Genomic DNA, 72,089 nt, shown 5'->3' with positions numbered 1-72,089 from the left:
TATTACTTTGGCACATTTAAATAAGTGGACTTGTCAACAAATAACAATCAGAAGCAATGGGCAATGTTACATTCAAGTTATGTCGTCGGTCTCCAGTTTCAATTGTCCATACATGAAAAGCATTCTGTTCTTCGGAAAAAAAAGAAACATGAAAAAAATTAGTTCACTGTTATATGTATTTGACAGCAATTCATGAGTTTGATGACTAAAGGAGTCAATGATACCAATCTAACACAGCAGCATTATGGTAGCCATGACCAGCAGCTTCTACTTCATATATCACCAGAGTCAATGCTTGATCTTATCCAAATTGCCACTTCCCACAAAAAGAACCCTTTAACTCCAATTCGTGTGCAAAACAGCATGAGGAGGCCATCTACAATTTCAGGAGGCAGAAACTAAGAAGCACTTGTAAAAGATATGCTTATATCTCTGTTTCCTTGCATCCTTTTGTAAAGCACAGAAAAAAATCTTTACTTCCATTAGCATTTTGGAATCTGCTTTGTTCACTGGAAGTTACTGAAAGTTCAGGTCTGTAATAAGGACCAATGTGCTTGTCAAAAACATTGCTAAACAAGTAGATTACTGAAAGAGGGTTAATTCTCTTTGTGTGTGAAAAGCAGCACATACATATATTGCAAACTGTGATCGTGGCATTTTTATATGGTTTAGAGATTTAGATATTGTGGTGAGATTAATGGTCTAAGATTTAAAGTGAGTCTTCAAAATATTTCATGCTTTAGGAAGCAGCTATTCCAGTCATAGGATCCGTGTGTGTGGGAACAGTGTGGGAAGAAGTGTGTGCATAACTGAGAGCCTTCTGAAAAGAGCAAGAAGACATCTCTCTTGGTTTACGCGTTTTAAGGATACAGTGGGGTATTAGGATTTTGTTATTAAATCCATATAAGAACTCCTACTCTGGGCACTGGGAGAGGCACATAGAAGAGCTACATGTGACATTGAACATGGTATGGTGAAAGACAAGACATGACTGTGTAGCAGATAAGGTAGAGGCAACGCTGCTGATTGTGTATGATGTGGAGTGTCATCAGTTACAAGAGAAAAATAAAACAGGCACTCTCTGAGCTATCTCTCTTTTTCTGTCACTAAGAGTTATCTCCAAATGCAAAAATATTAGAAGCAGGAACTCTTCTGGTATATCCAAATACATGCTGTATCCTGATGCATCCAAATACAATCTTCCAAAATAAAAAAAATACTATAATTAAATATTTTACATGGTGCTGTTTCTACTCAGAGAGACAATTGCCTGCTATGTCTTAGATTTTATGTGTTCCTGCATTTCTGTACTTCCCTTACTTGAGACTTTGCCTCCAAGTGATATCAGTTTTGCTGCACTGAATCTCTATTTATTGCCAGTTCACTGCTGAAAGGAAGATTGACATTTTCTGCTATGCTGGGTATTTCCCATTGTAACAGTCTACTGTTTCCATAGAAATCATTCAAAGTGTTTTAGTAGAATGTGAGTAAAAAAAGGAGTTTTGTTGACACATTTGTTCTGCCAGGTTTTTAACGATCTGATTAATGTCTCTTCAATAGTAACTTCTTAAAAAAAAAAAACCAAACCAAAACCAAAAATGCAGAAAACATACATGCCATTTCCAGAGCACTTTAACCTTTCATTTCCAGGACCCTTAATTCTTCCCTACCTTCTCTTTTTTTAACTCTCCACCATCCCTCACTCTATAACCACTCTTTTCCTTAAAGCCCTTTTCTACATAAAATTAGCACTAGCAAACTACAGTGGTGACAGAAAGCCCTTAAATCAGACACTGATCATTTTATGATTCATCAGAAACTCTCCATACTTCTGAATCAAGTTACTTTATAAATGGTGGCTGCGTTACGGGCAGAGTGAGATGTGAGTAACCCATGCCACGCATTGTCAGAACTTTTGGAGCCCGCTGGAGATACCCACGTTGAGCTGAATACATTTTGTTTTAAGGGGGTGTTAATTTAAATGTTGGATGAATCACTGCCTCCTGCTGTCTCCTGCAGTGTGGGCATAATGCTCGTACATTTGAATGTAGTGCTTTTTTATCTGTTTCATTTAGTGTCCATGCTCCTCCTCTTTGCCACTGCACAATATTAGTTACCTTGTGAAATATTCCAGCTACTCCATTTCATGCTTGCTCCTTATGAGGCTCCAAGGAGTCATAAGTCTAACCTTCAGCATCTTTGTTATTCCTGCAAGATATTATTACATATAGCCATGTGAATCCTTCTCATGCATTGACTGTGTTTTCTCAGCTCACACAAAAAAAGGATTAGGTATCTGTCTTTGTTTAATATGAACAGAAATAAATAATGCTGACAATGACACATATTAACTTGTTTTATAATTAAACTTTCTGTCATCTGGAAATAGGTTTTAGTGAGTTTGATGATGATGATTAATAGACTTTTAAAAAGTGATCAGCTGGCCCATTTGGTCATGACAGCAATGAAATTATTATGAGTGACTTCTAGGTGTTGATCATAATCCTGAAAGAGAATTTGATTTCTTCTAGCACAGAGTGAATAGATTTTGTGTACCCATTTTGTAATTTGAAAGGTTTCAAGATAGTAATCTTCTGCTAAACAGAAGTTCCCTGATTTGCCAGGCCTTACAATGGCTCCCAGCCAGTGAATCATTAGGAGGTTTCTTAATTAAACATGTATCTCTTTATCTTTCTTAAACAAAATGCTTTACTCATTTCTGAATGCCTTCAATTATTCTGAATTTAACGTATCCTGAGATAAGTTTCTGGGTGTCTCAGTATAGGCATTTAGTGTCTGCTTAGTTGTCTCCTGTAAGTCCTGGGTCATATCTCCCCGCATTTTTCAAATGTCTCAGACAACAAGGTTCATCTAAAATGACTCTAGATAACTATACTTAAGCACCTGAATCCCACCGTTTTTTACTTTTTAGCCAATGGAATCTTCTCTCACTAAGCACTTCATAAATTAGATTTCATTGCATTTTTAAATGCCTTGTGGTATGAAGCTTCCTCTGCTACCTGGATTCTATTTCTACAGGAATGAATAAGACATTTTTCATAGCATGCATGTCACTGGATCATAAATGCTTTGGATCCCAGACACTTCTTTGACTATCCTGTATTACTTTCAATGTTATCAGAATGATTCGGTGTAATTATAACATAAACCCTTCTGACTGTGGAGATTGCTTCTGCCTATCAGTTGCTAAATTCTGTTTGGTGTATGTCAGAGACTAAAACTGCATCTGACACCAAGTGATGAGGAGTGCTTTGTGCATGTTCCTGGAAAGACAGGATTTTAATGTCTTTCTGTCACTTGAGTAAGATGTAGCTATTGCCAGGGGACTTCCACAAGACTAGCAAGCCTACCAGCTATTATGCAGATACTGTCTAAATAGCACCTTCATGGCACTCATTTAAGGTTTTACTCATACCGCTTGCTTTGGGCAATCATCATCAGCAAGTAAATGTATGGATAGCTTTTTAGTTGCAGGTAAACTGAACAAATTTAATGGATTTATAGGGAAACTATGTGAGAGAAAGCACAAGTTAGAAAAGCCTAAAAAAACTGAAGGATAATTGCGAGTAGAAAGTAAGTGACAATAGATGCAGTTCTGGAGAAAGACCAGAAAGACAGATGCACTGTGGTTTCTTAGTTTGCGAATACAGCAAATCTGCGCAGCTATTGCAATAAGAAAACTGGGAAAGAAATTAGTAAGTGGAAAGATAAGATATTGCCCCTTGGTTCCTATTAAAGTAATTGTTGCCCATTCAAATACAAAACAACACAATCTTGTCCTGTACTTGAATCCAAGCACGCAGCCTTTTAGAGCTCTGATATCACAAAAAATGCTTAATGATTGGCAGCAAATGAATGGTATAGTACAGTATGAGTAGTTATGAGAGCTTCCAAAAAGACATTTAGAGCGATCTTGAGTTGTCTTGCAGTTAATATTCTGCTAATATTCTTCACTTAGGGGATAGACACAGTTTGTTAAATGAAATGCAATTTCTTCAAGATATGACAGAACATAATAAAGTTAATAGTGATTTGGACTAAGGAAATTTTGATACCGATTTTTTTTCTCTGACTGTTGGCATATATTGAATGACTGGATAATTCCTTTGCAATGAATAATGGATCATTTTGTCTAGCATGCTGTAACATTATGCAAATTCATCACGTACAGCAGCAGTGCAAACTTTGCTATTCCCTCTTGTTACATTTGGCTTATGCTGAAATAGGGAAAGTTGAATTCAGAGAAGAGGGAGCAGGGTTGTCCAGGTTGCAGGTTTTTGTAACACCTTTAGCATTAAAAGCCTGTCTAAATTCCAAAATTTTATGACTTTTGGTCAGATTTTCTGCATTCAGTCAGATCAATATGGCATGCAAGCTTTGCCTGCATTTTTTTTTAAGACAGTTGTCGAAGGAAAATCTGCCTGTTGTTTAAGGAAAATTAAGATCATGTTTAGCATCAATGTGCAAAATTTCTTTGGTTGAACTGTAAGCACAATGGTAGTTACACAAGTCTAATGTCTCCCTACGCATCCTGTGAAGCTGCACATGCCATCAATTTTGCTATGCCTCAGTTAATATTGCTGCAGAACTTACATTATAAAACTTACCAGCGGCATTATTACTGAAAAGTGTTTTTTTATTCTCAGCTGAAAACATACAATATCAATGTGGAGGATTGTTGAATTGTACAAAAATATTGGGAGTGGAGACCATATTGATTTATTTGTGCTGCCTGGGGAAATGTTATTTTGCACAATTTCAAATTATCTGTCCAGAAATGAATAGAAAGAAAAAACCTGTCCCTAAAAAGCCTGAAGATAAAGGCAGTAATTTGGAAGCTCTGAGGAATGTCAGTAGTGAGTATACTGTGAAAGTGCAAAATTTTCAGGCCTCTTCTCTCCTATTCATAGTGTGGGAACTTACGCTTAGTGGAAGCTGTTCCCCACAGAAAGGGAGAAGAATGGATCCAGCTGCTAACTGGGATAATGAGATCCTTCCCTATGCTATTTTATTGACTTTCACATTTGACTGACCACATAAATATGTTTTGCCAAATATGAAAAAATTACTTTGACTGTGAATTTGATGGTTAGCTGAACCATGCTGACTTGCAGATCTGGAGTGCTCCAGTGGATGATTATAAACTCTCTAGAAGGGATAGCCAAGGAAGGAGAGGTGGTAGGGTAGCCCTGTATGTTAGGGAGTGTTTTGATTGTCTCAGGCTTAATGATGGTGATGATAGGGGTTGAATGTTTATAGGTAAGAGTCAGGAGGAAAGACAACAAGGCAGGTATCATGGTGGGATTCTGCTACAGACCACCCAATCACGCGGAAGAAGCAGACAAAATATTAAATAAAATATTCAATAAAATTGAATATCAACAAAATATTCAATAGGATAAGTCTTATAATTACTAGCCCTTGTTCTCATGAGGGACTTCAAGCTACCAGATGTCTGCTGGAAATAAAATACAGCAGAGAGGGAACAGTCCGGGAGGTTCCTGGAGTATGTGGCAGATAACCTTCTGACACAGCTGGTGGGTCAGCCCATGAAGGAGGGGTTCCCACTGGACCTGTTGTTTGTGAACAGAGAAGAACTTGTGGGTGATGTGGTGGCAGGAGGCATAGTGATCACATAATGATAGAGTTTTTGATTCTTGGAGAATTGAGGAGGGGGTCAGCACAACTGTCACCTGGACTTTCCGAGGGCAGACTTTGGCCTGTTTAGGAGCCTCATTGTCAGAGTCCCTTTGGTGGCAACCCTAAAGGGCAAGAGAGACCAGAAAGGATGGAGATTCTTCAAGAAGAAAGTCTTAAAGGTGCAAGAGACCCGTGTGCCAAAAGTTGAGGTGGCAGGGAAGACCACTGGCCTGGGTGAACATAGAGCTTTGGCTTGAACTCACAAAAAAAAAGGAGAGTTTATGACCATTGGAAGAAGGAGCAGGCAACTCAGGAGGACTGCATGGATATGGTGAGGTCATGCAGGGAGAAAATTAGAAGGACCAAAGCCCAACTAGAACTTAATCTGGCTACTGCCATAAATGATGATAAAAAAATGTTTCAATAAATACATAAGCAGCAAAAGGTGGGCTAAGGAGAATCTTGATCCTTCATTGGATATGGGGAGAAATGTAGTGACAAAGGATGAGAAAAAGACTGATGTACTTAATGCCTTCATTGCCTCAGTCTTTACTAGTAAGACCAGTTCTTCTTCGGGTACCCAGGTCCCTAATCTGTAAAACAGGGATTGGGAGCAGAATGAAGCCCCCATAATCCGAAGAGCAAGGGTTAGCAACCTACTACACCACTTAGACATACAAAAGTCTGTGGGGACAGATGGGATCTACTCAAGGGTACTGAGGGAGCTGATGGAATTTCTCACATCAAGCCACTTTCCATCATTTAGCAGCAGTCCTGGCTACACAAGGAGGTCCCATTTGAATTGAGATTAGCAGATGTGATGCTCACCTATAAGTCCTGGCTGACTAACCTGATTTCCTCCTCTAACAAGGGGAACCATTTAGTGGATGAGGAAAAGGCTGTTGATATTGTTTACCTGGACTTTAGGAAAGCCTTTTCCAAAAGCATTCTCCTGGAAGAACTGGTTAGTAATGGCTTGGGTGGGCATACTCTTTGCTGGTTGGCCAGGGCCAAAGAGTTGGGGTGAATGGAGTTAAGTCCAGTTGGTGACCGGTCACAAGTGGTGTTCCTGAGGGCTCAGTGTCGGGTCCAGTTCTGTTTAATATCCTCATCAATTATTTGGACGAGGGGATTGAGTGTACACTCAGTAAGTTTGTGAATGACACATAGTTGGGTGGGAGTGTTGATCTGCTTGAGGGTAAGAAGGCTCTACAGAGGGATATGGGCAGGTGGAATCAAGGGAATGAGGCCACTTGTATGAAATTCAACAAGGCTATGTGTTAGGTCATATGCCTTTGTCAAAACAACCCCATGCAGCGCTACAGGCTTGGGGAGCAGTGAATGGAAAGATGCCAGGCATAAAAGGATCTGGGGCTGCTGGTTGACAGCAGCCTGGAGAAAAGGAGACTGGGGGGAGACCATATTGCTCTTTGCAACTATCTGAAAGGAGACTGTAGCAAGGTAGTTCTCTATCTCTTTTCCCAACTGACTAGCAGTAGGATGAGAGGAAATGGCCTCAAATTGCAACAGGGCAGGTTTAGAGTGGATACTAGGGAATATTCCTTCACTGAAAGGGTTATCAAGCATTGGAACAGGCTGCCCAGGGAAGTGGTTGAATCACCATCCCTGAAGATATTTAAATGATTGTGTAGATGTGGTGCTTAGGGTTGTGATTTAGTGGTGGAGTTGGCAGTGCTAGGTTTATGGTTGGACTTGATGATCTTAGTCTTTTCCAGCCTAAATGATTCTATGACTATGATTTTAAGCTAAAAGCAGCATTTATGTTTTCATATGTGGAGAATCACAAAATTCTCTGAAGGTCTCACATTGAACAACTGCTGAAGTGCGCAGCATCCTGACACTTAAATCCAAGTGTGCACCTAGGAGGTGCAGCAGCTTTAAACACAGGCAGATAGACATGCTAAGTATGTCATCTTTGTACAGTGCTGAGAATGCTGATGCTACAGCTTTTTCAGCTGAGTTGAGTTCTCAGCAGCTAGGAGGAATATAGGGAAAAAAAATCATTTGGGGAGTAAAGAGCAAAAGAGACGGCAAGAAATCAGGAGCTGGGAAATTGTACTGTTTTCTGAAGGAAAGGATACTTGTGTTTGCACAGAACAGGTAGGTAGTTGATTTGCAAATTCATCATTCTCTGATTTCATCTCAGACCACAGTAAGATCTCAATTGCATATTCACAGATTAAGTTTACTGGCAGGGATGGAGAGAAGCGCAGAAGGAGATTTCTGTTCCGAAGAAAACATAACTGTAAAGAGGTACCCATCCTTGTGCTACTAGTGCTTTCTTCAAGGAGTGGCAAGTGCTGCCAGGGGCTTACTGGATGGTTGGGGACCAAGGTCCTTGCAGCTGGGCACTAAGTGGAAGGAAAGAGTTTGGAAACCAGCCACTAAACTTTGTTCTTGAACTATTACTTAAAAGAAAAGCTGTTAATGGAAATGCAGGCTTTCCTGCATTTCTGGGAGTTACAGATGTCTCTTCCTACAATGAGCAGTGCTAGAAAGGCTTCTGGGGATAAGGAAAAGGCTGTCTTTTCAAAGTGTCATCATACGTCCCTGAATGGCTTTACCTCTTCAGAGACGCTACCTGAAAGTATCCCTCCAGGGACAGGTTGCTTTCAGATACTATTGCTCACATGATGTGTTAAACCCCTCTCTTTAGCACAGCATTGCCCCTTATTAGATAGGATGAAGTCCTTACCAATCTTTGTGTCCTATGGTTGATCAAAGCTATTTTAGGAACATCTTCACTGGTATTGAATCCCAGGCTGCACACCAGCCTCAGTCTAGGCACAGGAATTGCTCGTCTATGGCATTTTCTGACTGCAAACTAGTTTCAGACTCTTAATAGTTTTTACAGTCTCTTTTCCCTTCTGAGATCCTTATAACCTAATGCTAAACATTACTGTAAGCGGTTATATTAGCTAAGTCTGAGCATGAGCTACAGCAGATTATATTCTCCACATTTATTGTATGTTACTGCAGATACATTAGTTTTCTGTTATTAGTACCGAGTACATATGTGTTTTACTTGCACCTCCTTTTTTGCTTTCCTTGCCCTGAAGTAGCTGATTTATGTGTTTTTAAATAGTTGGTGTAAACAAATGCAGTACATGAGACCTTTTATGGTACTTGTGAAACCCCTCCCAAATCCATCTGTCCTTTGCAATTGTTCCAAGCCGCAGAAACGGGTGTGTGCATATGCTTGTGTGTGTGGATATAACTATATATAGCTTAATAATAATCAAGCCTATACTTTTCCCATTAAATTGTACTGGAAACATCTCAGTCTTAAAGGAGTCATAGTTTCAATACAGGATTTTTTTCTACACTTTCACAAAAAATAAAAATCAAAATGAAGTTATCATGGAAAGCTGCACTGTTTGCTGAAGAAATCTGAAGTAGATGTCATAAGGGAATGCACTGCTGCTTGAATTGAGGTAATTTATGAAAAAGATAGGAAAATAAACAAGGACTGCAAATGGGGCAGTACCTCCTAATTTTTTTTTCAGTAACATGATGTCAAATTTTCAGAACAAATTTCTTCCTCCTCCTCCAGATGTGCCCCCAACCACAGTTAATAATACTGAGGTTTTTTTAGGTATGTATAATTCAACAAGTGAGCAAACTTCTCTTTATAGTATGACAGTTAGACTTGTTTAGAAAACAGGGAAAACTTTTCATTCAGATATTTCCTGGTTCCTTTCTGAAATTCTTAACTTGAACAGCAAAGACTCTTCAATATTTCAGATATTTGAATCAGACATCTGCAAATGTGATGAAATGTTTATTGAAAACGTGGACTTTTTTCCCACTGAAATTTTACTGCTGATGAAAAGTATTGCCACTTTTTTCATCAGATCTAATGCCATTTTATTTTAAAAGAATTGGAACAGCAAATTCATGACTACTTGATGGATTGTTAAATATTATCTAATAGGTTGTCTCAGCTGGTTGAGATTTAGAACTTTGGGGGATTGTGTGTGTGTGTATGTGTGTGTGTGTAGTATCATGATTGCAGACCATTCTTTAAGCCAAGCTTTAATGCAGATGGTGGTATTTGGGGGACAAGATATAAGCACCATTTAAATTAATACACATTTTTTCATTGCTGTGGATGAGACAGCATACCTGAGTAAACTCTTCGGTAACTAAGTTACACTGTTCCAAGAGTGTTGTTCAATGTCCCTGTGTGAAACTATAGTGAGTGCCATTTCAGTACTTACACATAAATTCATTTGCAGTTTTACTTCCTGTATGTTCAAAGATGTGATATGCAAGGTCTGTGTGAGCCACAGTTATTGATAATTTAGGACAACTCCACTGAAATTTTCTAATGTACTTGTGGAGACAGTTTCTTGATATTTCTTTGTCTCCAAATAGCATGCAAGGAACTACAGTCACTTTCCCTCAAGATAAATGATGGAAATACTTATAATAATGTTGGGAATCATTTTAATCAAGCACTTACTGTATCCTCTCTCTTCTGCAATCTCTTGTTGATATGATTTTAGTGATATTTCTTGTTTCATTTTCCTTATATGATACTATAATTGAATCAAGCTTGCAAATGCAGAGGGAGCATTAAAAGAATTATATAAATAACTAGAAATGTGAGTAGAAAGGGAAAGAACACTTTAAAGTCTCCAAAGGGGCAAAAAAGATACACGTTCAGTTTGATTTTTAAGGTGAGGTATTCATCTGTTCCTAATTTATCCACACTAATACAACCTTCCCTACTCAGCTCATCATCTCCTGATGAATAATACATGAATAAATATTGCTACCTATATACTCTGTGAATACAAAAGTGGTTTATGATTCCACAGAAAGGTTTTATTAATAGCACAGTGATAACCACCTTGGTTTGAGCCATGATTAATTGTTACTGTATATTTGTGAAACCCAAGGGAGGCAGAAGACAGGGGAAAAAAACTCCACCCTGGAGATAGTTTTGTTAAAAGTATACATTCTTTTTAGTCTGAACAGGAAGCTGGTAATACTTGTTAATCTAGTAATTCTTTAAAATAGTCTTTCAGATTATTCAGTTGGAAGTCTTCATTGTGCTGTAGCTATTAACAGAAACCTCCTGAAGCTTTGGATGTCAGTGCAGTGGAAAGAGAGTTATCACATCAGAAGCTTCTGTAATGGCATGTTAAGTTTTCCATTGATTGGTTTCAACCTCCATATTCCCATATAATTTTTAAATTATAGTATTAACAAGGGGTTGAGGGGTGGGCAAGTTTGACATCTTACCCATTTGTTGCTTGACAACCTATTAAACACAACTACATCACTTAGTTTAAAAAGGTATAAATCTAATCAATAATATTGAGTTGTGAGATACACACTCCATTAACCTGTGCTTCAAACTGTCTCCAAAAAGCCTGAAATAGAAAGGTGGGACAGCAGATCACTAACGGGGCCATGAGTGAAACCTGAATATGCACAATATCACTCAAAGTCCCTGTATTCCTTCATCAGTGTGCAAGCTTTGTGGGTGATAAAACCCAGGGGACCTCAGGCAGCAAAGCAGGCAGAATTCTCCTCTGAGTATGGCTGCATGGATTGAGCAGGGGAAAAATCCTGGTAAACAGCGGAAAGCATCAGTAAATAAATACAAATATAATGCTCTGAACTCTTCTGAACCCTGACAGTGGCAATTCATTCCCCAAGAATACCTATTTTTCATTCCACCCACTACTGTGCTATAGTCGACACTGAAAACATATTAGGAAAGTGTATGAAATGTTCAAGGCATCTTCAGGCTCTTTCAGATGCAGGAAAATCCAGACTGGGTTGCTCAACCACCTTTTCTACCAAAACACCAGCTGGAGAGGAGCTCCTAATTATTTGGAACTCAGTGTGCTAGTATGAGCTTGAACAGATGAAGACTGCACTGAGCCAAATTGCCCTTTCACACCACCTTTACACTGGTATAACATCACCGACTTAAACAGCATTAAGTGGCAGATGAGTGGGTCTTCATATCCACATGTAGCGTGCAAAGGGAAATGAAAATTTTTACTTTAAAGTGATGTGTAGGAACTGCTTTTAGCAGGGAAAGCAAGAAGAAACACAAAATATGAGATGGTCAGAAAAAAAAAGAAAGCAAGCCGTTCATGGGGGAGAAGGAAGGCAGCTCATGAAGGGAAAAGAGCTCCACTTTTGAGAGACCTCTGTGCGCAGTGTACTTATCTTACTGTCCTGCCTATAGTATGCAGCAACACAAAATACCATTGTCAGTGTTTGTGATATGTGATTTATCATTCCTGTATGGTGTTATGTCCAGGTTAAGATACATGACCACTGCATGTGCATCCCATAAGTAGTAACATTCACTCAGAAAGATGCAGAGGTTTTGCCAGCCACTTAAAAATTAACACAAATACTTGAAGGTTTAAAGGGTACAAATAAAGGGTGTTATTTATGAGGACAACACTCCATTATCTCCTGATGTCAATTGATTCTTGTGAGAATTTTCATGGAATCTATTTAAGGAAATAGGAATTTAAATGAATTGTAACACTACTAGTTTCACTTTTCCTTTAGACCGCTCTTATATGGAATTGGCTGGATAGCAGCACTACACTACTTAGATTTATATAGCCCTAGGTAAAATCTCAGGAAAGAATATATATATATATCATCTCTGAAACCACTAATAAGAATATTATTGACTTCTCAGTCTTTATATTTTCAGCAAGGGAAGCTAACAGAATCAGACCACTTCATTAGCTGAACACAACCGTGAACCTGGGAAATGTAAATTAAATCTCTCCTTTCTGCCTTCATCTGGCTCTCCAAGCTACAGAGGGAATGTTATCAAGCCACGTCTTTACACTGTAGAGCAGTATTACTCTTTGGAAGATCTCCAGCAGATGCTGAAACAAGCCTTGTTGGGTAGCTCTCTGCAGCTCTTGCTGCTTTCCTTTAAGTGACATGGAGTAAGAAAAGGAGACTGTGAATAGACAAAGTTTTGTTTGCCTCAATCAAAAGCGTTTAAGGTCCTCGAGAAATCCTCTCTCTTCCAAGATGCCTGAGAATGAAAGCTCTAGTTCAATCAGACTGCTTGTTAAATCCCTACCCCACTAGTGGGAAGCTAAAAGAGAGCAGTCAACTATTGGGGTTTTTTTCAGGCTCTGTAAACAGTTAAATAAAAACTCATCAATCTGTAATTTAGAATATAATCTCGGCACCATGATTCTGCTGGCATTATTCAATATTCTTGCTGCTTTACATAGATAGAGTATAGACAATACACTGAACACTGTTCAGGGCTTAGAGGTTTCACCTGTGGAGAACTTAACAGCCCCTATGTGTGCCAAGGAAAAAATATTGTTATTATACATAGGACTGCAAGGAAGCTTGTATTATCAAACAGACAATAGAATGTCATGTATTTCAGTTTGTAAAACTAGCATTTTTAATAAACGATGTCAGTTTAACTTAGAGCTTAAGCAGAGGACATAGGCAAATAATTTCCAATTCATTACGCTACAGGCCCAAAGTATGGAAATAAATTCTTCTGACGACTCCTGTCACCACATTGTAATACCAGCCCTGCCATTTTCTGAAATTAAGCAGACCCATGCCACCCTTTGCTCTACTAATGTAGCTCCAAATGCTTCCTGAGAGTTTTCCATGGATGGCTGAGAGGCTGCATCATGGTAGGAGCCATCACACAGGAGGTATATGGGGAGCAGAAGGAGTCTTTTGACCTGAGTAACTGGTTTAAGATAAGTTATGAGCTCATGAATAAGGAAAATGACCTATTTTCAGTTCGTGCTTTCTTCCAGGTTCGCTTCTTGATGCCCACTAATACAAACATAATTATTCTGCATTTATAGAACTGGCACAAGAACACATTTTAATAATCTGAATATAAACTGTGGAAACTGCCTCAATGTAAGGATGAGAAAAGAAGAAAGTCACAAAATAAGTGCTAAAGCTTCTCAGAGTTTAGGAGGGAGGAGTTCTTTCATGTGCTGTCTGTTGGAGGGGTTTCCCTTCCTCATTGTGCCAACTGGCAAATCTCTTACTGAAACTTCTGTGTCAGTTTTCAACATTACTACCAACATTCAGCTGGCTGTTGTAATCCTTTTGTTTAGATAATTGTGATCTACTGTAGAACAAAAGATTTACATCATCTGCAGAAATATGCCAGTTCATAGAAAGTGCATGGAATTAGAGGTTTTTTATTGTTGAGATTTTCCTTTCAGCCATTCACCTTTGTGAGAAAAAATCTCTTGGTGCAGCTTGCCTGGTGATTGCCTTCAGGTTAGACATTTAGCAACAAATATTGCTAAGCTATAGCGCTGTTGCTAATGGTAGATGAAGGTTGTCTTGTAGGACGTGAACTGGCCACAGTGGTAGGCAGATACCTTCTGCATTTTTCCTGTTTTTATGAAACAATACATTGTGAATTGGAGAACACTTTGTTCAGCATAAACTGTGCAACAAACTGCTCATGTAAGTGAAATAGAGCACACAACCACAAAAATTAAAAATACTGATTCAGTTTTTCAGATATGGTTAATGATTACACAATAAGTGGTGCCTTTGTTTAATTCTCTTATAGATACAATGCCTGCATGCAGGTATTTAGGAAAATACCTTTGCTTTGGTGAGACCCCACCTGGAGTACTGCATCCAGTTCTGGGGTCCCCAGCACAAGAGAGACACGGACCTGTTGGAGAGGGTCCAGAGGAAGGCCACAAAAATTATCATAGGAGTGGAACACCTCTTCTGTGAGGACAGACTGAGAGCGCTGGGGTTGTTCAGCCTGGAAAAAAGAAGGCTTAGGGGGCACTTTACTGGGGCATTTTCAGTGTATAAGAAAGATGGAGAGAGAATTTTCACCAAGACCTGTAGTGACAGGACAATGACCAATGGTGTTAAATGGAAAGAGGGTAGATTTAGACTGGATATAAAGATGGAATTTATTTTACATTGAGAGTGATTGGACACTGGAATAGGTTGCCCAGTGAAGTTGTGGATGCCCCATCATTGGAAGTGTTCAAGATCAGGTGGGGTGTGGTCTTGAGCAACGTGATCAAGTGATAGATGTACCTCTGCATGGCAGAGGGGTTGGACTAGATGATCTTTGAGGTCCCTTCCAATCCAAACGATTCTTGATTCTGTGATTCTATGAAAACTAGCCTTTTCTTCCATTTCTTTCTTCCAAGATACTAGGTCCAAAGGGAAAATCTCGTGATCCAAAATTGGGCACAGTTGTCTCCCCTTCTGCTGCCCAGCAGCCTGGGCCTCAGTACGAGTTCAGTCATTTTCTAGTAATGTTGATAGAAGAGCTCTTCATTTCGTATTAAAAGAGAAACTTTAATAAAGTAGAAATAAGAAATTGTGCAACAATGAAAGTGTCCTGCAGAATGAATTTGGAATGAATCTTCTTCCAATGGGTTTATACTGTGTCCATAAAAACCAGCACCATATACCTAAAATTTCAGTTACTGTATATTAGCAACTAATAATATAAGAAAATTTTGCAAAGATCTGAAGATTTGAGTGTATGTTTCATGCAATTTTCTCCTATACTTAGGAAATTAGAATAACCTTACATGTGAAAGTAATGTTTTTCTCTGTCTTTTAATAAAAACACCTCAGATGTAGTGGCTGGTCAAAATTTTCAGTCCAATAGTGCTAAGTTATAAACTCATACTTGTTACTAAGTTCTTTCTTTATTCACTTGAGGGAGATTTTTTCCTAAGAGTTTGTCTCAACAGTTATTTAATTTGCTTTGTAATTTCTCTGCTGTGACAATGGAAACATAAGTAACATGGCTGTGGTTCCAGTAGTTACTTGTGTTATTTTAAATGATACAGTTATCATCCTCGTAAGTATTTTATTCTAAGTTCTCATCTGGAGAATAGCGCTACATCTCTAGGCCTTCATAATGTAATGAAAATACAGTAAATAGGATAATGTTAGCTAACCCAAAGTAGAATAGTCATTAAATTTTACACTACTCAGTCTAATATTTTTATGATAGAGATTCTTATGTGGATGCCTAATTCTTGTCATAAATTCTCATTAAAATCAGTGAAAGTATACAAATGCTTAAAGCGCTGTACATTGAAATATTCTCTTCTGTCAGTCTTATAGATCTTAAAGCAGTGGAGAATTATTTTCAGTGACACTAGTGAGAACTGAATAGGAATATAAGGTACACCATATTTTTTTGTTCTATTCAACTCTTTTGCAAAACAGTTGGTGTAGCTGTGATAATATATTTTTTGTGGTTTGAAGGAAGATCTCCTTTAATCATTCCCTCTTAGAGAGTAAATACCTACTTTCATCTTGGAGCAAGGAATGTCTGGTGTTGGTTGGTTATATTTTTCTATCTCTTGGCCAACATACAACCTCAAATATGCATATGCATTATGTATGGTGATTAGGGTTTACTTAGTAGAATGCGTAAGTTATATATTGAGTTTTGCCACAAAACAGAAGTCCTTTCTTCCAAAGGAATGTCAGAATTTCTGCCATGCCAATCTGGTTAAAAAACACATGATTTCCTGTAATTTATGTGTTTTGTTGTGCTTTTTGTTTGTTTGTTTCTTTCTTTCATCTTTCTTTGATAGTTTATATTTTCTATTTTCTAATTTTAAATACTTCCTGGGATAAACCAATGAGATGCAAGAAGAAGTTTGTCTTATTCAGTAGCCAAAAATAAACATAATTGGAAGTTTATGGAAGGACATCGTATTGGTCTGGATCTGGATACAGTTTTGTATTTTGTTTTTGATGTGGTGGCATCTCCTGCAGCATCAGGCAAGTAGGTGGAATGGGGCAGGTGGTGTAGCTAATTGCTTTAGTGTTTAGCATGTCTTGCATGAGGTTTTTTTATATCAAGGCACAGGATGTATGGATCATTAGGAGTTTGGCAAGGGTGTATTGTGGAAAGTGTAACCTAGAAGGACTACCACTGTAACAAGCACACACAAGCACACAATCTGAAGATAAGCAGAAGAGAGCTTACGATGGCAAAACACACAATTTGTATCAGCCTGAACTTCTGGACTCATAATTTGGAAAACTGAGAGTGAGAGTTATTATCTGTCTGGGATCTGCTTGCATCTATTTTACTATTTTTAGTTGAGCAGTATAGAAGGACCCAACCCTCTACACCCAATCCTCTAGATGTCTGCTAGAAATCATCTGCTGGATATTACAGATAAATCTGGGAAGCCCCAGCACAGCAAGGTCTGACAGAACTTAACTGCAGAGCCTTCTTCCCTCTCCTAGGTGCCCACACATGGACCTTGCATCAGCCTTACCAAATATCTACTTGTGCCACTTCAAATCTCTGCTCCTTCTCCTTCTTCACTCTTTCAACAGCCACCATCATGCTCTCCTAGTTTTGTATTTGGTCAATCACTTCCCTTGAAGACATAAGTTTGGACTGCCTTTTTTCTTCCCTTTTATTTATTTTTTTTTTACTCTAAGCTTTTGACACAGATTTTCTATTTATAGCCATCTATTTAGTTTCATATTATTTTAATGAAACCCATCTTGTACAGTTACACAGGAGTATCCAGCATTTATGACACTCTGACATACTGAGATCACAAACAGTAACAGAGATAGAAGAATCATAGACCCAATGAATATGGCTGGAAATAGAAGCAACAATATGAAACAAACTGAACAACTGACTGTCCCCTCCAACCCCTGCCCTGACCTGAGCACCAGGAGAAGCAGAGCTAATTCAAAACTGCAGTTGAATAAATAATCTGTGAAAGATAAAAACCAGCCCTTTGAAGTTATAAAATGTTTTCTTGTTTTCCTTTTCTGGCTGTCTTGGAGGCAATTCTACTCTCAGTTCACTAGAAGTGGCTAGTCTGCATATTTTGATATATGAATTACTGGCAACTATGTCTTGCACAGCTATTTAACTGGAGAAAAAAGTTAACTGAGTAATTGAATGTAATAAAATTCTCCAGTGATAGTAAACAGTGGTCCATCAGGCCAAGCTAAGAGGAAGAATGACCTCAGAAAGCAGTTTTATAAGGCTGGTATGAAAGTATGATCTAGCAAACATTGATTGGGCTCTGCTTCTCATGTTCAGAGGAGGACAAACAATGAAGCATCAGTTTATCTGGTGTGAAAGTACTATAATGTAATTTAACTTTGAATAGTATAATCCCAGGGAACAGAAGTCAGGTCAGATGAATTTGAGACCAAAAATTGTTTCACAAGCCCACCTCAAAATGTTAAAGCTGTCTTTGCCCTCACAAGGGTATTTTGAGGATTAATGTCCTGTCAGCACTTTGAAAATGTAAAGTGCTAAGTATATATTATTATAACCCTTTACATTTATTACTTTTATTGATGGTCTCCTGGTTTCCATGACGCTATGTTGATTTGCACGGGATTTTCCTGCAGTGTGCATTTCATCTCATGAAGAGTAAAAAAACAAATAGTTCCTTCTAGGCCTTGTGCCTTGTTGGATATCCTCCAGTTACTGGGGGACTTGTTTATGACCCACTATCTCTGTGCCATGAAAGCCTTACTGCAATACATTATGCAGCTGTTGTTTTTCGACTTTGTTTTCTCAACTGTATAAGCCTCTGCTGCTACTGAGACCAGTATGCTGCTCCTAACTGACTCCTAAGGGGTGCCTCAGTGAAAAGCAAACTCTTACCACCCACTGAACTCCCCATGTTTTTTACAGTAGTCGCCTTTTTCTGATAGCTGCTTCAATGTATTCAAGGAGTGGAGCTGAAGCCAACCTTGTCAATCACTGGCAATCAGGGAATATCTTGCTTGTTGAAGTTAAGTCCAGTTTTTTCTGCCTCTTCTAGCACTGGCATTACAGCCAGACCTCTTGGCAGAGCCTTTCTGACGAAAATTCCAAACTTTATTTCAAAATTTAAGATTTACAGTTTGGCTCAGTAACATGTCTGTCTAATTCCCAGCCAAGTCCCCAGGCGGCATTTACTTTTGGAGCTATTTGCCTCCTCAGCTCTGCTTTCCTGCAGACTTCAGGGATCAAGTTAGTCCAAGAAAAGCCAAAGGCATATGAAACCACGTGTGCCTTTTGCTTCCTCCTCTGCTGAGAGTCTCAGCAGGGAGGTTGGCCCCAATCTGTCAACAGTGTTCCCTCGGCCGACAGACTCAACCAGGTGGGTTTTCCTTGGCCCCCATCTCCCCTTAAGAAAAGACATAAAGAGAGTTGGAAGCCACTGCTGCAGGACAGCCAACGCCCCTCTTAACAGAGATGGCCATGTGACAGGGCACAAGTGAAGCAGGTTGTACCCAAATGTGTGGATAAATTGTCAGACAATGCAGATACCAAAACTATCCAAGTCTGTGTTGTGGTCACATGTCTGACAACATTTTTAGAGCCTGCATCAGCTGCCATGCCTTTACCTTTACCTCTCCTGAGATATTCCTCAGGGGTCCTGTGTGCATAGGCGTGGAAAAAGTCAGAATGCATTGCAAAGGGTCTTGGGGCTGCCATGTCTTGTAACCTTTCATGTCCCTTGCTGAATCATACTGAAGACTGACAACTCCATAGGAAACACAGAGACACCTTTCTTCTGTGAAATACAGGGGAGTTTGTATCACTTAGAACAGCAGACATTAGTAGGTTGAAAGGAACCTCAGAGAGTCATCTATTGCTCAAATCCAAGCTAGGTCTAAGGTACTTAATGCCTTCTTTGCCTCAGACTTTAATAGTAAGGAAAGTTATTCCCTGTGTGTACATACCCAGGAGTTAGAGGTACAGAACAAAGCTTCCTTAGAATCATAGAATCACTAGGTTGGAAGAGACCCACTGGATCATTGAGTCCAACCATTCCCATGAATCACTAAACCATGCCCCTCAGCACGTCATTCCCCATTTTTTAAACAACTCCACGGAAGGTGACTCAACCACCTCCCTGGGCAGCCTGTTCCAGTGCCCAATGACCCTTTCCGTGAAATATTTTTTCCTGATGTCAAGCCTGAACCTCCCCTGGCAGAGCTTGAGGCCATTCCCTCTTGTCCTGTCCCCTGTTACTTGGGAGAAGAAATGATCCATGATCCAAGAGGGGGTGGTTAGAGCCTTGCTAGCCCGACTAGACACCCACAAGTCTATGGGGCCGGATGGGATCCATCCAAGAATATTGAGGGAGCTGGCGGATGTGCTTGCCAAACGCCTTTCCATCATCTTCCAACAGTCCTGGAAGACTGGGGAAGTTCCACTGGACTGGAGGGTGGTTGATGTGCCCATCTACAAGAAGGGTCACAGGGAGCATCCAGGGAACTACAGACCTGTCAGTCTGACCTCAGTGCCAGGGAAAGTCATGGAGCAGGTGATCCTGAGTGCTATCATGAAGCACATGCAAGAGAACCGGATGATCAGGCCCAGTCAACATGGGTTCACAAAAGGCAGGTCTTGCCAAACTAACCTGATCGCCTTCTATGACAAAGTGACTCGGCTGCTGGACGAGGGAAAGGCTGTGGACGTGGTCTTCCTGGACTTCAGTAAAGCCTTTGACACATTTTCTCACAGTGTTCTGCTTCGGAAACTGTTAGCCTCTGGCCTGGAAAGGCGCACGCTCTCCTGGGTAGAAAACTGGTTGAATGACCGGGCCCAGAGAGTGGTGGTAAATGGTGTGAAATCCAGCTGGAGGCCAGTGAGAAGTGGGATTCCCCAGGGCTCAGTGCTGGGTCCAGCCCTGTTCAATGTCTTTATCAATGACCTGGATGAAGGCATTGAGTGCACCCTTAGCGAGTTTGCGGATGACACTAAGCTGGGTGGAAGTGTCGATCTGCAGGAGGGTCGGGAGGCTCTGCAAAGGGATCTGAACAGGCTGGACTTCATGGCTGAGTCCAATGGCATGAGGTTTAACGAGGCCAAGTGCTGGGTCCTGCATTGGGGCACAACAACCTTGTGCAGTGCTACAGACTAGAAGTCTGGCTGGAAAGATGCCTGGAGGAGAAGGGCCTGGGGGTGTCTTGGCCTGTATCAGAAATGGCGTGGTCCAGGGAGGTTCTTCTCCCTCTGTACTCGGCACTGGTGAGACCGCTCCTTGAATACTGTGTTCAGTTCTGTGCCCCTCACCACAAGAAGGATGTTGAGGCTCTGGAGCGTGTGCAGAGAAGAGCAACGAAGCTGGTGAGGGGGCTGGAGAACAAGAGGAGCGGCTGAGAGAGCTGGGGTTGTTTAGTCTGGAGAAGAATAGGCTGAGGGGAGATCTCATTGCTCTCTATAACTACCTGAAAGGCGGTTGTAGAGAGGAGGGAGCTGGCCTCTTCTCCCAAGTGACAGGGGACAGGACAAAAGGGAATGGCCTCAAGCTGCACTAGGGGAGGTTCAGGCTTGACATCAGGAAAAAATATTTCACAGAAAGGGTCATTGGGCACTGGCACAGGCTGCCCAAGAGGTGGTTGAGTCATCAACCTTGGAGGTATTTAAAAGACGGGTGGATAAGGTGCTCAGAGGCATGGCTTAGTGGTCGATAGGAATGGTTGGACTTGATGATCCCAGCGGTCTTTTCCAAACTAGTGATTCTGTGATTCTGTAAAGGCTGTCTCCAGGTGAGTTTTTAATATCCCCATAGATGGATGTTCCCTTACTTCTCTGCCTACCTGGTCCATGCTGAAGAATTCTTTTCTTATATCAAGCCAAATTTTTGTAGCTGGATTGTGTAGCTGTTGTCTCTTCTTCTTTTGCTGAGTGTCTCTGAGAAGCATCTGACTTAATCATCTCTGTAACTGCCCATTAGTTAGTATTCAGCCCTGTGGAGTATGCAGTATATCTTTGCTAAAAATCTGTCCTCAGCATTCTTCTAGAGCATTCTCTTAGCTTAGTTTTGCTCTCTTGTTCAACCTGAAGAAAGAATAGAGAATGCAGAGAGAAGAGAGACAAGAGGAAAAAAACCAAATTATGCAATCAATTACTTACTGTTTAGCACCTTTGAGGAATAAAGTGGAAGTAATGAATATTGAAGTAGCAAGACCACAAATATGGTGATTCCTGTAAAGAGGCAGGTCTCCATTTCCACCAAAGCAATTTCTCATCGTAGTGGGAGACAGCCCAGCTCTCCATACTGGGAGAAAAGAAAAAAATATTCTGGCTTCTTAAAATGCTTATTAATAAAGTTGAACAGCCAAAGGCCTGAAATTTGTGCAACTCAGCTTAGAAGTTTGTAGCTCCTTGTTCTCTAAAGGGAAGAAGAGCAGTAGTTTTGTGACACACCTTAGAGGTGAAATACATCTAACTTGAGTGCCTGTATGCCCTGCTGTATGCCTTTCTTGAGCTGTGACTCCAGAATCTTATGGACTTGTGCCTACATTATTGGACCCAGGTTGCTGCCATATCTAGTTGCCACCCTCCTTCTCTATCAACTCCATGTGGCTGTGATGTTGAGAGGGAGAGAAGACCAAGAAATTAAAAAGGACAAAAAGAAGCCTTTTTTTCAGGACGTTTTTGATATGAAAAGGAGGAGGAATTCAGTAGGGCAATGGCTGCTCAGAACACAATTCATTATGATCTTTGGGAACTGCCAGAAATAAGTGTCCCATCATAACACTCAGAATGCCTGACATGGTTCTCATCCAAGTCAGACAACCACAACCATCAAAGTTCAAAGAAGAACTGTCCTGCTCCTGATGGAGATTATGCCCTATCTCTGTATGTACTGTCTGCAGAGAGAGAAGATAAACACCAAGGTACATACAGAGATATTGTGTGCAGAGGGAGCTTTCTTGCACAGCTTTGTGGGCTGGTGACTGACCTTTTTGGCTATCAGGATAGTTAACAAGAAGCATCGTGCAACCTGTCTGCATCTTGTGACCTCGGATGTGAGTTGTTAAATGATACAAAGTTCAGGAAGTTTCTTGCTGTATGTGTTCATAGTTCATGCTTTCCATTGTTCCTCAGGGTAATGCTGAAATAGGAAAGAAACCTAGAAGCAATGCTGTTTATGCCACGCAGTGTCTGGGGCTTTGACTCTTAGGCCAATTGAACAACACATATCTTTAAACTTAGAACTGCCAAAGAAGAGAAAAGGACCCATATTCCCTCCAGGGACAGATAGATTTAAAATCAATGTGTAAATGAATTAATTATTACTATATGGATTCCAATAATAAAAAATAAAAATTAAGAAGTAGAAGATATGGTGTTTGGTGGATTGGGGTTTTCTTTCTTGTTTGTTTTGCTTTGCTTTCTGGATGTGTCTAAAGCTATCGTTGAACTAATATATTATATTGGTGAAATCAAACCAGTGGGATGAATTCTCCACAAACACAAATGCTCAGACAGTAGGCTCAAGTCTCTTTCAAGAAAAGGAAATTATCTACAGCTTACAACATTAAAGCTGGTATCCTTAGGATTCATGTGTATCTAATCCTCAAATGTCGTAGAACACAGCATTTAACCCTCTTTACTACCTCTTTGCTAAACCTCACAGTGGATAAAGCTATATTTCATGTGCTGAAGTACACCTTCTCTAACAAGACTCTTCTGTGTACTTTTAGTTGTGACACCTGATCTTCAGAACTGTCATAGCATTCATTCATAAACTACAGGAGAATTATTTCTTGAACTTACATAAATATCCACATTCAGTGTTTTACAGTATTATGGGGTTTGGGACCCATGGTGCTAGTGTCATGTCCCACAACTTCAGATGTGCTCAGTAGTCAGCTGGCTATGAACACACTAATTACTTTTAATACCAGAAGTTGGTCAAGACCTTTTCATATTTTATACATGGCTTTTTTTTCTTGTTTTAATGTTTTTTTTCCCCTCCATAGATTTTCGTATAATCTACCTTACTTGGATATCCATGTATAAAAACTCTTTTCCACACTTCCACATCTGTACACACGCGTGAGAATGTGAAGGAGAATAAGGATATTTTTACACACACATTAGCATTTTGGTCTTTTAAGTAATAGGATTCACAAATCTTACTTTAACTGGAAACAAGTATAATCCTAACTAGAAAAAAAAACATTGAAGTCCAAGGATTTAAGTTTGTTCTGGAACAGAAGCAGTTCTTTGTGCTTTTTCCTCATGTTGCTGAAGTGTAGTTGCATGAATCACGATCTGGGAAAATATATCTAAGTTAGCCTAACTGTGCAGATTACATCGGTTAGAGGGAACATTGGGAGGCAGGGGATCCTCTGGTGTCAGTGTCTTGAAAGGTTAAATTTTGTGCCCATGCATTGAGCAGGTTGAAAAATAGCCCGTGGAATGGGCTTCTGTTACATTACTAAATTGGAACACATTTTCAGCTGACCAAAGATTAATTTTCCTGTATTCTTGTTTTGCAGAAAGGCTGAGATTTCATTTATGCTACCCAAAATCACTTCAGAAATGGTCCTTCTAGCCTCTAAACCCTTTGAATTTATTTCTGTAAAATATGTCTCTACTGTATGTTAATAAAAGTATTGGATCTTCAAAAAAGTTTATCCATACTCTGGACTTTAAATGAAATAGAAGACTTTGAATGGGTCCAAGTTCTTTGTGCTCTCAATTTCTTATAGTATCAGAGGAGTGACCTTTCTGTTCTATACCATACACACAGGATAAAGTGGTAAATGGAAATCAGAGCTGCTTCTTTGTGAGCTAAGTAGAAGCATTGGCTACAGAGAATGGGAGTCACATATGACAAATATGAGGAAGATTACAAAACCCATCATATGCAGTGCAGCTTAGTTTGCTGGTTCTAGCAAGACTTTGCAGCGAGACTGTCCAATCTGGATTATAAAATAAATGGTGTTAAAGGGAGAAGGTAATGCTTACCATTATTTCTGCCTTTGCTATATTTGTCCAGTTTCTGGAGAACAATCAGATCTTCTGAACAGTAAAATCTTTCAGACAACATAGTTTCAATATATGTGTCTGTGTATGCCAAGACAGACCAAGTGCTTTATGAAAGAGATGCAGAAGTTCAATATATCTTTGCTTTTACCTTACATATCGGAATGGCCCCAAGTTATAGGATCATAGAAATGGAAAAGACCTATTAAATTATACATTTCCTTGACAGTGAAATTGTACTCTCAGTATACAGTATTTTCCATCTTAGGCTATTAGGCATCTATCCCGTCACTTGAGGACTCTATTCCATAGCACAATAAAAACAGTGTTGGGAATTTTCCCTACTGCTCAGCTTGAAAATGAATTTGTTTTTTTGTATTACCTTACTCACACCTGGAATCCATGCTTTTCTGTCCTTCCTACTTGACGGTTTAACCATCAGTCTTTTGTAAATTGTCATCATATATACTCCAAGCTCTATAAAGCCAACCAAGTGCAAAAGAAAGTGGGAAATCTCTTTCTAAGATGAACTTACAGACAAACTGCTACATGTACTACAGGTGAAATATTTTTCTCATCTTTCCTTTTACAAAATGTCTCACTTGTACCAGTTCATATCTCTTTGGTCCAATTGTTATCCTTCTCGCTGTCTTCCTAAACATTTAGATGACTCAGATGAGAAAGGCAATTTTGCCAGTACAGTTCTACACTTAAATTTATTTGAACAGCATTGCATATTTGACTTCAGAAACTACCCAAGAAATGTGTTTCTTTCATGGGAGTGTGCTACCTTGTGTAACATTATCTCCACTTCCTGTGTTCATGGAAACAGAATTAACTTAGTAAGCAAAAGCCCTAGTGATCATGTTGTGTGATGAACTGGAAGAAATTCCCCCACAGCTCCATATGGCATTTGGAATTTCATGGGCTTTATAACTTGTCTGTCAAATGGTGCCTTCAATCACTGCCTTATTCCTTCTTTTAATATTTGAATTTAGTCTGTCTGAATCTTTCCTGTAAGATCTTCACAGTAGATAGAATGGACGGTATGCAAATGGTTAAAAAAAAGACATTTGAAAGGTGCAAAGAAGATAGAGGTAAACATTCCAAATCCCCTTGTTGGAGAAAGGCTAATATAAAAAAAAAGAAAGGAAGTCACCACTGGTTTGCATGCGAATTTATGGGATGGTTGCCCACTGTTAAATTAAGTTCATCCATTCATTTCCAAGTATTTTCACCACACTACTTGCTCTACTTTTTGCAATGGATACCAGCCAGGTTAAGGATTTACAGCCTTGTCTGGCTACTCTTGCCAACACATAGATCTTGAGAAGGTGATCAGTGTGTATAAAGAAGCTTTAAAATAAAACTTGTTTGCTGTAGGCACACACTGCTCTCTCTCTTTTCTTTGTCTCCTTTTTCTCTCTCTGCCCCTCCACCACCTAAATTTGTCTATGGATTTGGCTTCTTTGTTCTTTCATGACTAATATTACCATCTGTGACATTACATATCAAGATAGCAATGCAACATATTAAGCACAGGAAAACCCGGAATGTTTGAGCTCATCCAAGCATTTGTTGCTTAAAGCTCCAGCATTACTTGCAGCCACCTGAAGCATCCCATGGTTTCTAAAAATACATAGCAATAAATCAGCAGGTTTCTGTGTTGTTATTGAAATGGAGGTATAAAATCTTATTGGAGCTGCCTTCTTGAAACCAATCTCGGCAACTTACACTTTTATTTTTCAACAAGGACTCATAAAAAGAACTTTCACTTTTATGGTGTCAACCTAACTACCACCTAGGGGAGTTTGCTTTAGGAACTCCCCAACTCACTTCTGTTGAGATATAATGCAAAGGAAGCACCACTCCCACATCAGACCTGCGACCACCACCTGTATGGACTATGCTCTCATGTAGCAGGGACCTAGTAACCAGGCAAGACTATGAACAAGTCCTTATCTCTACTGTGCCCCTCCAAGGATGGGGAAGCGGCAGCAGGTAGGGGGAGAAATGTATCAAGTAAAAAACATATTGAAATGGACACATCCCAAGATTCAAGATCAAAATCAGAATGGAAGTCTCTCCTCCTCATGCTTTTTGTATAGTTCTAGACAGATTCAAATCTCATTTACCTAATAGGGATTGCAGTAACTACTAAGATCTGATATTGCAAGAGACATTTCTTTCCCTGCCTTTGCTGATTCTTCAGACAAAGAGTTGCTTCACCATTTATCTCAAAACCTGTACTCATCTGCAGACATCAACCTGTCCAGTTTTTGTCTGCATTAATAATATTCAGCTTCAGGTTCTATTAATAATTGTATGCTTCACATTCTATCTTATTTGCATTATCACATTCTCCTTTTTTAAAAGAAAAAGGCTGCAACTATAGCACAATAATAGTAAAATAATGGATAATAAAGATTCAAGGCAAGGTTAGGAGTGTTTCCTGCATGTCCTCAATTGAAGTCTGTTTCTTCTTTTACAGTTTATCAAAACTGCCAATTAGCACAAGTGGGGTGGGAATAGACTTCCTCCACGTCTTGTTTGCCTGTAGCATCAACAGCCCCTGAGTGTTGCTGAGTTTTTGAATCTGCTCCTCATGGTGCCTGCAGTTGGGTTGAGTATATGCAGAAGTGATGATGGGAGAGGGAACAACTATCATGTGTAATTAAAATAGATCCAAAGCTGTAGCTCTTTCTCAGTTCCCAGACTAGATGGGAAACCAGAAAGCAAGAATTGACATTTAAATTAACTTAATTTAATTTCATTTGACCTTAGGCTAGGCAAGAAAAGAGATGAATTGCCCTTGCCCCTTAATTAGGACAAATTGTAAACTAATCATCTTTACTGCATTTTGATATGTGAAATATGTGGGGGTATATGTATTATAGTCCAATATTTCTATAGTATTCTGAATTCTTCTATGCCCAGACATTTCCAAGTCTTTCTTGTCTTACATGACAAATATTGTACTAGTTTCCTGTTGAAAAAAGTCATAGAAATGTGAGAAATTTTCTCAAGTCATAGAAATGTGAAAAATATTATGTCAGATAGATATAAAGAGAACCATGTCACTATTAGGATTTGTTAATTTGATATTCATGATGACAGAATAACATGTAGTGGTGGCATGATTCAAAGGGAGGAAAAAATGAGCTGGCAAAAAGAAGAAACTGGAAGAAAATGGGGGAAAAGGGAAAGAATAGACAGGAGGGAAAGGGGAAAAGTATCTGCTTAAATAAAAATCACCTCAGCTTTTGCTCTGGGCCTGCAATCAAACTTGCAGGGCCACAGTGTTTGCTAATGATGATGCCACTGGCCTGTGTTTCCTATGGTTACTGGGTCATCTATGACCACTGTGTTGACATGCCTTGGTACATGATTTATCACTACAGTAGGGTAAATGGTCTTGCTCTAAACAAGAATTTAAGAATAACCCATGTGCACACTAGGCAAACACACCTGCAGAGCCACACGTGTGCTCAGAGTGCACACATAACACCATATATAAAAATCTGTCTTCATAGAAATTGATGCAGGTATAGATGTTGGCCCAAGTAGGGCTACGTTTTCAGTCTGTGGCACACCTGGCTGTCTGTTGCGTGCACACGTATTGAATAAGTGTGTAATTTACTGTAGTATTCGGCATGACGATAAGAGAGACAGGGTGATATAGAAAGTGTACTCAATATTCACTTTATTTATATTATTCTATTTCTTCAAGCTGATGACTTTAGTTTAAAGGAAATACTACTGATGGTGTACCTAGGGATGACTGAAAAGGACACATGGTTAACCTCTGGCGTCCAGCAGTGTGACCTAAAACCATCTTTGGGCACAGGTCATGGTTAAAGATGATGGCAGCTTCTGTTTCTCTGCCCACTTTTGGGTGGGGGCCCATGGGACCCCATCAGCTGAGATGTTCCCCAAGGAGGTGGGGCTGGGCAAACAGCCCACAACTATGAAGCATGTTGCTTTACCACACCTCAGATGTTTTCCACTCCATCACTCCCCTTGCCCCATGGACTCAGGAGCCGGGAAGATGAGGCATGGGAGGCTTTCCCCTAACTGTAGTCACTCCTGGCCCCAGGCACTAGTGAGGCAGCAGCAGGCCCTGTGGAGACAGGACTGGGGAAGGCAGGTGCTGTTCCCACGACCACAGCCTGGATCCCAGGAGTAGAAAGCAGGGGTCAGGAAGTTAGCAAAGGTCAGCCAAATCCCGCTGGCTCTTCCTAATCGTCTTTCCCACCCACAGCCCCTTGAAACTCCCCTATTCCTCCCAGTGCAGTGTCTGGGGGAGTTGCTCTACTGCTGCAGGATTGAATTTATTTTGCTCGCTTCCAAACTATGCTTCTGCAGAGTCTCAAATCAGCTTTGTTTCAGCTGGTGTCAAGAAACACACAGGAGAGTTGCGGCTCTATTACACTGGTTTGTTTTTCTTTTCTTTCCTTTTTTTTTCTTAACCTTTTTTTGTTTTTACTATTTTGACAGGAAATCTTGCTCATTTTTCTCTTGCATAAGTATGAAGTAACCCTGTGAAAACAAATATAGTTACTTGTTGTTTACATGTGTAGAACTGAAAGGACAGTTTTGCTGATCAAGTTAGATTGTGCTAACCTGAAGACTACAGTTGTACGAAGAATTTATTTATTTGTATTTGTATTCTGGCCAAAACGAAAAATCAACAGCAATAAAAACATTTATTTTGGTCCATCCAGAATTAAAATTTGACAATTTTCTTGCCAAATAGCAACAAACATACAAATTTGAAAGAAATGTCACTTCAGGTCAGACATTTAATTTAGGCTTTTTAAAATTAATTGAAACTGAATATAGGTAAATTTCAAAAGAAACCCTTGTCACAAAATGAAAAGTGGAAAATTTCTGTTTTGAAAACTTCAATATGATCCTTCCTAACATTTCAAAATGTTTCTTTTGACCCAAGAATGTAATTCTGCTCTGACAAAGACTGTTCCTCATAAGGAAATTAGAACAAGCTTTTTGATACTGATGATGCTTCCTTCCAGAGGACTGGAAAGGTTAAAAAGCAGCTTGCTAGCAATCTTCTTAGAGCTGGAAAATGTACTTTTTGGTTTTGGCTTTATGCAAAGCATTTGGGCATTAAACCAAATTAAAATATATATACACTATAGTGTCAAGGGAAAGCTTTATCTAAACAAAATTTAAATAAATTCATGCACTCCACTAAGTTAAAACATCAAATACACAAATAATTTTGCGCATATGTAATTGTCTCAGCATTTTGTCATTTCTCTTCTACTTTTAAAGCAATAAAACCCAAATGTGGATAAAATCATGTTACTCTTCCCACTCAAAGTGAACAACATTTTCCGAGTTCTTATGCTGAAAAAACTGGGCTTCTTAGGAATTAATGATTAAAACTATATAGAATAAGTGTTTTAGTGCTCTAGTTAAGGAAAAATAAACAACTGCACTAGCTAATCTGAGTTCAAATAAACAGATGCATAAGCTGGGCTATTTCAAAGCAATGCAGAACTGAACAGAGACCATTAACACTCAAAACCTTTGTAAGGTTCAGAGATGGTTAACCTCTTCAAAACAAAATGTGCCTAGATCTTGTATGGCTGCACTGAAGGAGCTAGGAATAACATCTCTATATAGTGGCAAGCTATGACTGCAGCTTTGCTGAGCGTGTATGCTGGTACAGAAGGTGGCTCACATGAACTTAATTTTAAAGGTGAAGAGAAAAAAAATTATCCTATAATTTATTGCTCACTGCAGCCAGCAAAGCTGAGTAGATGCGGTGGTTTCTGATATTCTTTCAAATTTTGGAAAATATCTAAATTTTCAGGAGCTTCGGCTCCCATGTGCCAGAGAAAGCCCTTTTGAGATATTGCCCAAATTTTGTGACATGGCCTCAAACCCTTCTTATGTAGCGATCATGAAAAAACTTTCATGGGCTGTAGAAGAATCTTGGCTACCTATACAGCTTGATAAGAGAGGTGGAAAGCACAAAATTTGTGCTTTGGTGCATTGTAGATTTTAAATCAGGTCTCCTCACCTTGCTACAATTCTATGAACTGTTTCCACACCAAAAAAAAATAGCCACAAAAAATGAAGGTCATATTCCAGTGAATTTATTGTGAAATATGAGAAAGTACATGTGTGTGTGTGTGTGTCTGTTAAATACAGAACTATTTGAATTAGCAAAGGACTGAAATATTTGTGTATAGGTCTCAGAACACACAAGAAATAAAAGGGCCTAATTTGGTGAAATAATGCTGATATACAGATAGAAAACAAAAGTCCTGCCAAAATCTTCATTTAAACATTCTTGTCCAAATGTTTTAAATTCAAATCAGCATGGATTGCTATATATTAATTTTTGATTCAATCACCTTTCTTCATACCTCTGTAAAATAATTCAGAATCATTGTCCAGCTTGTAAAACTCTAGTTTACTGAGGGAAAGGGGGAGGCATTTAACACTTTCTGAAAAGCAACCAATCAAGAATTTGTTCCTCAGGAGTTAACCCCAGATTTTACAGAAATTTCAGTACAACCCAGGAGAGGATTTTGATGTTTTAGCCAGCACTATGTGATTACACATAGGAGTGTAGACATGATTGATAAGGCTCCTGGTTACAGAAGTCACTATTAAAACCTTTATAGTTGCTGTTTGCATGTAATTAACACTACCGCAGAGTTTAGAGTATTCCCCACACTATAAATGCTAATGTGAAGATAATTAGGTAAAAGTTAGAATTGTAGAAGTTTTGACTTGTGTATTCCTTAATATGGAGTTTCAATGCTGTGATTTAAGGAACTCTCAATAACGGCAGAGGCAGCAGGTGGCTTTGCATGGGAAAGGAAGAGGAATAGTATTTCTTATAAGAGCTACTTTAAACTTTGTTCCACTTACAAAGTCCTCTATAGTCTCTACTATTATAGCCTAAACGTTCTAAATCCAAATTTACATATTGTAATTACTTATTTTTTCTGTTATAGAAACATCTGTTTCTTCTGTGATAAGAAGTTTACTTGGAAATTTCAGTTTCAGGACTGGATAAAAATAGCTGTAAGAACTCCTGATGTTCTTGAGGTCAGAGCTTTTAAAGGGGTTTTCAAATTTGACAGTTATTACAGCCCATTTTAAAAATCTGTGCTAGTGTCAGAAGCCCAGCTGTGTTGAAATGATAAATGTGACTAGGGATGCTTCAGACCTCTTCTGGATAACCTCTTCAAAACACAGGAATGAGGCTTGACCTTTCAGGCAAGGAGAGAAGCATTTCTGGCTTCCTAGGGACTTCATGTATTGTCCTAGAATTGTCCTTGCAGAATGTGGGCCCAGGGAATGACCACACCACACTAGGAAGCTATAAACTACCTCAGCTGAGATGTGGTATCTCTACATCACCCCACAGCCTGCAATGTAGACAAGTCATGAGTGTGTTTTAGCTGTATAAACATAACCACAAGCTAAACAGTTCCAATGTTCAATATGGATTTCTGCTGTGCTTGGAAAATGAATTATAAATGCCTTTTTATAAAAGCATCCTAAGGGTAATGGATGCCTAAAATACATCGGCTCCATTATCAAGGAGTAGATTATCCCAGCTGAATACACACTATCAGAATTTCCTGATTTGTATATAATCTACATTCTTAACATTTTCCTCGAGTGCTGTTAGTTTGGGTTAGTAGGACTTACTGTACTTTCAATGCTGAAAGATGAATAGGCCTATCAGCCGAACAGTATAATAAAATTTTTAGGCTGTGCATGTTGTGCTCCACCTCTCCCTCATTCTTCATCGCATATAATGTAGCCTAATGCAATATGACAGCTGTTAGCAGAAAAATGGCGCACCAGCTATAAAAAATGATTTATGTCTTATTACTGAAGGAGCTAAAATTAAGAAGCTGGTGTCTGGGAGGGCAGCAAACAAGTGAAATGTGAAACATAGTATATATAGATATATATATATAGTCATGAAACATGGGAAGCTGTGAAATGTTTAAACTGACAGTGAAATTCTCCCTGGATATCCACCACAAGGTCAGACTAATAAAGGGGGTAATTGGTGGTGATGGTTGTGGATGTTCAGAATTGCCTACATGTCACAGCTGCTTATGCTGGAGTACTGGAAGCATGTTAAATACATCTCCTGACGTGAGCCCAAAGATCCTTACTACCAAATGACATAAGAAAGCCTAATTTAAAGTGGCAGCTGGCAGAAAGAACAACATATCCGGCAGGAAAGTTGTTCTTAACAGCCACAATATAGAGAGGAAACAGTGGTATGGGAGAAATAACATCGGCCTCGTTCCCTGCTTCATTTTTCTGCTCGTGTAAATCCCCCAGTTTAAGGCTACAGTCATGGATTAGGGATTTCTCCTTGGATGCTGAAACTGTGAGCATCAGTGAAAATTCTGAACTTGACTTACAACATACCTAGTGTGAGTAAATGTGGTCATGTAACATCTTAGAATCATAGAATCATAGAATAACCAGGTTGGAAGAGACCCACCAGATCATCGAGTCCAACCATTCCTATCAAACACTAAACCATGCCCCTTAGCATCTCGTCCACCCATGCCTTAAACACCTCCAGGGAAGGTGACTCAACCACCTCCCTGGGCAGCCTGTTCCAGTGCCCAATGACCCTTTCTGTGAAAAATTTTTTCCTAATGTCCAGCCTAAATCTCCCCTGGCGGAGCTTGAGGCCACTCCCTCTTGTCCTGTCCCCCGTCACTTGGGATGTAGCATATTCATCTAAGACACAGTGAACTATAGCCACCATATCAGATCACTCTGTAGTTTCTGTTCAGCATACACTGTGTATATATATTATACACACAAAGATGTCTATGTACACATATACTCAGGCTGCTGCTAAGTGTGATGTTTTTTGTTTAGTGGGTGGCATTCTTCCTTCTGAGTCAGTACTAAACTAGTCCTTCCTCCCATGGTGCTTGATGAATGGTAGAATATGGTCAGGTCAGAGAGGTTAATAGCCCTACTTTTGTGAAAAGTGCAAGGAGATATTTCTTAGCAAGCAATGAGAACATTATATTAAATATCATCTGAAAGACAACGTGGTACCTGCTTAGAGTCACAGACTAGGGTGTTGCTGTAATGCAGAAATAGGGGTAACCATGTTACATATTTAAGTGACTGGACTGTCCTGCTCCAGTAGATATTTACCAGATGCAGTGAAACTTTGCTTATATGGAGTTACAAAATAATAATCAAGGGTGGTATGGCTAGAAAATACTAGAGATTCTTTTTGGCATTTTGATTTAAATAACTATCAAAGAAGAAGCTTTCACTTGGTACTGTATAATCATATTGCTACTAATCTGGCAGAGGGGAAGTTCTCAGACTGTCTTACTCTGGGTGCAGTAAATACTGAGTGAGTTGCAGCATATGAGACCTGTGGCAAAAAATGTTCTTATTTGTGCTGTGGCTAGAGGCCTTGCCTTGGACAACAGCTCCAGTCTTTTTAGGGAATGGCTATGGAAGTCCTAGTTCCTATGTATTAGATGTCCTGAGAGACTTTCTAGCCACTGAGAAGGCAACTAGGATAGAGATTATTTTAACAGGATGTTTTATTTTTATATCATATCCATAAGTGAAACAGCCAGGACAACTCAGTGTCGGGAAGCCCTGTTAATCATTTGCCTTTTGCAACTCAATGTGACTAGAAGCTGCACACTGGCAGCTGTATGGGCCCCTGTGAAATGGCAGGCACTGAAATTTGTGTAACTACAGGATTAGATACAGGGTTTGCAAATGCTGGCGGTGCCTTAATATTGTACTATAGAGACATTTGTAACTACAGAACATTTCTGTACCTAACTCCATAGAGACCTAGTAGGTCACTGCTACCACACCAAATTTTTCAATCACAGTTCAATTCAGAACCAGGTCCTCAGCGAACCATTTCCCAGAAGCATCAATGACACATCATCCTCTAACACTCTGATGGCCAGTTTCTTCAGGGTTCAGCTTCGCACATGGCTTCCCTTCCCTCCCCAGGCATTCTGCTCAATGCATAGTAAAAGCCTTTTGTGTATGCAGAGTAGCCCAGTCTCTGCCAGCCTGTTGGTGGTGATTTCTGCCTCCACAAGCCACTTGAGGATTAAAGCACCAATCCCTGATACATGCTCCCGTCTTAGAAGAGCATATATGAGTTTTTGCAGCAGTGATGTATGCTTGGGGAAAGGAACATTGCCTTGCACTGGGATGGACTGGCTTGCAGCAGCATTATGCCAAGAGGCTCAGGCTGCTTCTGCACCTGTGTCTGGTTTTGTCTTTGCACCAGACACTCTGCATAGGGAGGCAAGGGGCCAGAAGTGACAAGAAACATGTACCAGCTCAGTGAGAATTCTTAGGAAAAAGACTTAACAAGGAGTCCTGCTACCTCTGTGGGATTAAGATGCCTCATAATTCTGTCTTTCTACTATAACTGTTTCCAGAAGCTGCATGGTGAAATTCTACTGTGTAATTAGAGTATCATGCTATTAAACATAAACTTTTTCATCAGTTTCTCTTCAGACTCTCTGTTAGAGGATCCAAAATACTATCTTTACATTTTTGGCAAAAAACATTCATAAATCCTTCTGTGTCAATATTGAAATATTGACCTCATATTCCTCATAAATGCTTTTCCCTCACCAGTTGCTTCCTGAGAAGTGTGATTATTTTGGATGTCCAAATTAGATGTTCAGACTAATTCCAAAGACACAGTAGTTTGTCAAAAAATAAGATCTTACATTGGTATGGCCTGTTACCTGAATAGATTCCAGAAACCAAGCACAAAGCATGTTAGGAATCATTTCAGCTATCATTGCTCAGTGGCAACCAAGGTGAAATGAAGAATCTTTTAAATAGTGCAAAGTAAGATTGCATAATAATTCAGGTCAAAAAGTGAGTAATTTGTCACATAACTGAGATATTAGATGAGCAGGATACGGTGAATGTAGAACAGCAAATGCCATGCATCACTGTCACCGTTCTAGATCCTTTTCGACCATTTCTTGCAGTATGAGTGAAGAAAAATGCTAGTATTGCTGCCAGAAGCAGTTTTTTCAAGGAGAAAGTTTCATGGCAAAAGATGCTTTCTATTTTGATGGGCACCATTTAAAACAAGGTTAGAGAGTCAAGGTACAAGATATTGTAAAGTAATTTTCCTGCTCAGCACAGAAAGATTTATTCCCAATTATAAAAAGGGCATGTGATATCAGAAATTGAAGAAGTGCAGCCAAATTGAAGTAGCCTGTGCTTCTTTGTCTTTCCTTTTTGGAATAGCTGTGCAGCACACATGGATCAAAGCAAAGGGTCTTATGTGTGGCTGCAATCTCTCTGATTTCTTCTTTTATGCAAAATTACAGAAAAGTGTTCAAAACAGGGCAAATCTTGCCAAATACTCCTAATCCTATGGAATTATGATCAGGTGAACTTGTTGTGCTATATAATGGTTTTACTGAACCATCTTTTTTTGTTATTAGTTATAAGTTATATATCAACTTGGCCAAGTATGCTACTAAGAGAGAGTGTGCTTCTGCCTTTCAGTGAAAATCTATGCTTTGGTTCTCTGCCCTTACGGCTTTGCATGAATTACTAAAGCACCAAATCCTTTACTTTTCAACAATCTACGCTAGTGGATGCAAGGCTTCCTTTGAGGAAAGCATCACAGCCACCTTGTTTACAAAGATGAAGCAAAGGCACACATGTAATTTTGCATCTAAACAAATAAATATGAAGTTTATATGCAGCCTCATTTCCAGATCAGAATTTCTATGCTGGACTTCAAAATTTGTCTTGTTCTGTTTGCTATTTCTTAGAGTACTTCTCTCATCTCCTGCCTCTTTACTCTTTTGTATGATAACTGTATTGCAAAGCACTGTAAAGATCAGCCTGAGAAGTAGCTTTATGTGCTACGTCCACCCCAGAGTTTTCTTCAATAGTACCCTGAACATCATCGTGGCAACACAAAATTAGGGAATTTCTTCAACAGAACTGAGTTGTAGCGCTTCTATTCTTTGCTGACTGAAAGTACCTGGGCTTGAGTCCAGACACCAGAAAGAGTTTTGGGGAGCACTGTGACTGTGCTTGCCTACCTTTTTGCTCTACGTACCTTTTTTTGGTAACTTTCTTCAAGTGCTCCACAATTAAGGATATTTCTGCTCCATTTATTCCAGAGTTTGCTAGATCCTGAGTTCAGTTATACTTGCCTACATCAGAAATAATCCTTAAGCAATAACTTCATATCTTCTCTGGTGGCCCTGAGATCAGGTCTGACTCACTTCTCCTATACCTAGTCTTTAAAATCAAATCTGTTCTTTTCTCTTTAAAACTGTCATTATGTTCTGATGTACTTTAAAGTGTAGTATTACTTTGGAAAAAAACTGCATAAAAATGACATTTCAGGGTTCTATATTTGTCTGAAAATTGTTTCGATTGCAGAAGTGCTCATTTTATAAGTTAAAAAGCTGCCTTTCCTAACAGCCCTGCAAAATGCTCAGGGTGTTATGATCCAAGCTATTGACACAACATCATCAGATTCTGCTACCCATGTAGGCCATCTGACATTGCGAAGGCTTCTGTCTGCTTGTACCACCCTGTCTTCCACAAATCATGCCCTTGGTGACACTGCCAGGCCCTTCGCATTGCAGGTCTAGAGGATCATGTTATGCAAGGAAAACACACAGCAGAATAAACTGCAGCTCGGGGTTTGTGTTAGAATGGCAGGAATAGTGACCATTAATAACAGTAAAACTTCACTTCTTTTACCAGATACAAACTTGAGGTCATTCTCTGGGGGCCAGGTTTGACGCACAGCACTTTTAGCACGGAGATCTGGTCACCACTTTGCTAAATATACCAGGAAAGCCTTAATTTGATCTCAAAGGAGTGCCTAAGAAATTTAAAGCCATACCTCTCAGTTTTGCAGAAGTGGTGATCAGTTCAGCTGCTTTGGCAGGAAATGTGTTGCTCAGGGCACATATTCAGCAGTTGGCCAAGGAAGGTGTTAACTGAAAATGGTGGATGTAGCACATTATGGCACCAAGCAAACTTCCACATCTCCTTGTAGTCAAAGGTCTGTCTTTCATTTTCTTTTATAAAATATATCAATTTGGTATTAAAAGTGCAACTTTTGTCATACTAACAACATGTTATAAGACAAAGGAACAAAGACTGGAAGCTGAAGGAAATTTAAAAAAGGAAAGAAACAAAGAAAAATGAAAATGTGAAACAGTTGTGTTTAGGTTTTTTTTAAAAAAAAAAACCACAACAACCGTCATCTCTTCCCTTCTCCCTTGTTCTTTTTTTTTTTAATTTACTTGAAAATGCAACATTTGGAAAAATCTACGTGTGTCTAAATTTAGTTCCTGTCTTACTTTACTCTACATTTCTTCATCATACTTTATTCATCCATATATCATTTTGTAGAAAGTGTATGTGGCATGTCTTAGTTTATAAATATTTATTACCCACTGGTGTTTCCCTATCTTTGAAGTTACATGCCCTTCTTTTCAGTCTATGTTCCCTCTTTTTCCCTATTAAAAAACTCTCATCAAACAATTCTGTTGATGTGAAAATAGTGTGAAGCCTATTCAATTTTGTTTTCAGCCTCATCTGTATTTTAGCTTGCCTTTCTTCCCTTCCTCCCCACCCCCGTTCCTTTACTTTTTAGATAGGATAGCCCAGGAATAAAAATATAAACATCTTAATCTCTGTTGCATGAATGCAGCAAGGCAAACCTGACTATTCACAAGCTGATTGGCCCATCAGTCTGTCTCCCCAGGGACATGTATGGCTTGTGTAATTTAAACAGCTAGAAGGACTTGAACCTGAGCTTGAAGGAAATAGTGACTGGACTTTGAAGAAAGGGCACAGATAATCATCACAGGCTGTAGATGCTCAGCCATGAGGACGATACAGTTCTGTGATTCAGTAGGAAGGATCATAAAAAAACATGCATTCTTCAAAGAAAAAACAAAACCAAAACCCAAACTGGCTGTATCAAGAGGTTAACCAAGCTGTCTGGTTAGCTGCAGCATAAATGTACTTTTGTCCTGAGGTACTGAGCAGATTCTCTCTGTATACACAGGTTTAGTGTCTGCTCATAACCGGATCCTTCATTTTATTCCACCAGAGAGAGTGTGGTATTACACTGAGGTAAAAGTGTCATAACTAGCATAGAATCAGCAATGAACTTTCCCAATCAGATATATCGTGATACATCTTAGTTTTCTTCACTTTGTCTGTCCCTCTAAGGAAATTGTATGACGAGGGTTGGAGGGTACTGAACTTTCACAGCCTAGAGGAGAGAAAGCAAAAGGGGGCCTGTTTGCTGTCTTCATCTACCTAATGAGAGTTTCTGTTTTACCCTTCCATTCTGTTTTGATACCTAAAGCCATGTTTGCATTTTCCAGCTATCCCAACTGCTCTAATAAGAAATGAGCCTCATCTTGTCTATTAATCCCTAATGTTCAGCTTGCTTTTCATAGTGATGATAAGCATTTAGATGACACTTTTCATTATAACGCTCAAGTCCCTTTCCTGAGGTGCAACTCAATCCTATGCATGTGAAGTTTGTTTTCTCCTACACGTCCTGTGTTACATATGTTACTTTACAGTTATCAATTCTGATTTTCAGCTGTTCTTTCATTATTTTGTGAAGAAGTTCTGCAACTCCGTGCCACTAGACATTGGCTTTACTACTTCATTAACTTAGTATTGTCAGGAGACTTCGTCATCTGAGTTTTCATCCATGTTTTACATTTTTATGCTTATAGCACAAACACTAATGCACAGCAAGACACTAATGACGTATGCCCATTTCTTTCATCTCTTTTAATTAAAACTATTAGTTATGTATATGCTGCCTTCTTATTCCAGAATGGGTCTGTTTCTTTAGGAAAACTTCGTGGAGGTCCTTATAAATTCCTCCTGTAAAATCCAAGCTGACAATACCAGTGTATTTTCCTTCCCATGAACTTGTTGATACCTTCAAAAAAATGAAACAGGTTTTCCACCTACAAAGCCTACATTGATTCCTAATGTATTTATCTTACCTTTTAACCCATTCTTGGATATTACGGATTTTGCAGGGTACTCAGATTCTTTTCCAACCTTCTGTAATACGTTTTATAATTAACTTGCTCACTTTTCTGGGTTTTCTTGTTTTGTTTTGTTTTGGGTTTTTTTTTCTTTTTTTCTCTGTTAAATATGACTTTATCTTGCTGACCCTCTATACTGGCTTTTGGGGTCCTTTTTAGTACTGTGCCTCTAATACGTATCCTTAAATTGTCTGCAAGCTGCTTGGAAATATTTTACCCTTTGAGCTGTCCTTTTTAGTTTCTGGAAGATTTGTTTTGCAGTTTCTTTTTCTGAAAACACACTCTGCTGTAGCAGAGGTTAGTAGATGGAAAGATGAACATGCGAGACTTACCTTCCTTCTGTAAGAAACCTAAGTGTGGCATAGTTACTGTTTCAGAAGAATTTTTTGATAATAGATTTTTGATCCAGATTCTGCATCGCAATTCGCTCTTTCTCTCATGGACCCTCTGCCTAGCTGCTCCCTAAGAGGTCATTTGTGGTGATAAAAAATTTAATCTCTTCATCATGTCCTGATGTGATTGCTGCTGCATAGAAGTAATTGAAACCACTCCCCTGTTACTGCATTTCCTCTCCCTACAGTGCTAGGTGCTACACAGACCATCTTGGTACCTGGGCTTGGGTCACTGGCAGGGCAGGTCTAGTACTCAGCTTCTCCTGGTTGGACCTGGAGTTTCTATTCGTAGATATTTTATTTGTTGACATAATTAACTTATCTGATCTCTCTCCTACCTGTCCAGACATCCGGGGGTGACTTAAAACTCCTATGCCTCAGAGGCTATGGCTGTGCTTCTTAGGCTATGGAAATACAAATGGAGAAGCAAAGCCTAAGGCCCAAACCTAAAGGAAGTTTCACCACAACAGCTGTGTACAAATGGCCAGGCTGTCCACTGAAAGCGTGAGAAAGGAGTAGGATTTGCACATAAAGGTATGCATTTGAAAGCATGACAAATTTAAACCTGATTCATGCTCAGGTAACTTACCAGTGCTGAGACAAGCCTGAATAGCATCTAAGGGTTGTGTTGTGTTCTAGAGGTTTCAAAAAATCGAAATAGTTTGATTTGTCACTTGTTAGCCAATCTGTCTGCCCAGTCTTTAGATAGGTGTTTGGCCTATGTGCACTCTCAAGGTAGCAAAAGCAGTGAGTGTCTGATACCTGAAAGTGGTGCTGCATCTTCTTCCTACATTGCATCATTTCTGAGGCTTGCATGACCCTGGGAAAAGCTGTGTCAGTGAAGACACACAGCTCAGCTGAGAAATATGATTTAGACTTTTAAATGTGCTCTTTATGGAGAAAGAGTCTGTGAAATGGCATTCTGTAACTCAAGATTTTTCCAGCTCTACCCTGATTGAGGTTATCTTTGCATTTTTCCAAGGCATTCAGCTCTGATCACTCTCATATGCAGGTCATTAGAATACCCACGTCATCTACAATTTTACTCTTTGCTCTCTTATACTCTGATCTTTCTCAAAAAATAGGACCTCATTTTACTTTCAGTTAAGTCATCCAGTTCTGCAATGCCCTGCTGACCTCATTAAGATCAAGCCCAGGCCTATAAACTGCATTGTAATGCAGCCATAAGAGGCGTTCTTGTATCTGCGTAAGTTGTGGAGGGGCAGTCTGCTCAAGAGCCCCTGTAGGGACCTCTGCTACTATCCTGCCAGCTTTCCTCCAAATGTTTTTCTTGTTTGAATAAAGCCACTATATTGGTTTTGTCTGCTATTATATGAAATTCTTGAGGCCATAACTCTGGTGACATACATTTCTATCTTCTCAGAAACAAAGCAACTTTCTCATGCAGTAGATACTGGATGAGTCAAACATATTAAATAATTGTTATGCTACTTCCTGATGTGGTGTTTTGATATGTACATTGAACTTGCTACTGTGACCATAGGCTGTAGTATCACTGTTCAAAGACAAAATAAATCCATTTGCTCTCACAGTCCATGTAAAAGAAAGATAGTGTCTAATCACATAGACATTTCTCCAAACACTCCCATTTCAGGTGCACAGAGTTTCTGGCTGTTGGAGGGGAAAGGAAAACCTCCCTATTCACTTAAATCTGTACTGCAGAGAATATTTGGGATGCTCTAGCAGCAGATGAGTTTCTGTACTTTTTTCCCAGTGAGTGCAATTGTAGCAAAGCTGGTGAGAAGCAATAGTAGACAGGTGAGATGAGATCAAATGGTGACAATGTGTAATAGTTCTTTTGAAACGATGAAATGCATAAAGGTCATAGAAGCTGGGCAACAGGTATTTTATCACTGTGCGGTATTTTTGTCAGCAGCAGAAGGGAGGACAGTCACTCTGAGCCCTGGGCAGTAATCGAAATCAGTCTGTGGTTGTATTTCAAGGAGACAGACAAACTTTAGCAAGAAAGGGATCACTGAGGGCAGCCACAGAGACTACCAAAACACAGACTGTTAGCCCTGTGACAAGCATGGAAAGAATCATGATAGACACTGAAACTAGCCCAGTGACTCAGTAGCCCGAGCAGCAGCACAAAGATATTCCTTTAAGGAAGGAAATCCACGCAGAGTAGACACTATCTGTGTATCTGGTTTGCAAAATCATTTGGTGTCTGCTTTTGTCTGTATATTATTAGCTTGGTTTAATTTCTTTAGAACAGGTTTGTTTCAGATTTAGCAGATTTTTCTGCTAGTTCAAAAGGCAGCTCTTAAATCTCCGCTGTTCTTTTCAGATGGGCCATTTCAACAATAACATTCTTAAAATAAAAAGAAAACCAAGTGGCTGCAGAAAATGGGGAAAATCAGTAGTGCACTTTATGTCCAGTTGGGTTTGTCCTTGCTGGTGATAATAATAGTGATCATAACAAAGGAAAGAAAGTAAATATTCAGTTGTCTCTTAATTATATTCAAAATGAAGGCTTTCTCTTGCTCTGATTGCATTGATTTGTTGAAAACTTAGTAAGAAGAAAGCAATTCACTTCTCTAGCCTTTCTAGAAAGGCTTTCAGTGCCTGATTAATAAAAAGCCTGCTTATAGCTGCGGTAGCCTATTCTTGAACACTGTGCAAATAATCCATCTAAAGATCAACCTCAAAATTCTTTTTCCCTGATTCTCACTCCACTGGAACATAGCAGGACCCCATTTATCATCATAGGAATGCAATGACTAGTGAAAACCCTTCATAAGTTCTCTTTACTTTCAAATATGAAGCTATTCGGATGATTTGTCACTCAGAACAGGGGTCAGCTGTCTGTGATCAGGCCTCTTTGATCACTTAATCTGACTACTAATCAATTTATAAACTAGAGCACATGCAATTTTGTGCCGGAAATTTAAATCCTCTTTTATCTATGTTGAAGACCTAACAGCCAGCAGGCAAAGGGAAGTTGCAGTTGGCTTTAGCTTTTGTGGTCAGTACTTTTCACAAAGAGAAGTGAACAACCTAAAATTCCATTACATGTAGGGCCATGAATTCGTATGGCGATTTAGCGGAGTCACACTGAAGAGAAAGGCATCACAATACTCAATGCAAAGAGGCACCCAAATCTTTCACTTCTAAGGTTAATTCTTTTTGTGTTATTAACCCAGCTGCCATGTATTTTCCAACCACGAATGCATATTAAGGGACAATTACACAATGCTTGGTGAAACTCCCTTTATTTATTTCACTTATGTTGTTGCTGTTGTTGTATAAGAAAGAGCAAAATAACAAAAAGAACAAAGTAAAATAAAATAGTAGCTGACCCAAACATTTTTAACACGTTGAAATCCCTTTCCAAATGCAAAGACTCTTTCTTCCCTTCTTTCTTTCTTCCTTCCTGCCTTTTCTTTGCATTGATTTGCACAAGCATTTTCTTTATGAGCCAAATACATCTCTGGTATAACTTCACTGAAGTCACTGGACTTACACCAGAGGTGGTTTTGGTCCTCTGTCCTGGATAAATACAGTAGGAATAAATTGGTCACACAGGCAGAGTGTCTGGCAATAAGTGCACTGAGTGGTCCTGGCAAACCATTAGGAAAGATCTAAAATAAAATCCCAAACAGGTCTTTTATTTAATAAAGGGACTAAAAATCTACCGGGAGCTGCTGAATATTGCCCACTAACTGTACAAAGTATAGGTAGCATGCCTTCCAAATATCAAAATACCAGACGGAATGCCATGAAAATAAATAACTTCTAATATAAACAAATGAGAACATATCAAACTGTTACCTCTTTAAACATAATGTAAATAAAAAAAATACCAGTCCTTCTACACAATAAATATTAAGAAACCATTGACATAGTTGAAATGTACTCATATAAATTAACAACTTTAATTACATTAGCCAAACAGACATTGGTTAAAGCACTGCATGTAGTATGCAAAATAATAATAACAATAATAATAATAATAATAATAATATCAACAACAAAACACAGAATGATAAAAACAAAATAGGCTTCATAATATCTTGGCTTTCATAATTTATATATATATGTATATACATATATATATAGTTGTGTATATATATACTGCAGATATATGTATGTATGTATATATACATACATATATCTTCAACCCATCGTCAATGTGTTGTTTTTGAAAGTATTTAAATACAAAGAAACCCATTGAGAATTAACACAGATTCACTATATCTCAAAAAATAAATAGCTATATAACCCAGAAGTATTGTTTGTTTCTGCCCATGAAAATGTTGCTTATAGTTGTTCATGAAAAGTCAAATTATGTGTTTATTCACTCATACTGAAAACCTTTTCACTCCACATGTATTGCAGTGAGAATAGATGAGGAGTAAGTCTTTTTTCAGTGTAAGGGAAGTGATTAGTATCTGATTCTTATAGTGATGCACACTATTGATATGAGGTTTAACTTAAAGAACTTAGTGATTTCCGTCACATCTCTTCTACCTACACTCTAGGAACAGATTTTGCTCACCTTTTTGATGCTGACTGATAGCTTTCAAGGAAAGGAGACCCTCTGAAATCAACAGCATTGCTTACAGGGTAAGGCACTATTCCACACAAGTAACTAGTCCATAAAAAATTTCATTTTGCACCTAAACTTTAAAGATGCCTGAACTTTTCTACACCAGAGATACTGCTGCTAGCCTCTATATAACCTTGTTCTGTCACAGTTGAATGAACTTGATGGCTTAAATCTGAACTAAATACAAAAAATTGGGTATATACTTTGCTGTGATTTGCAAATAAACTTTTTCTATTGAAGTCAATGACAAAACTCCCATTTCATTCAGTTCTACATTTTTAGGTCCGAGACAGGTATTCTGCTGTGACATACAAATGCACAAAAATTATAAGCACCTGTAAGCATTGCCTTTTGCTAGACCATGCAAATACATTCAGCCCTCCTCCTGAAGAAACATCTTAACATGCACTTCTTCCAGTTTCTTAGGTCTTGTAGCCAGTGAGGATCTGACATAGAGAGAGGGAAAAACAGTCAAATGTGATCGACTGCGAAGGAAGAAGTTTGGGGGTATTAAAAGAATACATTTCTATGAGTAAATATATACTACAAATACATTTTCAAGAGAGACAGGAAGTAGATTGTGAGGAAAGGAAAGTGTTAGTAGTTAAAATGCTCTTTTCTGGGGAGGGGATACAGTCATACCTGAAAGCAGAAGTAACTTTTGAGGCTGTGTGCCCTTGAACAACTGTTTAAATATGGTAACAATTTCTAATGCTATTTTAAGTGCACGCAGATTTAATTAGATCAAATTATTGGGGGTGGAGTGCTTTTCTAGAATCAGTCAACATCCCAATTTCCTATTTTATTTTATCATATAGTTTTTCATTTCCGCTTACTTTAAATAAATCTGACCACAAACCAAAACCACTTGACTGAATCTAGAGATTGGAGGGAGAAACCTTTAAAATTTGTGACTAGTGCGCACACACTAATGTGAAAGCTGAAAGCAGGACTTAGGAACAATTACTTCCTGATTTGAAAACTTTCTTCTGTTTTTGGTGTATCTATCATGAAACATGATCACCATATCTAAATTCCTATTTTCTTTCCTCAGCTGGAAGTTGTCTCAGGCTAGTTTCATGTTTTCCAGGACCAGTCCCTATTTACCATATAAAAGCTGGTATCAAACTCAGCATCAGGTTTCTTTTTAAAGACTCTTTCTGCTTTGTCCAGGAAAGCAGTGAACCTCAACATACTCTGCTTGCAGCCAATGGGAATTTTACCATTGCCATTTAGGAGAAGATGCTAGGATTTCAGGTCTCCAGTGTTCTCCAACTAAACACACTAGAGAATAAGTCTTACCAATGTGAGCCATCTCACCTGCTTCCCTTGCCACTATATTCAGAGATCAACTATGATTCAAGCAGCATGGTTTAAATAATTGAATTAAACAACACTGGATATGGTGACATTCATTCAAAATCCTGTCTCTCCCTTCACATTGCCCACAGCAAAAGAAACCTGTGACTCACCATGGCTTACCTTTGCTTATGAAAGTAGATTTACTACTCTTGTAAGGAGATCAGTGGATGTCAAAGGGCCTGATGACATGAGTAAGGGTTCTGGGATGCATCCAATTTTAAGGCTAAATCTAAGGCCCAGTGAACTAACAGTTACTCTTCTCAAAAGCTGCCACAGACTATGTCCCTGCTCCTGCAGATCCTAGAGCTGGATCTACTTCTAGAAAAATCAACAGTAATACTGCCACTTGCTTTGCATGAAGAAGGATCAGGAACTTAGGTTGTTTAAGTTATAAAGATAAATTAGTTGTGCATCTCTTACTTTTTCTTTTTTTTTTTTTTTAAATTATTTGCCTACTAGCATTTGGTATCCCTCCCTTTCCCCAGGAAGAAAAAAAAAAAACCCAACAAACTTCTGCAAATAATTTAAATCAGAAAGCCTTGATATTTTACAGAATACTTTAGTGACAAATTTAGTCTTTAACCAATTGTTATAATTTTTTTTAATTTTTTGTTTTTGCAAATTGCAAACAAGCCTGTAAAAAATGCATTGTATAAAAAGTACATAAATGTATAACCCATTAGCTGTACTATGCAATCTAAATACTGTGGAATAAATTAGATAGAAAACTTAGCTATAAGCATGTACGTTGATATCTATTCAACGGAGGAAAGGGCTTTTTTTTTCCTTTTCTTTCTTTTTTTCTTTTTTTTTTCCTTTTTCCTTTTAAATCTCTATCAATACATACAAATACAGACATGCGCCCATGTGCACATATGTGTGCACACACAGAGAACACCCACACACACATGCACTCATAAACAGTTTTGGCTGACAAAAAAATGAAGGCCCTGATTACACTGTTTAAATATGGTTCTCTCCATGAAGGTGCTAACACGCTATCCCTAGCCAATGTGACTGGGTTAAATTGTGCTATCTTTTTTTTTTTTTTTTAAATTTTTTTCTTACTGTGCTCTCAACAAGGTGGGGAGCCGTGTTAGTGGTTTTTTCTGTGAGAGGCATTTTGAAGCCCGTCCCATCAGAAGGCAGCTAACAGCAGCTTCATCTTGCAAACCTGTGAGAGGCTGAAGCTTCAGGCTCAGGGTTATCAAACTCAGTGTAAATAGGGCCTAAAGGTTTCTCTCATTCCCTCTTATCATCTCCCTCTACCCAAAGACAATTGTTGTAACTTTAACATTCTTTTAAATTTGATAGCGATAGATTTTTTTTAAAAAAAAACTACCTACCTATGCCCTACAGGTTGGACCCTTCAGGTTAGGTGTTGACACAGAAAATTAGGTCTTACAGGTAACATGCAAACCCATTAAGAGTTGTCAAGCTAGAGGGTGGTGGTTGAGACAGCCAATCTTTTGCTGAAGACTGTATTTCAAACAGAAATCCTACCACAACTGCCATTTTCTGTATATTTGCTGGGGCAATCGTGGGCAGGGCCCAAAGCTGCTTGCAATTCTACATCGAGACTTTCCAAGTGTTTGCCAGCACTTTAGGTTTCTCTCACACAAATACCGTTTTGAATACATAGCCTCCCACTTGGTAGTACAATCTTTTAACATACTGTGCTTTGCACACAAACATTCATTGTTTTAAAAACATTAAAGTGAAGCCAGAAGTGCTTATACCTTGTGTATACATACATATATACATACAAAAATATATACATATATATATATGTATATCCCTTCCATAAAGTTGTTTCCCAACAATGCACAGTTGCTGTGCATCAGGGACAACTCTTACATTGTAAATGCAAAAGAGTACATTTATGCTTAGATGGACCTTGGATCCAAATCCCAGGGCTTTTCTGGGTTACTTCGAATTGTAATTTTCTGATGAGGGCACTATTTGAATTTAACTGGTTAACAGATATTCTAGCCTGAATGTAATCAACCCACTTACCCTTAATTCAAACCCTAACTTATTAGAAGTGAATGGTACCAACCACAAACAGAATTTTTAGAGGCTTGCACAAATGTCTTTGGTGTATGTGTCTATTCATTTTAAGGTACAAAATAATAATAGTTATTATAATAATAAAAATAGCTATTTTGTGTGCTGTAGCAGTTCTTGTATAGCTCACAATAAGTGCAGCTCAACCCCTCCCACACCCAACCACCCTCCCTTGCAAATATTTGTTAAATAAGGATTAGACAGGTCAGACACCATTGTAGTGCAAATAGTAAACGATTAAAAATTTTTTTTACAAAATATAGAAATGTTTGGCTCCAGTAGCTGGACAAACATATTCCTTTCAAGTATCTCTCACTGAAGAATTTTTTTTTTTAAAACAAGTTACTTCCATTTAAAAAAAAAAGTCTTTTTTTTTTTTTTTTTTTTCTCTTTCTCTTGCAGGTAAACAGTTTCAAACCAACTAGGTTGCATAGTTCTAACATTGTAAGCACCTTTACAAAATGTAACGTTTATTCTTTCATTCATTATTCTTAATCCTGTTTTTTTTCTTCATTTTTCTTTTTTCCTTTTTTCTTTTTTTTTCTAAGTGTAGTGCAGAAGATGAAGGTGTATACACCTGCACAATATTGTCCCTTTACCAATGTTAGGTGTGTGTATGTATGTATACAATGTCTGTATGTATAGAAATATGCCTATAAATACATAGCCATATATATACACACAAACACTACAAACATACTCAGTTCTTCAGTAAATTTTGGGGGAAAGTGCCAGTGAATGTAGCGTTCATACACATGGCTTTTCAAGGAATTTCAATGACGCTTTGGACTTTGTCCAGATTGCTGCAGGTTAGATGAGCTGCTACCACGGCTTGGACTGGTGGGTAACTAAGGGAGGGAACACAACTCCCCTAGTGATAACTAATGGTTAACATACTCTGTAATAAGGTAAGGAGCATACTGAAAGGAAGGGGAAATCCCCAACCCATACCACCATTCAGACGTATCTCATTCAAGCCCAGGTTCATGAAGCTTTCTTCCTTTCTGTAGTTGAAGTCTTTTCTGATGCTCCATAAGTCTCTTTTCTTTTCTCTCTCTCTTTTCTCTTTCTTCAGTTTTTGCTTTGCTCTTCAATGATTTTTTAATTCAAAAAAAGTTATGCCATGTCCTTTTCTTAGGCTTTTGATATATGTTCTTCTCAATTTAATGAGAAGGGTCTTGTGCACACACATGTCTATGAACATCCACACTCCTCCACAATCATATTCTGTATGTCTTTCTTAATGATGTTTTGGCCATCATCATAGTACAGCATGGACATGGGCCGCAGTTTGGTGGGCACACAACATGACTTGAGGTTGGCAAAGGGGCTGTGGCCCCGCATGCGGTAATGGTTGATGACAGTGGAGTGGAAAGATAACGATGAACCAGATGTGCCTGCTATATGGCTGGGGCACTCTCCTTCGCAGTAGTTGGCATGATAACCTGTAGGTGCAATGATCCAGTCGCTCCATCCTATGTCCTTGAAGCTGACAAAGAACTGCTTCTTGCAGCAGATGTTGACTTTGCCATCACACTCCAGGCCTCGTCTCCGCCGCCTGTGTTGGCGGTCCTCTGAATGCCGAGCAAGCATCATCAGGAAAGGCCTATGTGACTGTTCCTTCTCCTCTTCTCCTGTGAATTCTCCAACTTCCTTTTCTTTCCCTTCACCATCATCTTCCTTTTTCTTCTTCTTGCCCAGAAGCACCAGGCTTGCTCCAGTCTCTTGGCAAAGGTCACAGGCAATCCGCACATCCAGAGAGTTCTTGCCTTGGTCCAGGAGTCTCTGGACACTGCTGGAGACAGGGAAAATATGCCATGTGCTCTTACGAGTGTCCACTGCCTTTTCTGAAATCAAAGTCTCACTCTTTTCACCTTTCAGCCCCCCATCATCCATGTCTTCTGCTACTTCAGAGTTGCCTTTTGGCTGCCGCTGCTGCTGAAAGAGGCGGATGGTGACTTTTGTCCGGCTCCGGTTGGCCTTGGAGACTTTCAGGAAGAGCCACACTTCAGCATGTTCTACCACTGATAACTCACTGCCCTCCTTGGAAATCTCAAAGTGCAACATTTTCTTGGCTGTGCCTGATTTGGTAAATGGAAATAGACAGAAAGAACTTGTTAGTATGTCTGCTTGCATTCTGTTAAAGAGAATTCTGTTACTGTCATCACAGGCATGAAGTTCCCTAGTTTTCCTACTCGGCTCTTTAAACGTTTATGATTCTTCTGTTTTAACCTTCCTTCACCTCATACCCTCCTCAAGTTTGTCCTTCATGAAAATCCTCTCTTTACAAAAGTATTTCTTTGCCAGTTATTTTCCAGTGCTTTAATCAAAGCATTTTGTTGTAGTAATGATATAGTCATTTATGTATAGAATCTCATGTCAAATACGCATCAGTAGCTGCTTAGAGTTGTTTTGCCTAACCTGTCCTTGTGATCACCATTAGGTGAAACATAAAAATGCTTTTGTGGTGACAGTTCATTACCATATGTACCATACACATGCAAATCTGTGCCTAGTAGCTAGCCCTGCCAATTCTTTGGCAATATTTTGGAAATTATGTGGGAATGAGGTCTGCCCTTTCTCCTTCCATAAAATGTCATTCTTCATATGCATCTTAAAATGAGTTTTTAATGTCAATTGTTTCAGAAACAAAGAAATACTAAAATATGAACCTCTGCTTTGAGGGGTTTGCAAAGTTATATTGTACAGAACTGCATAATTGCAGCAGGCAGACTTCATCCTGTGAGATATTAGCTGTAGATCCTGTTCTTAATTTAACACACTGTACTCGCTGTGATTATAGTAGTGGTGAATACACTGAGAAATGATCTAAAGAACTGTATAATTATGGGGATGGTTCTCTGGCATAATTGTATCAACTTGCTGAGATGTCATGATGATGATTATGACGGTGAGGGGGTGTTTCTCTGATACAGAGCTCATATCCCTGGCAGAAGTGGGAATGAATAATGAAGGCTGTTTAATGATTTGATCACTAGAGCATGAAAAAGTCAAGAGAATGAATTAGCGGGGTGTGTGTGTGGGAGAATATTTTTTTTTTAAGAGAGGTACTTTTCTCTTTACTTGACAAAGGAAAAAGCCATGTTGGCATCTTTTGTTCTTTCTGATCATGGAGAGCAGGTGGACTGGTGTCACAAATTTGAAATGCACAGATATCTGACCTTAGTGAGAAAGAAACAGTATTCATAATTATCAGTTTGTCATTGATATTATTCTCAAGCTACCCACAGCTGTTGACCCGATGCTCTATGCAATGGTTCTGCTCATAAGGGAAACAGAAATTTGTAACCTTAAAAGGGCAAACGGTGATCAAAACAAAAGTGGTTGGATGCATACGGGAAAAATTACTCTCATGGCAGCAAGGCTTTCCTCCATGCTTTCCTTTGCCACTGAACTCCACTAGTACAGGTTCCCAGACCATCTCCCTGCTCCCCCATTCTCAACTGAGACAGAAGCAGGCCGAAATCACAGGCCCACTATATCTATCCTGTATTTACTTGCAAGTTTAAGAGTTCCTGGTTTTTAAAGTCTGTAGGCAGGCTGTGCTGCCCCTTGAGCTACCTGTTGCTTTCCTTCTCTGTGAAGGTCTGGCACTTGACACATTCAGCTTTTCCTGGTGGCATTCACAGGTCAAAGAGACAGATGTTTCTGAATTAGAGTGGGCAAGGGGCACAGCATTTTGTTTTTGTTTTCCCAGTAAATGACAGTGTGAAATTGTAGACTTTAACTGTCACTGAGATAGGGAAACACATGGTTTGTGTTAACTGCTTCTTGCAGACTTTACTGATGCCAGTCTCCCAAGTGAGTTACACTAATTTCTCAGGGACCTATGTGAACAGCGAGACTGTGCCTTAAAAGAGAAAGTGGCTTATAGAAAAGACAGAGCAGGCTGACCAGTACTGTGAGACATGATGTAGTTACAGTTTGTCTATTATTTTTTAAATAAGATTCATTCAATAATGACTGAAAGTTAATTAGTCAGCTCTTACCAGCTAACGATTTTTTCCCATTCCAGGAGTCAAACTATGGCAAAGCTGCCAGCTGTGCTGGAGCACTGAGTGGAAGATAGACATAATCCCACTCTTGCCTGGGTTTCAGAGCATTAGGAGAGGTGCAATGACATTCCTCCAATCCAAATGAAGTCTGATCCAAGAGGCTGTTTGCCTTGTACATAGGGATCTTATAAAGAGTGTTCTGTATGAGAATGGATACTTCTGAGGCCTGTGAGGACCAATCATCCATGCATCCATCCATCCAGTGGTTTCATTCTCCTCAGTTATCTCTTTTAAAGCAAGCTTCTGACTTTAACTTATCTCTTTCCTTGGTACAGTTCCAAGTGACCTTCCAGGATTTGGTTTCTGCCCTCAATACTCACCTTCCAATCTCTTCTGCTCACTGTCCCTTGGGAAAAAAAGGAAACTTTGGGGAAAAAAAGATGGTCTAGGCCAAGCTGCAGAAGTTGTTCTGGCACCAGCTGCCTCTTCCCAGCTTCCCAGTCTTAAACCCAGAGCTCACAGACTGGTACAGGGAATAGGCTTATATAGCTGGGAAGTGCAAAATTTATTCTGTGTTCCTGAAGTACCAAGCTGGGCACAGACAGCCGTTCTGGTGCTAGGAGGGATCCTGTGCATGAGCAGATCAGATGTGCTGGACACGAACATGGAAAACTGTCCCAGTCATGTGCTCTGCAGAAAGCAGCTGAGCCACACAGACCTGGCTCAACAGGGGAAGAAACTGTATGGCCCTTCTGATACAAAATGCCTGACAGTCCTGCATTGCAGAATAACCTAATGTTGTTAAGAGCCTAATGCACAACATTTCACATTCTGTTATTTCCATGCTAGTGGAAGTTGAAAATAGTTACAAAATTACACATCTCCAACATCAAATATTCATATTACGTTATGCACTGGCCAGAAGCGTAGCAGCACAACTGGTCTTTTTGACAAAAAGAAACAGGACCTCTAGAACTCTGTTAATTAGTTTTTCACATGTTCCTGTATGTGTGAAAGCTGAATTTTTCCTCATTACTAGAAATACTAGAACAGTACAGTGAAAGTACCTAAGTACTTGCTTGTTCTTCACTTGAGGAAAGTGAGCTTGAGAAAGTTAGCATAAGACATGTCCTTATATAGGGATAACAGCCTCCCTGTAAGTTGTCAGCTACAAAACCAGCCTCTCTGGATGTGGTTAGCTACATTTTTACACACAAATGCTCAAAGAAAAGAAAGAAGATGCAGGAAGATTCTATGAGACTCATATTTTTGGACAAAAGAAAATCCTGAGTCCACAAACCTGCAGAGCTACTAAAAGGTTTTATAGCAATTAAATAAACCCCCTTTCACGCATCTTTTTAGAAGGAAACTGGGAATGGTGCAAAGTTGGGGATAAAAAGCATGCTTTCACATTAGGAAAAAACAAAGCTTTTCTGAATTCTCTTCACATTCACAACTAGTTTGTTAGGATCACACAGCACAAAAGGTATGAATCCTGCAGTCTTTACGAGGTTGCTATGCTCAAACAAGCACATTTTGAAATCAGAATTTGGCCTGGGCTAAAACTGAATTGGAATCTTTGAATCTGGCCTATTATGATTATACATTCAGTTTATAACAGGATATTTTTTCCCAAAAGGTTCAGTGCTACAATAAAATAAATTCTTCAAGTGTTCTGTGACAGAAAAATCACTGTATTTAATTTTCTCCAAATATTGCTTGGAGATTTAGTAGCCTTTCCTTTTTGGTCTGAGTTAATGACCAGTTTCAGATCTTTGAATCTTTGAAATATATGCTGTTCATCTAACTGAAAATAAAAAGGAAACCTTCCTGAAAGCTGGGGATGGTATCAATTCCATAATTATACTTTGTTTATCCCCTTGTCCTGCTTTTTCATCTGCCACAGCTGATTTGCAAGGGTCCTTTTCCATTTCTAATCTTCCTGCTCCTCCTGCCTGACTCCTGTGGAAAGACCCACAGCCCAACAGTGGTAACGCCTTCATCACTTCCATGCTCATATAAACAGCGATGTCAACAGCCTGGATTGTTATCATAGCAGAAAGCAGCTGAAAAAGGAGTCGAGGGATTACTTTCTACCCCCTTTAATTGCTTTCCCTCATCTCCCTTTTCCAAAGCCTTGTAGAGGCCACCTTTCTGCTTTAACTGCTGAGCAAAGTCCCTTCCAGGAAGAGGGCTGTGACACCGAGGGAGCAGTCTAGCAACACAAGTGACATTGGCAAATGCTGTGAGAAATGGTTAAAAATACAAGCCTAAGAAGTAGTGCATATATGGTAAAAGGTTTAATGGAAGGAGTTACTGAATGGAAAGAAAGTGTAGCATCAGTATATATAGCAAGAGAGCTTGCTCGTATCTGTTTTTCTCTTCAGTGGTGCTTGCACACCTTTTTAGGAGAGAAACCTGCACATGCAAGCAGAGGGGCATCTGCACAGGTACCCTCTCCTCTACCTCTAGAAGGGCTACTCAGGGCTCACGCACAGGACTGTGCTCAGTTACTGCTCCCAAGTGGCTTCCAAGTGGCATTTAGTGGAAGGCAGGATGCAGGAGGATGTGGAGGGATGGTCAGAGCCCTTGAAAGCCCAGGCATGGGGATCTGATGGGGGCAGCCCTGCATGGGGTAGCAGGTTCTGGGCTCCAGCGCACTGTTCCTCTGAGGCTAAGGATCCCTCCTTCAGTATTGCTGGCTGTAACTATGCAGTTGAAGCTCATTTATTTGCAATTGCCAGCAGGATTCAAGATTGAGCCCTGTTAGTTCAAGCTATATACATACACTAGGTAGTGTCTTAGCTGTAAAGTTAAGAGGATCTTTTTTGAGTAAAATGCTAAGATTCTTAAAATCGCTTTTCTTTTCTTTCAAATTATATGCTGTTAAATTATTAAAACTGTTTATTTTATAATGAAATCCTTTCTGAGATTATAATGTGACTTACTCTTAATTTCTCTTAATACAAAGTATTTAAATTTTCCTTTGAAAAATGCTTGCTCACTGTGTAAGAAGGAGCTGTTACTTTAAATTTCCATGCTTTACCGCTGCTTAATTTTGAATCATTTTTACGTTATACTGTAAGTGAACTGTTTTTCCATACAAAGCAAGCTTTTTTTTTCCTTTTTTAGTTGCTAACTTTACTACTGCCTATGTTTAGATTTGGGGGAATTTGTACTGCGTGCCAATCTGTAATTACATTCAAAAGCATCCTTCTCTTCACTTCTCATTTCCGTTCCCCAGGAGACAGAAAAAAAAATAGGTTACTAGAAAGGTTCCTCTAAAGAGAGTGAAGAGAAGAGCATGGTTATTGAAAGATAATTGCTCAAAATGTTTACTAATGAGTGATCGCTAGAGTTAGGTGAATTGTTCACAGCATAGAATTTATTCAGTGAATTTAGCACTGTTATTGCCTGGCAATTATTCCCCAGGCAGACTGATTATTACAAATGTGTTATTACTGCAGTTAGACTGTGGTCATTTCTGTGAATGCATTTCGGCCTATGGATCACTGGCAAATGCTTTATTCTAACTATTCATCATCCCTTATATGTGACTGGTCATGCAGGTTGCATACTTTTGTTCCTGCTTGCTAACTGCTTGACGATTGTCTCTTACAAAGGGAGGAGCAATTATGACACGAATAACAAACACCTTATCTTTATGTTCACATACCCTTCAATGCCAGGAAAAAGAAATTTTTTTGCAAGAAAAAAACAAATTAAAAATAAAACCAAGAAAAAGGACTATTCCCCAAGCATTCGTGGTGAAAAAAGCAGCAGCAACCTTATTTAAATACCTTTTCTTGAAAAGTTAACCCAAAGGGGCATTGACAAGGTCATTCAGAATGTGAAATAATTCAGTTCTGGTGAACCTTGACTTTCCTCTGCTGTTTTGTCAGGAGGGAAGCACTTTACATCCACGGCACAGAGTTCTTTCCAAACTGAAAGCCCTTCCCCCATGTCTTTAAATATTTAGAAAGAAAAAAAGTGTCTGTTTGTTTGAAGTTTTTTGATTTTTGCATTTATGTCTAAAATATTTCAGGAAAATTTTAGGGCTGCTTGCACGAATAACATATTTAAAGGTAAAAATTACAGTAAGTCGTAGAATTCGATAAAATAGAAAGTGAGATTTTTTGTACATATTTTTAATAATTTGTTGTAAATTCTATAATTAAGTGGATCAGAAGCTGCTAAGTCTATTTTCTTTAAAACTTTAGTTTCTATGTGCTAAGGCCCAAATCTCGAGCTCATTGAAATGAATAGAAAAATGTCCAATTGCTTCCAGTAGACTAAGCTTCAATCCTAAATCAGTCTTGCAAAGCCTTTTTATATCCTTACAGATATATCTAGGTACAAAAAGAACTCAGAATGAATCATTTATACATATGCAGTGTAGACATATCCTGCACACAGGACATCACATGAAGGAACATACTTATCTGCAGAACCTGGTCATGTTACAGTGGTGCAGGTACAATCATATATACACCCGTGTCAGCCTTAACATACCCATATATATGGACACAGGTGTGTTTATGCACACATCGAGGTAAATGCATGTTCTGATATTCCCAATTGTATTTGCATAAAAAGCTGTATGCATGACTACACACATACAGTAATTTCTTTCTCTCTCTCAGGTATCTTTTTCTAAACTGGTTCCCACCTTCTCAGATTCATTTGTGCTTTCTCAAGTTGTTCTCAAACCAATCAACCTCCCTGAATTCTCACATTTTGTTACAATGAAACAGATTAATACAGAATGGCTTTCTTCTTCTGGAAGTAACTTGCTTTCATTCGCTAAACTTGAAATCTTTAATACATTATGCCACAGGAAAGAAAAAAAATCAAGGGGAAATAAGTTTGTTTTCTAAAAGCCAAGGAGACTGCATTAAAAAAAGATGTGAGAAAATCAGCTCAGATGATGACTCACAGTCACATTTCTCAGTATTTTGTAAAAAGTAATAATGATTATTTCTGATCTCTTTAGATTTCCAGAACTTCCAGCATCCAACAGTTTATCCCTTTTCCCTGTTTATTTCCTGTGTTATTTTACTTGCAGTTTTCCACTCCAGTGGATCTATGCCTTTTAAATAAACTGGAAGAGAGAAACAAGAGCTCCACTCATAGAAGCTACAGATAAGCATAAAGATCTCTAGGATTCAGGGTCCAACTAGGTAAAATAGGAACTTGCAGGAAGAGCGCCTTGCGTGGAGCAAAAAGCCTTTGGAGTGTGCCCTCTCGTGGCCATTCTTAATTCAGCACGGATATGTGTGCCATTAAATACATCTGCTTTCAAATGAAAATTGATGGAATGTTTTTAAAAAGGTATAGGCAACTCATCTTTTTTTTCCTGCTGAGCTGCCAGCCTGGATGTACAGGAGTAGGAAAAGGCTTGAGTGTGTACACACGCATATCTGCACATGAAAGTAGGTATCACATGATTAAGTCAGTTCCCCTTCAGTTCAGTATGAAGTAATACAAAAAGGTAGAAGCAGTCCAGATAGCTGTCAGAATTCTCATTTTTCCTGACAATTCTCCTAATGATAAGCCTTTGTATTTCAGTATTTGCATCAAATAATTTCTATCATCTTCTTGGGATCGATGTTAGCAACTCCTTCCATTGGTAGTCTAGTTGCCAGGATCAAATTCACTTGGCAGAATCCTAGGTCTGCCTAATAAACTATCTACCTAAAATAATTAAAGAGATAGTAGCCAACTATATTTTAGGAGCATGGGTATCACAGTTATAGAACCTTTGGGATTTGCTTGTCACAAAATTATATGACTCCCCCTTCTCAAAAGACTATTTGTAAGACCTTGAAGTAACCCACAGAGCTCTGGCACAGCTACCCTCATAGCAGAACTAATCGAGGTTAGTAATCTTAGTTTGATATGCAAGTAGAAAATCATTGTCATGTTTTACTTGTAAGAGTGCCAAAGGACAGTAGGGTGCATTTGTAAACTTTTGCCCAATGCTCACGGTCATTAGTTTTGCAAAGATCTGCCTGGATTTGTTAGCTGTGAAAACTACCTGCCAACTATTTTGCTGATTTCCTGAACATAACTACACCTGTGCTTCAGACAAGTTTGCTGCATTTAGTTTCCACTCTAATTGTCCAAAGCCTGTGCTTGTTTAAATTTCGATCTGGTTTAGAAAATAGCAGTCCCAAGCCAGAACCATGTGCACAGGGTACTGTTTGTTCATTCACTCCATTTCATTGTATGTCTGAGGATACGGCCGATGAAAGATGGAAATACTACTTTTTTATGAAGGCAAGTAGTAAATGTGGCTTCTGAAAAGTAGGGGAAATGGCTGGTTTATATCAAGTCATACCCAAAGGAACAAAAAGCCTAAAGTCTTATTTCTCTTTCCGTAGAACTTTATTTGATACAACATGAGATGTTTCCATTCATTTTCATTGATCTCCTATAGCCCTCTTATGAGACAGAGTGAGTTTCACATTAAAAGCAGAAGAATACTAAACTGGCTGTGAGGAAAACATGTTTATTGTCCTGCTTAGTGTATTAAACTTCTTCATACTCCTCACAGTTCCCACCGAGTGAAAAGTGGGGACTGTCCATGTGTCTATATTCTATTCCTGTCTTTTTAACTCATACTTCCTATATGACATGTGTCACTTGCTTTCTTTTCACCTCACTTTCCTCAACAGGAAAAATAATGCTGTTTTAATATTTGACACACAATACTGCTGGTGCTTAAGTGGAAGAGATCCCAGGTAAAGTTTACTGAAATTGTTGCAGCATTGGCAGCTGTGGTAAATTCTCTGATGTTAGCAAGACACCAAGTATGAATGGCTATAGGTGAAAAATATGTTATAGCAATCTGTAGTTACTCCACAGAGTGGAGTTATCTTTTCCATTATAAACCCAAAGCCTAGAAATCAGTTTCTAGATTGCTAATTGCTCCTCCCTCCTCCCAAATCACAGTCATGGGAAAAAGGGTCCGAGCAGCCCTCCTGCACTGGCTTCCAGGCTGGGCTTAGCATGAAGGTGGAGAACAGCACCAGGGAAGAAATGGCATGGGAACACAATGGTTGCCCCTGTCCTTCAGCTGTGCAGCTCTGTATCATAAGTCTTCTCAAATTAATTTGGCTAGCAGTGGTAGGACAACACTATGTAAATCAAACTGTGTGACGTGTTAGTGTTGGGTAGTTTGTGGCAGGGGGGATTGGTGGCTGGACTATTGGCCAGCATGTGGGCAATGGCACGATTTTTGCTGTTCACGTGACCCTGAGAGCCAATGGCTTCAGGAGCCACTGTTGGAGGGTGTCGTACTGAGTAGGCATATATCAAATTCCAAATTCCTTTGTGTCAGAGCTCAGGAGAGACAATAATGTGTTTACAGATGATTGGGACGCTCACAGTTAAGAGAAACCACTTCTCACGCCATATGTGTTTCACTGGGCTTAGAGCGAGCCGCTGAAAACCAGGTGGGGAATCTGACTCATAAATAGCTTAGAGATTTCCTTACTTTTAAAAACTAATTTCTAAATTAACTTTTAGCCATCTCTGCTTCTAATGATCTCTGGCATTGACACCTTCTGCCTGCTTTCTGAACTGGAGCGGAAGGAGAAAAACAAAAAAACTGAGCTTTCAAACTGAAAAAAATAATATTATGTATATTAACAAGGACTCTAATGGCAAGGGCTCCTTGTGCAGCTGAAAATTGGACAGCCAGCAGGAATGTCTGCTCTTAAAAGCATGCACACTTCTTGTACATGGCTTCCCTGCAAACAGAACATCTGAGTCAACAGGTTTTCAGGACTGGAAACTCTGAGTGTTGTCTTAGTTGTTTATATTGCTGCAGCAAACTTTTAAACAAAAATGCTTGGAGTTCCTTTGCATACTTTGCCTACCATATGCTGTACCAAACAAAACAATGACATTCTTTTAAAACCGTCTTGGCAACAGGAAAAATGCTTTGGCTAGACAACATCATAAAAAGTTGCTGTTAGATGATAGCGTTACTGCAAGATACTGCTATTGGTGCATGGATAAACATACTCACATATACTAACAGATATATATGCACATAGATAGACATTGAATTAAAACAGGTTCTGGTCCCATTAATATAGGAACAAGATAATAAAGTACAATTTTAGTGCTATTTCTTACAGGCAGTTGACATGATCTTAAGCCATTTCTTAGTAAATATCTATATTCTGAGCTCTTACTATATATGAGTTATGGAAAACAGAACTGTGAAAGAGTTCAAAATACACCCTACCAAGATTGCATTTTTTTGGCAGGACTGTTTTATGAACAGAAGCTTTTTTCCCCAGTATGCAAAAGTCTGCATTACAAATTGGATCAGCTACAGCAACTTGTCCCGTTCTATTGAAGTCATCTGACAGTCCCTGCGACTCTTTATTGCCAACGATGCTGTGTTAAATTAAAAAAAGAAAAAAAAAGAAAAAAAAACCAAACAAGAAACCTCAAACCTTTCAATTCTAAAAGTTAAAGCTGCTTCATCTGATTTTATAACTTCCACTGAAATTCTCACATGAAAGAGTTGCTTCTCAAGTAGTTTGCAGCTCACTTTCTGTCTTGATAAACTCCTCAAAATGCTTCAGCCCTTTTCCTTTCACTATCAGCTCTGCAATCCAGTACTTCACTGCAAGTACTCTGGCTTCACAGGCACAGTTTGGAGGACCCTGCTGCAGCCTGTCTTTTTGCTCAAGATTGGTTAGAGAGCTTCCTCCCTGTGTGTCTGTCTGCTTAACAAGTGTAATCTGTAGCCAAGACTAACTCTGAAAAATCAAATTCCTTCACAGTCGTGTTCCCCCCCATCCCACTCTTTCTTCTCCCTTCCCCCAGGTCTCATTCTACAACTTTGCAGAAAACATTATTGCTGAGGAGAAGAAAAGGAGTTAATTGCATTTCTGGCACAAAGGATATTTTACAGTTTTGCTTTTCAAGTACTCACCTGATTCCGCAAAAGTGATGATTTCTGAGGTTTGCTCCACAACTTCATTCATTTCAGCTCTTCTTCCAACATCATCCTCTATTTCCACATAACCATCCTCTCCTACCTTTCCCACATGGAGTTTCTTGATGGCATTTAAAAGTGCTGCCTTGGGCACCGGCTGGGTGATATTAGGTCTGTCCCTCAAGTGCAACATGTTCAGTATGTGCTTCTTTACTGCTTCCACCATCTCAGGCTGTGAGCTGGGCACATCCTTTGAGAGCGTGGTGAGGGCACATGATGGACAGTCAGTGACTGAACTGTGCCCCTCGGATCCTGGGGTTGGGGAACTCCTCACTATAATCCAGCAAAGCACCAACAAAAATCCTCTTTTCCAAAGCAAAGGCATCCTGGCAGCAAAAGTTGTTGTGATTCCCTTTTAAAAGGCCCTGCTTTTCCTCCCCCTTCACGCACAGTTTTTTTGGGGCTGGTTTGTTTTGTTTGTTTGTTTGTTTTTCCTTCTCTTCAGCAAATTCTCTGGAACAAGAACCAAAAGTTTTCTGTGAAGTTTTGTTTGCAGGTTCCCTCTCTGAATGCAATAAGTGCTGTAGATGTTTGTGGCTGTCAGGGAGAAGAGTTCTGACTCTGTCTCAGAGTAGGAGAGAGACACAGAGAGAGGGAGAGAGAGAGAGAGGACGGATTGGCCTAAAGTGAGTGAGTGAATGAGAGAGGGAGGGAGTTTTGTCTGTGAGTAAAGGCTATGATTAGGAAGGGGGAGGAACAGGCAGGCTGGCTTCCTTATGCTCATTGCTCCCCTAACACACACCTCTCTTCAAATATCACTACTCGTGGTTTCTGCCCTCCCCCCTTTCTATAATCTCCTTTCATGCCTTTAAATTTACTCTTTTTTTCCCTTTTTTTCACTCCATTTGACCCTTCTGGCTCCCCCCCCCGAGCTGTCATTCCACCCCCTATTTTTTTCCTTTTTTTTTTTGTTTTGTTTGTTTTATTCCTTCAACAGTATCACTGGCTTAACTAAAGAGAGGAAACATGAATGAATGAGAAGAGTGAAACCTTTTATCAACGAGTACCCTGCTCTTGGTTCTGCCTGATCTTGTTAGGGATATAGTAGGAGATGTTAAATAGCTCGTGAATGAGATGGGGATGAGGGTAGGGGCTCCAGATAGTTTGGACAGAACATTACTCTGCCTTGAGTAGAAGAGAAAAGATCTTTTCTGCTCACTTCTAAATGCTGGAGGTTATCAACACTGGCAAGAGATCTGACGGGAGCAAAACAACACTGTTTGGAGGGCTGTATAACACATGATACACTCTCCAGCTGCAATATGTGGTCAGGCACTGAAAGCCTAAGCCGGAGCTGCTATAGCACATATCTGTGACATGCTAAGGTAGTGCCCTCACACCAGAAATATTCCTACTTCTATGCTAGTCTGTGCCTAGAAGTTCTCAGGCAGATATATTTAGATATGGGGTTAATCAAGTAATATCTGAAAAATGCTTTGAGGGTGAAAAGTGTTACATGTCATCTGGCCAAATCATACTTGCTCCTGAGTCCGGCAAATCGCTTGTCAATGCCAATAATAATTCTGTCTGAGTGAAGGCTGAGTAAGATCTTCTACATTTGGCCCATTGGTGTTAGAATGCACTTTTGTTTCATTCATTTAAACTACACAGAGCAATCATAATATTAGAATAAGATAGTAGGAATGAAAAGCAATCTAAAACACCGCTAGGAGCTGAAGTCTCAACCAGTGTTGGTTGACCCTTGCCAGTTTATGCCCGTGAGAGTTTTGCTCTGCAATGGAAAGGCACTCCCTGTGTCACTGCCAGGGCTTCACATCGCCTTTACATTCTGTAGCATCTCCGTTCTATTTCTTAACTAGCAAAGGTGAAGTTAAACTCCTTCACATTTGAACTTGCTAATGGAAAATGAGAAAACTACAGCTGGTAGTCTCTAACTTTTGAGGTTCTTCCCCTCCAGAATTTAACTTGAACAGAATGTCTTAGAACAACGTCTGCCTTTTTTAGTATTTAACCTCTTTTTTCTCCTTCCTTTCATTCTGTCTCACACCCACCTCTGTCCTCCCAGATGTGCTTCCCTTCTACCTAGCGAATATTCCGCTTTCACTATATTACTGTCAACCCTTGTATTTTAGTTGAAAGGAGTAATTTATAAGTATAGGCATTGTAAGGTCTCTAATTTCCATGAGATGACTACAGGCACATGGGCTGAGAGACAGGCAAGGAATTATAGTTAGAGTAAATGAAACATACAGAAGTAATTGAACAATCACCCAAAGTTTTAAAAATGTTATATATTGCAAGTCCTTTTCAATTAAGCTCTTTTATAAGTCTTTCACTGTTATAAGGCATCCACAGTACACCCTCATCTGTGTTTTACTGACCTCAGTTGCTATACACTGTTACACTTACAGGTCTGTCAGCATTATAAACCCTGCAGCCATTCTTATAAACACATCTTTGTAACACAAACCTCGCTATAATACATCTAAATTTCTTGGATCTTGTGAACAGCCTAAAGTCTGTTGTAATTATACGAAGTCTGAAAGTCAGCTTGAAATAGAACTAAAAGTTTAATTGGACGAAAAAAATAATTTCAGATGAAAATATGCATTCATGATTAGATGTACTAACAGATGACATAATTAAGGGTGTTATTTATAGTTCTAATATAGCACCTATCCCAACAGTGTCTGATGAAAATTAAGAGATAGGCATAAATCAATGTTAAATACAGATAAGTATATTTGGGTTCTTGCTGTGGGGTATAAGTTTCTTGCCATATATAACAGGAACACTTATCACAGACAATCTCTATTACATTAGGGACAGCATATTTTACTTGCATGCCATGATGATGACAGATTTAACATTAAAGCATAACTTTCTAAAACCCACTGTCTTCTGAGAGCGAGGCTGCAGATACCGCTGATCTATAGTTCATTTGTACTTACACACATACATGCATATACATATGTACAAAAATACATAGCGCTGGAATAAATATAGAAATGGTGGTTCAGACTCTTTCTATAGTATTACCTGAGTTGCAAAGCTCTGCATATGCATTCCTTCAGTATAGCCCTAACAGTATGCAACAGCATGCACAGGAATTAAAAGTTTCAGTTTTAAAAGAAGAAAGCTGATTTAAAGTTTTACCTCTCTAGTCCTGACCCTCAGAAGGAGACTGCTGTATTGTGCATTAAGAACTGCTGAAGTTCCTCTTTGTGGTATTTATAATGCGAAGCTTTATACTGTACTTCTCATGTGTACACTCACATATAATGTCTGTCAAAAGTAAGTGGGCCGGATCACTGTGCTGGATTGGTTAATCCTGTTACATCAGCAATTGACTGTTTTTCCTGTATGAGGCATACTTCTGGTAATTATCTAATGGAAACTCCTAATTGTCTAGCATGACAAAATACTCTGGATTCAACTTGTAGTGGTGATCTCTGTATCCGTTTAAAGAATAGGGCTTAAAATCAGACTGAAAGCAAACATTATGAGTCAGGAAGACACACTCCAACATGTTTTATTGCATAGCTAGATATAGTTATTATTAGATGTAGATACCACCGGTTTAGCTCAAAGACAGTATTTGCCAGGTACTTAATTACTAGTTTGCAAATTGTTTTCATCTTCTTTCATACTTAAGGATATACTAGATAATCTATTTACAAATTTGGATTCTATTCAAATTCAGGAAAATGCATTTGATTAAGAATCCTTTTGCTGTGGATGATTTTTTTAAAAATTCAATCTTTGTATAAATACATCTTTCTGTTAACTTAGGGATCCCTTTAAAGCACTTCAAAAATGAATCATATTGCTCTTGTCCAAGTCTCCTGATGTACAGATTGCATCACAGTATTAAAAAATGTTTAGACATCTAAAAATAAGGTACAATGAATGACAGGTCACATTTTTGCAAGAGTCATATTAACACATGTGGAATAAAATAAGATGCAGTTTTCATTTCTGTTTACATTTCTGAAAATCAGAAATAACTGTATGCCAATTAGGCAGTACAGAAATGATACATATATAAGGTCAAAAGTATATTCAAAATCCATCTCCTTTCTTAAACACACATAATAGCTGGCTTTTTGTGGTACTGTTTATGACAAATGGCATGATCATGCAGTCTTTACTCATTCAAAACACCCACTGATTACCAGAAAATCCCCATCCTTCAGATTTTTTTTTTTGGCCTGAATTGTACTTATAATTGTTATTTGTATGTCCTGTTGGTAGTGTAAGTTTAATCTGATGTGGAATATGGCTGATCTGCATCAGGGAAGAAAGATTTTAAATTTGAATTTACAGCGATACCAGGGAGTCCTTACAGCAGCATTAATTCCAACTGGTGTGCGCACTCTATTCACACAACAGCTTTGGTAGAATGGGCAAAAAATCAGGAGTTAATAGGAAACATATGACCAGATAGGTTGTTTCCCAGGTTTAATGTGCATATAATAACATGTGTACTGTAACATGCTGTAGATTGAAGGCTCTTGAAACAGGTTTCAGTAGTTTTCCTGTGATCTGACATCAATAATTCCAGTTGCTACAAAAACCAGCATTTTTTCTTCCTTTTATACCCCCCCCCGCCCGCTTCAGGGACGGTGAGAGGCACTTTGAAAAACCAAATAAACAAATAGAGTGCATGCTCATGCCTAGTTATTTGCAGGACCATATTTTTAATGGGGATCCCAAAACTGAGTTTTGGAAAAGGACTTTTCCAGCATGGAATTTTGTTTTCCCCAGGACCAGGCTGAATTTGTTTTTAACTAGTATCCTAAAACTCTTTAAAATTAGTTACATACTGGTAGTGCGGTGACTCTTATAATGTGGCAGCAGATGTAAGCTCAGCGAGAGACCTTGCACTGCAATGGTTTACAGAGAGTGGAAAAACTACCCTGAAAGTAATGGTTATCTTCTCCTTGGACTCAGAGTAGCACGGTGCTCCGTTCGCTGGTGTGACATGGTGCTCCGTTCGCTGGTGTGACGACTGCTGCCCATCACACACCTACTGCTCACACACCCAGCCAGCCTGTAGCTTCTCCCACAGCAGCAGCAGGTCAGTGAAATCCCAGTGCAAAAGTGTGTGGTCTGTGACAAAAAGAGAAGGCTACTGAGTGAAGTACTGCAAACGTAAGTGATTTATAGCACAGGATAACTTCTGAAAGGAGATTAGGAGAAGTGAAAAGCATTATTCATTTCAGAGCATGCTCCTTATTGCCTCGGGGAATTTGTGTATAGCTTTACCAAAGGCCTAATGAAAGCTTTACTCAGTGACTAATTTTTTTTTTCACACCTATTTCTCTCTTTGTAAATATTTTTCTCCCCACCCTTCCACTTCTTTTCATTTTGTTGAACACAGCAACACCTGCTGGCAGTGGTCCGGGAGTACTGCTGGAAAGAACCACTGATCTAACTCTTCACACCAGCTGCCATTAAGCACTGCCAAGCCATATTAATGAGCTGCCTCTATTTTTACCCCTTCCTGCCAGAAAGGGCAATTGCTCTTGGGAAGGACTGTAGCTGGTGTTTTGTTTTATGGTTGGTTTTTTTTTTTTCCTCCTCTTTCTTTTTCTGGCAGCTTCAGAATCCAGATAATCATTGTTCATTTAGTGAAGCTGGGGTTTCTAACTTAAATTACCTCTTTTTTAGACCACATAAAATATCGGAGCGATGCTGACCCTATCTTCCTGGCTCGTATGCATGTGCTAGGGCCCTGCTGGATCAGAAATATTGAAAGGAATAGGTCTGAGAAAGGTTAGTATTACAACAGCCTGTCTCTTTTTTCCCTAATTGTGGATTTTATCTTATAAAACATTAAAAAAAATTAGCCCAGTGACACTTCATTATTCACCTAGTAGAGATTTTCTGATTAACAGGATGGTTTGGAATTACAAATTGTACACAACAATATTTATGCATCTTCATTCCTGCATTGAAGAGCAGTAACTAGAAAATATATTGCCACAGATTTCTGTGCAAATCATCTAGAATCTCTCTGTTGTACCTTATTCTACTGTAATAGCAAGAAAAGAAACTTATATTTAGAAATTTGATGTAAGTGAACCAATTAGGGCCAGTCTTGCTGTTGCTGCTAATTCTAATGCTTATGTGCTCTTTAGCGAGACCAGTGATTTCAATCATAATTAGTGAGCTAGTCAAAAAATAAAGTTCATCTGAGGATAAGAACTCATTCTAGAGTATGGGGTAAAGAATAGCTTTCAAGTTCTTATCTTTTTTTTTAATTTTAATGGATGACACTTTTTTTAAGGGGGGGCAGAATAAATATAAATGTTCTAAGAGAATCTTATATATAAATCAATCTGACTAATGCAAGCAAGAATGTTAATTTTGTTTTCGAACCATACCTATGTCTTCTGCCGTATCATTCATTGATCATTTTTCTTGACAGCTCATGGAACAGTGAGCCTTTTGTTTAATAGGGATATATTTATGTCCATGTCATTCTAGCATATGTATTGCCATTTTGTACTTAAATATTGAAAACAGGAGATATAAATACAGCTAACACAGATGATGTAATTAACGTGAGATTATATGGCCCAAATGTGTTTTATAGTCAGAATTTGTTCAAAACTTTGTGTCTGGGTGAAAACCTATTTACAAAGAGAATTTTCTTCAATTTATAGGGTATGGATTTAAGTTATGTCTGTAGAGGACAGTCCAAAGAACTGAAGTTGTTCACACAGCTTGTTCATGTGACAGGTGATTTTTCAGTACATTTCTGGAAAAGTAATTTATTTTTTTCTTGAGAAACACTTGTATGATATGTAAAATGTCTTAAGTGATGCTGTCTTCAAAGAGATTTCCAGAGGTTATGATTAGAGTCACATCAATGGTTTAAACCAAACAGGGAGAAAGCCCAGATGACAGATCCTGTTCAGTTCCAAGGAGGGTGAGAAAATTTATGCTAAAGTTGGAGCAGCATTTAACATCTGTATGTGAATGAAAGCTTTTATTGAAAGTTAGATTCCACTGAATTAGTTTACATGCTGTTGAAAATTTTGACCACTGCACAAAACATACATCAAAATAATTTCTTAGTTTTATCAAGGATATATTTTGGCCAGCTGCAAAATAAGGGGAGGTAGTTTTATTTCTCTGACAATCCTTGAAGTCTCTTTTCTGTGCTTCTTTTACTACAGTTAGTCAAATTACGGCACATACAATGGTGTGAGTACAGACTCCTGTTAACTTTTATCTTTCCAGGCCAGTTCTCGATACCACTGAAGTTAGCACTGACTGTGGGAGCAGAAGGCGGTTGAATCAAGCTTTGACTCTGAAGGTTAACATTAACCATGGGTATCCGATGGAAAGAGAAACAAGAAATTGACTCTTGGATGAAAACTGTTCAAATGATTATTCACTAATGTACTTCCCAAAGTAGTATTGCCTCTGGATTTTAGAAAGATTTATAACCCTGTTTGCAAAAGGATTGGACACTTAGTTAATGTAAACAGAGGTCACACTTCTGACTTCAGAGACACGAGTTACATCAGTAGAAACTCTGATCTAAAGATCTGAAGTTTGGGTTTGTTTTTTTTTTAACTTCTGCATAATAATGTCTATTTTTTTTTTGTTTTGGCTTTTTCTTTTAAAAACAGATCCCAGTTTTCATATTCTAAGGGAGGTCCAATTTCATCTTGTTTTAACTCCCTAGATGATGGGGATACATTTTGCCTCTTATGTTTTCATTACTTCTAAATCTGCTGATGTGTGGGAGGGAATTGAATGAAGCTTGTAAGCTTGCCACTTTCATTGAGCTGAATTCAACAAGAGGTTATGCTGCCTTCCAAGGTAGTGATCATGCACAGACCATTGGGAAAAGTTGCAGTGTCACACATTGACAGATATTCCCTCTCTATGACAGTGGCCATGAGAGAATTGTCTTAAGTGAAATACTGAGGGCAATAAAGTATGGCTTAAACAGGCTATGTTGATCTTGTGCATTGTTGTTCCTTTGTCCCTCATGAATCCCCTATGGAGCAAATCACCATGAAAAAGTAAATACATCCTGCAGTGAAAATAATAAGGGGAAATCTGACTGCTTACAACTGTTTACTGAATAGAGTATTAGACGGGGACCCAGGAAATGGATATTCTCCAGCACTGCCCTCGAATGCTGTGTAAAAAGACAAGTACCTCATTTCCTCTTCTGTAAAATGGAAAGAATCAAGATCTGTTCTGAGATCTGTGGGTCAGAAATGACAAACCAAGTCCTTGCTGTTGTTGGTTTCTTGTGACCGTTTGAGATCTGAATAAAAAAAGCCATAGGGGGAGGCAAGGTGCAGGTAAGGGCACAAGCAATAACTGAGTTTGTCTGACATCACGCAGAGTGGCAGTGCTCCCTGTCTGTTCTGCAGTTCCTCGGAACAACCTTCTTACTATCTTGGCACCAACTTTCCTTTCTTTCTTTCAGTGCTGCTTACTGAGGCACCAATTTGCTTCCAGGAGAGGCAGTTCCTAGCCCTGCATTACAGAGGAGGACCTGCTGGGGCTCTCCCAGGAGTGAGCATGAACAAATATCTGTGTCTTCACTGAAAACCTCAATTCGGCTTTTTTGCCATTAGCCAGCTAAAGCATATCATATGCAGTGAGCAACACTATGATGTATTCTTGCTGCCAACACTGTTGGCATGTTGGCTATTTAAAATAATGTTTGGACTCATATCCAATAAAAACACAGGTTACCTCTAAATTTTTGGGGAAACATGGGAAATTTCTGAGATAATTTCACCTATGGGGTGGTGAGAAGAGTGAAGTTTGCCCGCAAACTACAATGTGCATGAACAATAATGTTTAAGCCCGTTTATCAATGAGCACAAAATTGTACCTGCCAAGCAGAGACATTTCATAGAAGTGCTTTTAAAATGGGCTTTTTAATGCCCCATAACATTTGGGGGAACAGAGGGTTGATAGGCAGCAGTGATGGCCAGTTGCCTAGAATATCAGTGCCTCTTCAATAAATTCTGTTTGCCAACTATGAATTTATAAACAGTTATTTTCTTTATTCATTGTCTACTTATTGGTGTCATGCCCTCGTGATGACTCCTGCTAAAAGGGGTGACATAAGGTAGCTCAGAATAAAGTTTTTGTGTGCAAACAGGCCTCATCTGTGTGGCCATGCACACATTTTTTAATTGCTCCTTTGAAGCTGCCCATTCAGGAACAGTAACCAAGCATCTAGGAAGTATAAAACCAACAAAGAAGTGTTCAGATGTTTCTCATGAGGCAGATTCTTTTTGGGAGGGTAGCTCTAGTTTTTTTTTTCTCCCCTTAAACTGAATTTAGCTCCTGTGATCAGAGCCAAATTGTCAGCTTTGAACAATAATGGAATCTGCTTGCTCACGGGGGAGGTGCAGCAGGGACAGCCACCGGACAGCCTTCCTCACCCTCGTTCCTGGGTACAGAGAGGCTAACTCATGCCCTCAGTCCAACAAGTTTTCAGGACACTCAGCAGAGCTGCCTGCTGTTGTATCTCGATTTGAGTGGGAGCTGAACTGAAAGAAGTGAATTCTTCCACACAAATCAGCAAATGGCCAATCCAGAGGTGACATTGAGGGAAGTATTCCTGAGGGATACCTGCAGCCTACGGAGAGAAGGATCTTAGAGGTATCATTTAAATGTCTTCAAACTTATAAATTTAGTGTGCAGTGCCAGCCCAAAAAGCCACCAAAATGATTGGTGGTGCTAGGTAGAGTGCTGAAAGCAAGACAGAGGGCACCATTTTGCCACTATATAAAGCCCTGCTGTACCCACAAGGTGGGTGTTGTGTGCAGTTCTGGTCTCTGCATCTCAAGAAGGACATAATAGAGTTAGAGAAGAGCCATTGAAATGATTAAGGTTGTGGAGCAGCTGCTTAGTAAGAAGAAAATGAAAGACAGAGAGTCTTAAGCTTGGAGAAGACGAGAAGAAAATAATGAAGATGGCAGATAAGGTGAATGCCAAACTTTTATCCACCAAATCCTGCCGTACTAGGGGGAACTAGTTGAAACTAGTAGAAGCAGATTTAAAACAGATACAGTGCTTACACAATGGAGACTGAACTTCTGGGATTTGTTGCCACAGGAGGCTGTAGAGACAGACAGTATCAGAAGACTCAAAAAGGTCCATAAAATACTACCAGAGGGAATAGGCAGGGACATATCCTCTAACATCCTAATACAACAATTGTGGATGCTGGGGAGTTTGAAGGGGCAGGCCTGCGGAAAGCGGCCAGGCTCTCATTCTCTCATCGAATAGCTTCTACTATTTCCACTGTTGGAATGAGTAAAGGGGGTTAGACAGACCATCAGTGGGACCCTGCAGGGAGTTTCTGTGTCCCTACATGGTAGTGAGGCTCTCCTGTCTCCATGCTGTGCAAAGAAGAAGAAAGCTCCTGAAGGTGATTCAGCACAAGACCTAACTGTTCCTACCCTGAATCACCCTCAGAAAAGCCTATCTCTCACCATCAATTTCAAAGGAAATCTACCCTAGACAGAAGTCTTGTGAATAACCACATTAGTCACAACTGACACAGGTTGGGTTTGAACTGCTGACCTAGAACTGAAAGAAGTGTCATATTCAAGAACTCAATCCAGACCCCTCATAGTCATTTTAGTGAATGTTTAAGAGCAAAAACACTGTACTGGAGCTCAGTATTATTTTAATGATTATTGGTTAACTTAGGTCACAAGCAATTGGAAACATTTCCTCAGCCAGTGATGCTGAAGTACTACGTCAAGTTCTGGTTAAGACGAAAAGTTAAGAAAATATCTTTTGTATACATTAAACTGCTTTCTCATAGTCTCGAAGCTGAATCACTGGGAAAGACTGCCTCTGCTGTCTAGCTGCAAAGCTGTTCTGAATTGCCCAGGTATGGCTGGATATCTTAGCATTTATGGGAAGTCTGCTGCATGTCACCGCCTGGAAACAGAAACAGGCTGTGAGGCTGGAATTACAGGATGACATTTGACTCAGAAAGAAGGGTGAAAGTTAGGAGGTGATTCTTTTATACAAAGCTACCCTACTACCTTCCTTTGAGCATTCCAGCTCATAGAAATTAAACAACTGCTTAGGTGACAGTTTAGTATTTCATTACCTGA

General features: G+C 39.1%; 1 protein-coding gene and 1 long non-coding RNA gene across 4 annotated transcripts; one reads left to right on the top strand and one right to left on the bottom strand.

The window, feature by feature from the left end:
• The first annotated feature begins 28,861 nt into the window (after nt 1–28,861).
• Nucleotides 28,862–68,610, top strand: LOC138721683 (uncharacterized). The gene is made up of 4 exons (XR_011337600.1): nt 28,862–28,891; nt 65,917–66,117; nt 66,637–66,741; nt 68,215–68,610. It is a non-coding gene; the product is annotated as an uncharacterized lncRNA (long non-coding RNA).
• INHBA (inhibin subunit beta A) lies at nt 43,201–64,199 on the bottom strand. Of its 3 annotated transcripts, none has more exons than XM_069859770.1 (3): nt 64,120–64,199; nt 60,940–61,455; nt 43,201–50,048 (listed from the first exon to the last, which is right to left on the bottom strand). In XM_069859770.1, the coding sequence occupies exons 2-3, from the start codon at nt 61,325–61,327 to the stop codon at nt 49,162–49,164; spliced, it is 1,275 nt and encodes a 424-aa protein (XP_069715871.1). In that variant the 5' UTR covers nt 61,328–61,455; nt 64,120–64,199; the 3' UTR covers nt 43,201–49,161. The 3 variants fall into 3 exon arrangements, with proteins under 3 accessions (XP_069715871.1, XP_069715872.1, XP_069715870.1); XM_069859771.1 differs by lacking the exon at nt 64,120–64,199 and adding an exon at nt 64,003–64,109; XM_069859769.1 differs by lacking the exon at nt 64,120–64,199 and having other exon boundaries at nt 60,940–61,617.
• Nucleotides 68,611–72,089: the final 3,479 nt, after the last annotated feature.

This window comes from Phaenicophaeus curvirostris, chromosome 6, assembly GCF_032191515.1.
Source record: "Phaenicophaeus curvirostris isolate KB17595 chromosome 6, BPBGC_Pcur_1.0, whole genome shotgun sequence".
Classification (NCBI taxonomy): Eukaryota; Metazoa; Chordata; class Aves; order Cuculiformes; family Cuculidae; genus Phaenicophaeus; species Phaenicophaeus curvirostris.
Note: the sequence above shows the minus strand (reverse complement) of the source record. Positions and strands in the feature narration are given on the sequence as shown.

Excerpts from the sequence above, each read along its gene's own strand:
- INHBA (XM_069859770.1), bottom strand. The coding sequence starts at position 61,327 with ATGCCTTTGCTTTGGAAAAGAGGATTTTTGTTGGTGCTTTGCTGGATT. Across the intron at positions 50,049-60,939 it reads CATCACTTTTGCGGAATCAG|GCACAGCCAAGAAAATGTTG; the intron begins GTGAGTACTTGA and ends TTACCAAATCAG.